Raw genomic sequence first — 60,948 nt, forward strand, 5'->3', positions numbered from 1 at the left:
GAATCACCAACTAGTCAAATGCAAAATAAGACATTGGCTGTTCCTAGAAGAAGACTCAACAAAAAGTCTGAGGAACCCTCCCGGGACCAGGTACGGCTGTACCAACACAGGTCCCTACACTGGTGGCGGCTGCCACTCCAGTAACCGGAGGGTCTTCCCATCAGCCCTCCATTTTTGGAACTTCTGAATCACCAACTATCTGTAGTTGGTCAAACAAGACGATTGGCTGTTCCTAGAAGAAGACTCAACAAAAAGTCTGAGGAACCCTCCCAGGACCAGGTACGGCTGTACCAACACAGGTCCCTACACTGGTGGCGGCTGCCACTCCAGTAACTGAAGGGTCTTCCCATCAGCCCTCCATTTTCGTTTTTGGAGCTTCTGAATCACTAACTGAGGTCAAACCTGCAAAAATAAGACGATTGGATGTTCCTAGAAGATCAACAAAAAGTCTAGAAACCCTCCCGGGACCAGGTACGGCTGTACCAACACAGGTCCCTACACTAGTGGCGGCTGCCACTCCAGAAACTGAGGGTCCTTTCATCAGCCCTCCATTTTTGGAACTTCTGAATCACCAACTATACTGTAGTTGGTCAAACAAGACGATTGGCTGTTCCTAGAAGAAGACTCAACAAAATGTCTGAGGAACCCTCCCAGGCACCAGGTACGGCTGTACCAACACAGGTCCCTACACTGGTGGCGGCTGCCACTCCAGTAACTGAAGGATCTTCCCATCAGCCCTCCATTTTTGTTTTTGGAGCTTCTGAATCATTAACTGAGGCCAAACCTGCAAAAATAAGACGATGGATGTTCTAGAAGAAGATCAACAAAAAGTCTAAGAACCCTCCCGAGGACCAGGTACGGCTGTACCAACACAGGTCCCTACACTAGTGGCGGCTGCCACTCCAGAAACTGGAGGGTCCTTTCATGAGCCCTCCATTATTGTTTTTGGAGCTTCTGAATCACCAACTATCAATGTAAATGGACAAATAGACGATTGGCTGTTCCTAGAAAAAGACTCAACAAAAAGTCTGAGGAACCTCCCAGGCACCAGGTACGGCTGTACCAACACAGGTCCCTACACTGGTGGCGGCTGCCACTCCAGTAACTGAAGGATCTCCCATCAGCCCTCCATTTTCGTTTTTGGAGCTTCTGAATCACTAACTGAGGTCAAACCTGCAAAAATAAGACGAATGGATGTTCCTAGAAGGAGATTCAACAAAAAGTCTACGAAACCCTCCCGGGACCAGGTACGGCTGTACCAACACAGGTCCCTACACTAGTGGCGATGCCACTCCAGAAACTGGAGGGTCCTTTCATCAGCCCTCCATTTTTGGAACTTCTGAATCACCAACTATATCTGTAGTGGTCAAACAAGACGATTGGCTGTTCCTAGAAGAAGACTCAACAAAATGTCTGAGGAACCCTCCAGGCACCAGGTACGGCTGTACCAACACAGGTCCCTACACTGGTGGCGGCTGCCACTCCAGTAACTGAAGGATCTCCCATCAGCCCTCCATTTTCATTTTTGGAGCTTCTGAATCACTAACTGAGGTCAAACCTGCAAAAATAAGACAATTAGCTGTTCCTAGAAAAAGATTCAACAAAAAGTCTAAGAAACCCTCCCGGGGACCAGGTACGGCTGTACCAACACAGGTCCCTACACTAGTGGCGACTGCCACTCCAGAAACTGGAGGGTCCTTTCATCAGCCCTCCATTTTTGGAACTTCTGAATCACCAACTACATCTGTAGTTGGTCAAACAAGACGATTGGCTGTTCCTAGAAAAAGACTAAACAAAGAGTCTGAGGAACCTTCTCAGGGACCAGGTACGGCTGTACCAACACAGGTCCCTACACTAATGGTGGCAGCCAATCCAGAAACTGGAGGGTCTTCACATCAGCCCTCCATTGTTAATTTTGGAGCTTCTGAATCACCAACTATCAATGTAGTTGGTCAAACAAGACGATTGGCTGTTCCTAGAAGAAGACTCAACAAAAAGTCTGAGGAACTCTCCCAGGGACCAGGTACGGCTGTACCAACACAGGTCCCTACACTGGTGGTGGCTGCCACTCCAGTAACTGAAGGATCTTCCCATCAGCCCTCCAGTTTCGTTTTTGGAGCTTCTGAATCACTAACTGAGGCCAAACCTGCAAAAAGAAGACGAATGGATGTTCCTAGAAGAAGATTCAACAAAAAGTCTAAGAAACCCTCCCGAGGACCAGGTACGGCTGTACCAACACAGGTCCCTACACTGGTGGCGGCTGCCACTCCAGTAACCGGAGGGTCTTCCCATCAGCCCTCCATTGTTTTTGGAGCGTCTGAATCACCAACTATCAATGTAGTTTGTCAAACAAGAGGATTGGCTGTTCCTAGAAAAAGACTCATCATAAAGTCTGAGGAACCCTCCCGGGGACCAAGTACGGCTGTACCAACACAGGTCCCTACACTGGTGGCGGCTGCCACTCCAGTAAGCGGAGGGTCCTTCCATCAGCCCTCCACTGTTGTTTTTGGAGTTTCTGAATCACCAACTATCAATGTAAATGGACAAATAAGACGATTGGCTGTTCCTAAAAGACTCAACAAAGAGTCTGAGGAACCCTCTCAGGGACCAGGTACGGCTGCCACTCCAGTAACCAGAGGATCTTCCCATCAGCCCTCCATTTTCATCTTTGGAGCTTCCGAATCACTAACTGAGGCCAAACCTGCAAAAATAAGACGAATGGATGTTCCTAAAAGTACGAATGTACCAAAAGAGGTTATTAAATGGAGAGCCTTCTAATCAGTCCCCCCAGGGGCCCGATATGACTGTAACAACACAGGACCCTACACTGGTGGCGGCTGCCACTTCAGCAACCCAAGAGTCTTCCCAGGAACCAGATAAGGCCGTACCAAGACAGATCTCTGCATCAACGATTCATCTACTGCGCTCACCTAAAAGGTATTTCCAATTTTTCAGCCACATTTTTTACACCTTCTATATATTTGTTACGTGTTCCCATTCACATAGCAAAGCTTTAAGAAGAATATAAAATATGCTGCTCACCATTAAAGGAGGAACCCCATGGAACAAATTCATGAATAAATAAAAATAAACATGGCCAGACAAAATCCAGACCCTTACTGAGCATGCATCCTGGCAGGCCAGGAAAGGGGGGGAGGGGGGTGAGCATGCACCGCCCTCTTCTCCGCACCCATACCAGGTCACATGCCCTCGACATGGGGAGGTGCCTTGTCATGGGGGAGGGGGGTCCCCCTTTGCAAGGACACTCCCCATGTTGGGGGCATGTGGTCTAGTATGGCTCAGTGGAGGGGGGTGCACGCTCATCCCCCCCTTTCCTAGTCTGCCAGGCTGCATGCTCGGTTGGGGTTCTGGTATCAGATTTGGGGGTGCCATGTATTTTTGTTGTTTTTCCCACGCGATTCCTTCCTTAAAGGTGAGCAGAAAACATTATAATCTTTATGAAGTTTTACTCTGTGATGAGAACATGTAAGAGATATAAAGTAGGTGTCGTCCCAATATGGCTGCAAACGCGTAAATACCTTTTAGGTGAGCGTCAAAGAATTAGCGCTGGTGCCCCATTCAAACGGTCACCCTTCAGACGCCCATAAAACCAGCAGAGGCCGGCCAGCAGACCTGGGCGCGGTAGGTGGAGCTGGTAGCGGCTCCACAGACAATCATAGACAATGATGATGGACCATCAGGACATCCACCATACTGGGAATAGACTCTCTAGCATCTATGAAGAGCCAGGCTTCCACATTCTAGTGACCTGTCCCCATCTGTCTCACACTCATGGCGAGTTCTCTTACATAAGACAGAACTTATCCATAGAGACACTATACAGAGCAGAGGACATGGATTTCTCCCACTCCACACAAAGGACACCAGGAAAACACCAACTTCCCTTTATAGGTGGAGTTCTGCTTTAGGATCGGGTAGCACAGAGGCCTAGTGGTTAGCACTTCTGCCTTGCAGCACTGGGGTCCTTGGTTCATATCCTGAACAGGACACTGTCTGCATGTTCTCCCTGTGCTTGTGTGGGTTTCCTCCTACAGCCCAAAGACATGCTGGTAGGTTAAGTGGCTCCATTCAGTGGCCCAAGATGGCTGCTTCTCCTCCTAAGAGCTTTGAGTGGAGATCACTGATTTACCCCGCTCAGCGGGGGCGGGCCTCAGAAAACAGAGGCCCATATGGGCAACACAGAGGCTTAGTGGTTAGCACTTCTGCCTTGCAGCACCACGGTCCTTGGTTCATAGCCTGACCAGGGCACTGTCTGCATGGAGTCTGCATGTTCTCCCTGTGCTTGTGTGGGTTTCCTCCTACAGCCCAAAGACATGCTGGTAGGTTAAATGACTCCATTCAGTGGCCCAAGATGGCTGCTTCACCTCCTAAGAGCTTTGAGTGGAGATCACAGATTTACCCCGCTCAGCGGGGGCGGGCCTCAGAAAACAGAGGCCTCATATGGGCAGCACAGAGGCTTAGTGGTTAGCACTTCTGCCTTGCAGCACTGGGGTCCTTGGTTCATATCCTGACCAGGACACTGCCTGCTTGGAGTCTGCATGTTCTCCCTGTGCTTGTGTGGGTTTCCTCCGGGTACTCCGGTTTCCTCCCACACTACTGTTGGTGGTGCAGTGGTAAGCACAGCTGCTTTTCAAGCAGAAGACTCGGGTTCGATTCCCGGCCAACTAAATCTCACAAGATGGCTGCCTCACCTGGTAAGTGTCACCCCTCCCCCATTATATCTGTATATACAATGTTCTATATAAAGCCGTGACTCCAGCGCTGTAGGAGGTGATTTCACCACCACAGTTAAAAAAAAGAGCATATATGCCGAAGCATGGGGGCATTAGGGGCGGAGGAGCGATTTTGCTACTAATGCCGCGTATATACTCGACATTACTACGGAGGCTTGCCCGTGGAAAAGTCTGACCGTGTGTACGCGGCATAACTTTTTTGTGGGAGGATGCCCCCATGCTTCGGCATATATATATTTTAGGCACAGGTTGTGTTAAAAAATGTTTTATTTTTTACTATGTTTTTTTTTTTGGTATTTGCTTTGCAGGTATGGTATGATCTTACTGTTATACCGTAATGTTACTTTGTTTTAATGTTAACCATCATTTGCTTAGCAGGTACGCCATTCAGTTGCAGCGCGGATTTATTTAGCGTGACAGCAACAGCGTTTGCTCCCACGATATAAAAAGCCGCGACTCCAAAGCTGTAGGAGGTGATTTCACCACCACAGTTAAAAAAAGAGCATATATGCCGAAGCATGGGGGCATTAGGGGCGGAGGAGCGATTTTGCTCCTAATGCCGCGTACATACGGTTGACATTCCTACGGAGGCTTGCCCGTGGAAAAGTCCGACCGTGTGTACGCGGCATAGAAAAGTCTGACCGTGTGTACGCGGCATAGAAAAGTCCAACCGCGTGTACGCGGCATAGAAAAGTCCGACCGTGTGTACGCGGCATAACTTTTTTGCGGGAGGATGCCCCCATGCTTCGACATATATAAATGTATGCCCATCATTAGAAGTGGGTGGATGAAGGGAGGTATTCTAATGGTGGGCATACCCACCGATCAATTTTTTTTTTTCGTTCAGCCAACAGGCTACATGAAAAAAAAAAAGATTACAATACATGTCCAACAAGAACCATCAACGTACTGGTATGTTGTTGGACTTTGAATGGTTATACCAGAATGATGCCTGCAGGTTTATTCATCATCTTGGTATCATTCTTTTCAGCCAGCGGTCGGCTTTCATGTAAAAGCAGTCCTAGTGGCTAATTAGCCTCTAGACTGCTTTTACATTCAGTGGGATGGAATGTCCCCCCCCCTGGATATAAAACAGTGGGGTAGATTCAGGTAGATTTGCCCATTAATTACACCTGTGCAGCTCAGGCTACAATTTCTCTGCGCCGGCGCAATTGGGCGAGATTGCCACCTGATTCAGGATGCCTTTTGTGTGGTAATTTGCGCCTGTGTAAAGCAAAAAATTGAGCTTGCTGTGCTTGGTGCTCAGATAAGGAGCTTTATTCTCTTTAGTTGGATTATGCTTATATGTTGATTTTTTTTTTATATTTTTTTTTTGCTCAGATTATGAGCTTTTATATATTTATTTAATGCTCAGATGATGAGCTTTTATATTTTTAATTTATGCTAAGTTTGAGTTTTTATTTTATTTTGTAGTCCCTACACACGGCGAGGAGTGTATACTACAGTGTGACTGGTGTGTGAATGGGGGGGGGGGGGTGTCACTCCTACTGGAAAAGGGGTGTCACCCTCTGCCGTGTGAAAGGTGTATGAATGGACAGCAACATAATTGGAGCCTTGACGCGGCGTTGCTGCTCCCTAATACCATGGGGTATCCTTGGGTCTAATCCAATTTTGGGTGCATGTGGGGTGTGTGTGCTAGGGACCACAGTGGTGTGCACGCGTGCATTCTACTTGTGACATGATTATTGTGTGTGTTTAACGTGCAAAGAGACGTTCCACAGACCACTCCTGATTGCTCTTCCCTCAGTAGACCGGGTAGAGTTGCTTGGGGGGGATTGTGGGGTTTGGGGGTCAGGTCATCACGTATGTCAATCTCCAGGCCCTTTCTCATGGCGAAGTTGTGCAGCACGCAACATGCCCAGATGATCTGGCATACAAAGTCCTGGGGAATACAACAGGGTCCCCCCAGACTTATCCAGGCATCGGAAACGGGACTTCAGGAGGCCAAAGGTGCGTTCCCACCACTCACGGGTACGGGCGTGAGCTTCATTGTATCTTCTCTCTCCTGGGGTTTGGGGATTCCGGAATGGAGTCATGAGATGGGGTCCAAGTGCATATGCCGCGTCACCTGGAAGGGAAAAGACAGGAGGATGTTAGTCATGCATGTGCCCCTCGTGAGGTCTGCATCATGGGGGGGACAGTCATACTGACACCATGTCACTCACCAACCAGCCAGCTGTCCCGTACACGTTCTGTTCAAAATTCTGTTGGGATGTCGTTTTTGACGGAATATAAAGCTGTCATGACAGGACCCGGGGGTGTTTTGGCACGGACGTAGCCATATGAGGCCTTGGGCATCCACTATCACCTGGACATTGATGGAATGCCAATGCTTTCTATTGCAGTATATGTGCTCGGTCTCACAGGGGCGCCGTAGTGCCACATGGGTTGCAATCAATGGCGCCCACAGTGCGTGGGAATCTGGCAATTTGATAGAAATCTGTCACTGCCTTCTGCCGCAGGTCCTCCTGGGTGGGTCTGATGATGTGGTGGGACATGCGTCTGAGGATTGCAGGGATAACTTGGTGCACACACCTGCTCATGGAGGATTGGGACATCCCAGCCACCATTCCACTTGTACGCTGAAAAGATCCACTTGCCAGGAATGCAGTGTTGCCAGGACCTTGACCAGTGGCTGCACTGCATGTGAGGGGTGTGTCTGGCTGGTGATGTCATCATGCAGGGGTGTGGCTAATTCCAGGATGACCTCAGGGCTGAATCTAAACATGCGATACACCTCCGAATCCCCCATGGCAAAGACGTTCCTGCGCACTCGGTATATCCTCTCCCGTGCCCTCCTACGAGTCGGTTTCACTCAGTAGTATTGCTAGAACTAGGGTGTCCCGATACCACTTTTTTAGGACCGAGTACAAGTACTGATACTTTTTTTCAAGTAGTCGCCGATACCGAATACCGATACTTTTTTTAAAATGTGTCCCCAAATGCAGCCATGTCTCCCCACAGATGCAGCATGTATCCCCCCCAACCAGCCATTGTCTCCCCCCATGCAGCCATTGTCACCCCCCCATGCAGCCATTGTCTTCCCCCCCATCCAGCCATTGTCTCCCCCCCATCCAGCCATTGTCTCCCCCCATGCAGCCATGTATCCCCCCATCCAGCCATTGTCTCCCCCCCATGCAGCCATGTATCCCCCCATTCAGCCATTGTCTCCCCCCATGCAGGCAATGTATCCCCCCATCCAGCAATGTATCCCCCCATCCAGCCATTGTCTCCCCCCATGCAGCCATTGTCACCCCCCATGCAGCCATTGTCACCCCCATGCAGCCATTGTCACCCCCCATGCAGCCATTGTCACCCCCCATGCAGCCATTGTCTCCCCCCATCCAGCCATTGTCACCCCCCCATGCAGCCATTGTCACCCCCCATGCAGCCATTGTCACCCCCCATGCAGCAATGTATCCCCCATGCAGCCATTGTCACCCCCCATGCAGCCATTGTCACCCCCCATGCAGCCATTGTCACCCCCCCATGCAGCCGTGTCTCCCCCCATCCAGCCGTGTGTGTCTCCCCCCATCCAGCCGTGTGTGTCTCCCCCATATGCAGCCATGGCCCGCTTACCTGCTACCGCCGACTGTGTAAAGTACTACGGCCGGCCAGGAACATTACAGCTTTGGAATAGCTTTGTAATGATTGGCGCCGCGCTGCGTGTATAGACACTCCCCCTCGCTCGGGATTGGACAGTTCACCCGAGCAAGGGGGAGTGTCTATGCGTGGCGCAAATCATTACAGCTATTCAAAGCTGTAATGTTCCCGCCCGTATTACACAGTCAGCGGCGTAACGGCGGCGGATCGCAGCGGCGAATTGCGGCTCCGGTGGGCGGCGGCGGCGCGGCGCGGGGGGTGTTAAGTATTCTATTTGTGTATCGGGGCGGGGTATCGGCGTCTGACTACCGCCGAAAAAAACTCGGAATCGGTCCCGATACCGATACTAGTATCGGTATCGGGACAACCCTAGCTAGAACCATAGCTGCCCCTGGCATGTTGGCACACAGATGTGAGATCCAGAAAGTGTGGGTGCTCTGCTTGCTCAGCTCATCCGTATTGGTGCTGCTGTAGTTGCTCTCCAGCTGACCTGTGGACGTCTGTTGCCAAGTTGCCCCTGCTTTTATGAGGAGCAATTTTGCACGGGCCAAACAGCTTGCGCGCTTGGTGTGCAAACTGCGCCTCACACGCGCAGGTTTTTGAATCAGCAGTTAGTTCCTCATTTGCATATTTGCTGAGGGAAAACAATGAGAGCGCAAGTTGCACCCTGCGCAAAAAATGCCACATTACATGTGCCGGGGCCAGAGAAACTGCGTCCGTTGAAAAAAGCCTAATTTCAGGCTTAGCTTGTTTTCTGGGTCATTCGCATATTTGCCTGGGCGCAAATCCGTACTTGCGCGGCGCATATCGTGATTGCGCCCCGCGCAAGTCGTACCTGAATCCGGGCCAGTGCCATTGGGAAATTGGGAAAGCATTTTATCACACCGATCTTGGTGTGGTCAGATGCTTTGAGGGCAGAGGAAAGATCTAGGGTCTAATAGACCCCATTTAAAAAAAAAAAAAGAGTACCTGTCACTAACTATTGCTATCATAAGGGATATTTACATTCCCTGAGATAACAATAAAAATGGTAAAAAATAAATAAAATGGAAGGAAACAGTTTACAAATAAAATAAAAAAGCAAAATATATATATAAAAAAAAGCATCCCTGTCCCCCTGCTCTTGCGCAAAGGCGAACGCAAGCGTCGGTCTGGAGTCATATGTAATCAGCAATTGCACCATGCATGTGAGGTATCACCGCGAAGGGCAGATCGAGGGCAGTCATTTTAGCAGTAGACCTCCTCTGTAAATCTAATGTGGTAACCTGTAAAGGCTTTTAAAAATGTATGTAGTTTGTCGCCACTGCACGTTTGTGCGCAATTTTAAGTATGTCGTGTTTTGGTATCCATGTACTCGGCCTAAGATCATCATTTTTTATTTCATCAATAATTTGGGCAATAAAGTGTGTTTTAGTGCTTTAAAATAAAAAAAGTGTATTTATTCCCCAAAAAATGCGTTTGAAAAAACGCTGCGCAAATACTGTGTGGAAAAAAAGAATGCAACACCCACCATTTTAATCTGTAGGGCCTTTGCTTTAAAATATATAATGTTTGGGGGTTCAACTTAACTTTCTTGCAAAAAAAAAAAATAGTTTTTATGTAAACAAACAGTGTCAGAAAGGGCTTTTTTCTTCAAGTGGTGAGAAGAGCGGGTGATGTGCGACATAAGCTTCTAAATGTTGTGCATAAAATGCCAGGACAATTCAAAAACCCCCCAAATGACCCCATTTTGGAAAGTAGACACCCCAAGCTATTTGCTGAGAGGCATGTCGAGTCCATGGAATATTTTATATTCTGATCCAAGTTGCGGGAATATGGACAAACCGATTTTTTTTTTGCAAAAAGTTGTCACTAAATGATATATTGCTCACACTGCCATGGTTATATGTGGAATTGCACCCCAAAATACATTCTGCTGCTTCTCCTGAGTACGGGGATACCACATGTGTGGGACTTTTTGGGAGCCTAGCCGCATACGGGACACCGAAAACCAATCACCGCCTTCAAGATTTGTGTGAGTGAAATCAAAAAAGTACACCCTTAGAAATTATGAAGGCGGGTGATTGGTTTTCGGGTGGTGGACCTCGTCCCTCGGGTGGTGGACCTCGTCCCTCGGGTGGTGGACCTCGTCCCTCGGGTGGTTGACCTTGTCCCTCGGGTGGTGGACCTCGTCCCTCGGGTGGTGGACCTCGTCCCTCGGGTGGAGAACCTCGTCCCTCGGGTGGTGGACCTCGTCCCTCGGGTCGGGTGGTGAACCTCGTCCCTCGGGTGGTGAACCTCGTCCCTCGGGTGGTGGACCTCGTCCCTCGGGTGGTGAACCTCGTCCCTCGGGTGGGTGGACCTCATCCCTCGGGTGGTGGACCTCATCCCTCAGGTCGGGTGGTGGACCTCGTCCCTCGGGTGGTGGACCTCGTCCCTCGGGGTCGGGTGGTGAACCTCGTCCCTCGGGTGGTGGACCTCGTCCCCTCGGGTGGTGGACCTCGTCCCTTGGGTGGTGAACCTCGTCCCTCGGGTGGTGGACCTCATCCCTCGGGTGGTGGACCTCATCCCTCAGGTCGGGTGGTGGACCTCGTCCCTCGGGTGGTGGACCTCGTCCCTCGGGTCGGGTGGTGAACCTCGTCCCTCGGGTGGATGGACCGCGTCCCTCGGGTGGTGGACCTCGTCCCTCGGGTGGTGAACCTCGTCCCTCGGGTGGTGAACCTCATCCCTCGGGTGGTGGACCTCATCCCTCAGGTCGGGTGGTGGACCTCGTCCCTCGGGTGGTGGACCTCATCCCTCGGGTCGGGTGGTGGACCTCGTCCCTCGGGTGGTGGACCTCGTCCCTCGGGTGGTGGACCTCGTCCCCTCGGGTGGTGAACCTCGTCCCTCGGGTGGTGGACCTCGTCCCTCGGGTGGTGGACCTCGTCCCTCGGGTGGAGAACCTCGTCCCTCGGGTGGTGGACCTCGTCCCTCGGGTCGGGTGGTGAAACCTCGTCCCTCGGGTGGTGGACCTCGTCCCTCGGGTGGTGGACCTCATCCCTCGGGTGGTGGACCTCATCCCTCGGGTGGTGGACCTCATCCCTCAGGTCGGGTGGTGGACCTTGTCCCTCGGGTGGTGGACCTCATCCCTCGGGTCGGGTGGTGGACCTCGTCCCTCGGGTGGTTGACCTCGTCCCTCGGGTGGTGGACCTCATCCCTCGGGTGGGGGTGGTGGACCTCGTCCCTCGGGTGGTGGACCTTATCGCTCGGGTGGTGGACCTCATCCCTCGGGTGGTGGACCTCATCCCTCGGGTGGTGAACCTCATGCCTCGGGTGGTTGACCTCGTCCCTCGGATGGTGGACCTCATCCCTCGGGTGGGGTGGTGGACCTCGTCCCTCGGGTGGTGGACCTTATCGCTCGGGTGGTGGACCTCATCCCTCGGGTGGTGGACCTCATCCCTCGGGTCGGGTGGTGGACCTCGTCCCTCGGGTGGTGGACCTCATCCCTCGGGTGGTGAACCTCGTCCCTCGGGTGGTGGACCTCGTCCCTCGGGTCGGGTGGTGAACCTCGTCCCTCGGGTGGTGGACCTCGTCCCTCGGGTGGTGGACCTCGTCCCTCGGGTGGTGAACCTCGTCCCTCGGGTGGTGGACCTCATCCCTCGGGTGGTGGACCTCATCCCTCAGGTCGGGTGGTGGACCTCGTCCCTCGGGTGGTGGACCTCATATCCCTCGGGTCGGGTGGTGGACCTCGTCCCTCGGGTGGTTGACCTCGTCCCTCGGGTGGTGGACCTCATCCCTCGGGTGGGGTGGTGGACCTCGTCCCTCGGGTGGTGGACCTTATCGCTCGGGTGGTGGACCTCATCCCTCGGGTGGTGGACCTCATCCCTCGGGTGGTGAACCTCATGCCTCGGGTGGTTGACCTCGTCCCTCGGATGGTGGACCTCATCCCTCGGGTGGGGTGGTGGACCTCGTCCCTCGGGTGGTGGACCTTATCGCTCGGGTGGTGGACCTCATCCCTCGGGTGGTGGACCTCATCCCTCGGGTCGGGTGGTGGACCTCGTCCCTCGGGTGGTGGACCTCGTCCCTCGGGTGGTGGACCTCGTCCCTCGGGTGGTGGACCTCATCCCTCGGGTAGTGAACCTCGTCCCTCGGGTGGTGGACCTCATCCCTCGGGTGGTGAACCTCGTCCCCCGAGTGGTGAACCTCGTCCCTCGGGTGGTGGACCTCGTCCCTCGGGTCGGGTGGTGAACCTCGTCCCTCGGGTGGTGAACCTCGTCCCTCGGGTGGTGGACCTCATCCCTCGGGTGGTGGACCTCATCCCTCAGGTCGGATGGTGGACCTCGTCCCTCGGGTGGTGGACCTCGTCCCTCGGGTGGTGGACCTTATCCCTCGGGTCGGGTGGTGAACCTCGTCCCTCGGGTGATGGACCTAGTCCTCGGGTGGTGGACCTGTCCCTCGGGTGGTGGACCTCGTCCCTCGGGTGGTGGACCTCGTCCCTCGGGTGGTGGACCTCATCCCTCGGGTGGTGGACCTCATCCCTCGGGTCGGGTGGTGAACCTCATCCCTCGGGTGGTGGACCTCATCCCTCGGGTGGTGAACCTCGTCCCTCGGGTGGTGGACCTCGTCCCTCGGGTGGTGACCTCGTCCCTCGGGTGGTGGACCTCATCCCTCGGGTCGGGTGGTGGACCTCGTCCCTCGGGTGGTGGACCTCGTCCCTCGGGTGGTGGACCTCATCCCTCGGGTCGGGTGGTGGACCTCATCCCTCGGGTGGTGAACCTCGTCCCTCGGGTGGTGGACCTCGTCCCTCGGGTGGTGAACCTCGTCCCTCGGGTGGTGGACCTCATCCCTCGGGTCGGGTGGTGGACCTCGTCCCTCGGGTGGTGGACCTCGTCCCTCGGGTGGTGGACCTCATCCCTCGGGTCGGGTGGTGGACCTCATCCCTCGGGTGGTGAACCTCATCCTTCGGGTGGTGAACCTCGTCCCTCGGGTGGTTGACCTCGTCCCTCGGGTGGTGAACCTATAATCATATAGGGACTGTATAGGAATCATATAGGGATCATATAGGAATCCCATAGGGACTGTATAGGAATCATATCTATACAGTCCCTATGTGATTCCTATACAGTCCCTATGGGATTCCTCTATGATTCCTATACAGTCCCTATGGGATTCCTATGCAGTCCCTATGTGATCCCTATATGATTTCTATACAGTCCCTATGGTATTCCTATAAGTCCCTATGGGATTCCTATATGATTCCTATGCAGTCCCTATATGATTCCTATACAGTCCCTATGGGATTCCTATGCAGTCCCTATGTTATTCCTATACAGTCCATATGTGATCCCTATGTGATTCCTATGCAGTCCCAATGGGATCCCTATGTGATTCCTATGTGATCCCTATATGATTCCTATACAGTCCCTATGGTATTCCTATATGATTCCTATGCAGTCCCAATGGGATCCCTATGTGATTCCTATATGATTCCTATGCAGTCCCTATGCGATCCGTGTACAGTCCCTACATGATCCCTATGTGATCCCTATACAGTCCCTATATGATTCCTATACAGTCCCTTCCTACATGTTCCCTATGTGATCCCTATACAGTCCCTACATGTTCCCTATATGATTCCTATACAGTCCCTATGTGATCCCTGTACAGTCCCTCCCTACATGATCCCTATGTGATCCCTGTACAGTCCCTACATGATCCCTATGTGATCCCTGTACAGTCCCTACATGATCCCTATGTGATCCCTATCACTGGAATGAAGCGCTGGGAAGACGTCTCCGGAGATCGGAACCACAAAACACAACAACGTCACTGAAGGGAGGCGGGGTGCAGTGTCATATTCTGCTCCCTATCACAGAATGCAGCCTAAGTCACGTGGCGGCGAACTGCGCATGCGCAATGCGTTCCAACGCCAAATGTGATGCGTTCCAGGGGATTCACGACACTACCCCTCAGTGAACCCATCACAATTTGTCACGGAAGTGACGAGGAACCATAACGAGGAGGCATACACAGAGCGGAGGGGGGGGCGGGACAGAACATACAGATATAATGAGAAACCTACAAAGAGCGGGGGGGGGGGGGGGGAGACGGAGTAGAAAGAGACATGCAGATACATTAGGCTGCATTCTGTGATAGGGAGCAAACGGTGACACAGCCCCGCCTCCAGCCCCATCCCCAAAGCAGAGACTTATTGAGGTCCGTAAAAAACATAAACTCTCTGGCTTTTAAAGCATCCCCCATGTATAGTAAAATGTCACATTGTTTTGGTGTGCGCAATAAAGACTGTGAAGAAAATGTGTATGTAGGAGGAGGAGCTTCTGAATACCAACAAACACATTTCCATTTTATTTCTCATTTCAATGGGAAAGTTTAAGGTGGAACTTTAGGTTTGATTAACTTTGAAGTGAAATGTTACCCAAAAAGTAAAGTTCCGCTCTTCTGTATTTTTTTAGGCTCCATGTACACGGGACCATCCTCCCAGCTGCAGGGATCACCCCCCCCCCCCCCCCCCCCACCATCCTCCCAGCTGTGCGAATCACCCCCCCCCACCGCCATCCTCCCAGCTGCAGGGATCACCCCCCCCCACCACCATCCTCCCAGCTGTGCGAATCACCCCCCCCCCCACCGCCATCCTCCCAGCTGTGCGAATCACCCCCCCCCCCCCCCCTACCGCCATCCTCCCAGCTGTACGAATCACCCCCCCCCACCGCCATCCTCCCAGCTGTACGAATCACCCCCCCCCCCAACCACCATCCTTCCAGCTGTAGGGATCACCCCCCCCCACCACCATCCTTCCAGCTGTAGGGATCAGATCTGTAGTAAAAAATCCTCGGACCTGTGAAAAAATCGTACCGCGTCACTTCCGGTGCTCGTATGCCAGGAGCACAGCTTATCGCGGGTCTACGGCGCATGCGCAGCTGCTTTTTCTTTGGTCCGTGAATATCCTAGACTGGGGTAGGTCACTTGTGCCCGTCATACGCAGCCATTGTGCCCACTATTTGCAGCCACTTGTGCCCATCATACGCAGCCAGTGTGCCCACTATTTGCAGCCACTTGTGCCCATCATACGCAGACATTGTGCCCACTATTTGCAGCCACTTGTGCCCGTCATACGCAGCCATTGTGCCCACTATATGCAGCCACTTGTGCCCATCATACGCAGCCATTGTGCCCACTATATGCAGCCACTTGTGCCCATCATACGCAGCCAGTGTGCCCACTATTTGCAGCCACTTGTGCCCATCATACGCAGCCATTGTGCCCACTATTTGCAGCCACTTGTGCCCGTCATACGCAGCCATTGTGCCCACTATATGCAGCCACTTGTGCCCATCATACGCAGCCATTGTGCCCACTATATGCAGCCACTTGTGCCCATGATACGCAGCCATTGTGCCCACTATATGCAGCCACTTGTGCCCATCATACGCAGCCAGTGTGCTCACTATTTGCAGCCACGTGTGCCCATCATACGCAGCCATTGTGCCCACTATATGCAGTCACTTGTACCCGTCATACGCGTCACTTCCTTCTTCTTCTGTAGCGGCGGCTGTGGCTCCTGTGTCCGCTTGGCTCCTCAGGCTTCCTCCGTCATGTCTCCTTTTCCGCCAATGCGTTAGGCATCCAATAGGATCGCCTAAAGCTTTGGCCAATCGGGAGACAGGTTTTACTGACCTGCCTGCTGATTGGCAAGGAGGAACTTTAGTGTGAAAATAGCTTCTGGCTCTTATCACGTGCTTCACGAGAGAGGTGACGGGCCCACCATGCAACCATGCAGGGGCCACCACTGGTCTTTGATCTCTGTCAAGTGCTGGGGTCTGGATCGCCTCCGCTGCTTTTCCTCCAATCGGGCCAAAGAAGCTGAGTGCGAGTTTACCTATAGCCCTCACACTGGAGACTTGCACACCATCATCATGGCATCCCAGGACGGTGGGTATCAGGTCACGGGAGGGCAGAGCGCATGTGTGTCCCGCTTTGGGGTCACTGGTGGCTTAGGGAGAAGGAGAGGGCCCCTGGGTGTCCGTGGCAGAAGGAGAGGGCACCCCTATCTCCCCTGGAGGACGGGGACACCCTTCTCTCCCCTGGAGGACTGGGACACCATTCTCTCCCCCGGAGGACGGGGACACCGTTCTCTCCCCCGGAGGACTGGGACACCTTTCTCTCCCCCGGAGGACGGGGACACCGTTCTCTCCCCCGGAGGACGGGGACACCATTCTCTCCCCCGGAGGACGGGGACACCCTTCTCTCCCCCGGAGGACGGGGACACCATTCTCTCCCCCGGAGGACGGGGACACCATTCTCTCCCCCGGAGGACGGGGACACCATTCTCTCCCCCGGAGGACGGGGACACCATTCTCTCTCCCGGAGGACGGGGACACCGTTCTCTCCCCCGGAGGACGAGGACACCATTCTCTCCCCTGGAGGACGAGGACACCATTCTCTCCCACGGAGGACGAGGACACCAGGGCTGGACAAGGAGAAGAGGTGAGCGCTGCGGGGAAACAGAGCATCATGGGGGACGGGGGATAGAGGAGCAGGAGAGGAACAGAGAAGCATGTGTGGGAACAGAGAAGCAGGGGGGGGGGTATCAGTGGAGCACAGGGGGGACCAGAGAAGCATGAGGGTAAGAGGAGCATGGGGGGGGGGATAGAGAAGCATGTGGGGGAACAGAGAAGCAGGGGGAGAACCAGAGGAGCAGAGAGGGGGACAGAGGCGCATGGGGGCCGGTCGCCATGGGAGAGACTTGTCAAAGTGTATGAAGTCCAGGGCAATATTTTTGTCCCAGTCCAGCCCTGGTGTCCCTGTCCTCCAGGAGAGAGAATGGTGTCCTCGTCCTCGGGGGAGAGAATGGTGTCCTCCGGGGGAGAGAAGGGTGTCCTCCGGGGGAGAGAAGGGTGTCCTCGTCCTCCGGGGGGAGAGAATGGTGTCCCCTACCTCGGGGGAGAGAATGGTGTCCTCGTCCTCGGGGGAGAGAATGGTGTCCCCGTCCTCTGGGGGAGAGAATGGTGTCCCCGTCCTTTGGGGGAGAGAATGGTGTCCCCGTCCTCTGGGGGAGAGAAGGGTGTCCTCGTCCTCTGGGGAGAGAAGGGTGTCCCCGTCCTCGGGGGAGAGAATGGTGTCCCCGTCCTCTGGGGGAGAGAATGGTGTCCCCGTCCTCTGGGGGAGAGAAGGGTGTCCTCGTCCTCTGGGGAGAGAAGGGTGTCCTCGTCCTCTGGGGAGAGAAGGGTGTCCTCGTCCTCTGGGGAGAGAAGGGTGTCCTCGTCCTCGGGGAAAGAATGGTGTCCCCGTCCTCTGGGGGAGAGAAGGGTGTCCCTGTCCTCTGGGGGAGAGAATGGTGTCCTCGTCCTCGGGGGGGAGAGAAGGGTGTCCCCGTCCTCCGAGGGAGAGAATGGTGTCCTCGTCCTCCGGGGGTGAGAAGGGTGTCTGTCCCCGTCCTCTGGGGGAGAGAATGGTGTCCCCTACCCAGGGCCGATCCGCCCCATAGGCTCACTATGCAAGCCGCTTAGGGCCCCGCAAAGCTGCGGAGGGCCCCCCAAATTATGGCGGTGGGGGGGGGGGTGATTCGCACAGCTGGGAGGATGGCGGTGGGGGGGGGGGGGGGGTGATCCCTGCAGCTGGGAGGATGGTCCCGTGTACATGGAGCCTAAAAAAATACAGAAGAGCGGAACTTTACTTTTTGGGTAACATTTCACTTCAAAGTTAATCAAACCTAAAGTTCCACCTTAAACTTTCCCATTGAAATGAGAAATAAAATGGAAATGTGTTTGTTGGTATTCAGAAGCTCCTCCTCCTACATACACAATTTCTTCACAGTCTTTATTGCGTACACCAAAACAATGTGACATTTTACTATACATGGGGGATGCTTTAAAAGCCAGAGAGTTTATGTTTTTTACGGACCTCAATAAGCCTCTGCTTTGGGGGCGGGGCTGGAGGCGGGGCTGTGTCACCGTTTGCTCCCTATCACAGAATGCAGCCTAATGTATCTGCATGTCTCTTTCTCCTCCGTCTCCCCTCCCCCCGCTCTTTGTAGGTTTCTCATTATATCTGTATGTTCTGTCCCGCCCCCCCCCCTCCGCTCTGTGTATGCCTCCTCGTTATGGTTCCTCGTCACTTCCGTGACAAATTGTGATGGGTTCACTGAGGGGTAGTGTCGTGAATCCCCTGGAACGCATCACATTTGGCATTGGAACGCATTGCGCATGCGTAGTTCGTTGCCACGTGACTTAGGCTGCATTCTGTGATAGGGAGCAAACAGTGACACTACAGGGGCACCTTTGTTGGCACGGAGCAGAGATCACAGAGGCGTGGGAGGGCTTTGTAGATATTTGGATGGGGTGTTCTATATAATAAGAGGGGTGTAGGGTGGGGGAGGTGTACTACTACATAGAAGTAAGTTAGATCTAATCATTGTTTTTATTTCTAATATTTTCTATTTATTAGCTATTAGTGGGGGATGTGCATGTTCCTGAAGTTCTCCTGTACATTGCAGATGGCGACGAATGGCGGAGAAATCCCAACATGGCCGTCTGATTATTCTGCTGACAATGGTAAGTTGCCCGTTACGCCGTGGGATCACAGCGCTGCTGCTTGTATGGAGCGAACGTTGGCGCAGTCCAATCTTCTGTACTGGAAATGCCTCATATGGGCCAGCTTTGCCCCCAACAAACTATTTAGGGCCCTTTCACGCGCATGCGATTCTGCTGCGTTTTTACCTTACTAAAAATGCAAGAAAAATGCTATAAAATATCTCACTTTAACTCTTATGGGTCTCTTCACACCGCTGCGCTGCAGGTGTGGTGCATTTTCAAACCCACAAAAAAAACGCAGCTCTCCATTGAAGTTAATGGAATGTGCATCGAAAATACACCGCGGCTGCGGCATGGGAATCGGGCACCTAGAAAACGCACCAGAGCCACATCAAAAACGCATATCTGTTTTTTAATGCATTTTCTTCAACATTGAAGTGTGAAAGCAGCCTTAGCCCTCGTTCACATTGAACGCGGCTTTGAAATCGTGCGACTTCATCTGAACTCAAAGCCGCGTTTCAGTCCGAATTCGGGGGCGACTTGAAAGACATCTGTGTGGGTTCATGCGCAGATGTCTATTGAAGTCACCGCCGAAGTGAAGGAACTACTTCTGGAAACCGGCGTTGCACCGAATGAGACGCTCCTATTGCAGCCAATAGGCTCCGATTTGACATGGATGTCTCATTAAAGAGAACCCGTCACCATAAAATCATCACACAGGGGATTATTTATCCCCTATTTCACTGGCTGCCCTCCAGCTGTTGCGGAACTACAAGTCCCATGAGGCATTGCAAGGCTGACAGTTACAAGCATGACTCCCGCAGGCAGAGGCACGATGGGACTTGTAGTGACTTGCGGCCCTCCAGCTGTTGTGGAACTACAAGTCCCGTGAGGCATTGCAGGGCTGACAGTTACAAGCTTGACTCCCGCAGGCAGAGGCACGATGGGACTTGTAGTCCCTGGCGGCCCTCCAGCTGTTGTGGAACTACAAGTCAGCATTGCAAGGCTGACAGTTACAAGCATGACTCTCTCAGGCAGAGGCACAATGGGACTTGTAGTCACTGGGGGCCCTCCAGCTGTTGTGGAACTACAAGACCCATGAGGCATTGCATGGCTGACAGTTACAAGCATGACTCCCGCAGGCAGAGGCACGATGGGACTTGTAGTCACTGGCGGCCCTCCAGCTGTTGTGGAACTACAAGTCAGCATTGCAAGGCTGACAGTTACAAGCATGACTCCCGCAGGCAGAGGCATGATGGGACTTGTTGTTTTGCAACAGCTGGAGGGCCGCCCGTTTGACACCCCTGCCCAATATGATAAAAAAAAAAAAGTAAAGCGGAGGTCCGCCCAAAAAAATAATAATTAAAAACCGTCAGCTACACATACTGCAGCTGCTGGCTTTTAATAATCGGACACTTATCTGTCCTGAAGTCCAGCGATGTCGGCACCGCAGCTGGTGTTTCAGCTGCCGCCGCCATTGCGGGTAAGGGTACCTGGCAGTGTAGCCTTTCGGCTTCATGCTGGGAATCCTACTGCACATGCATGAGGCTCGCTCCTTTCTCCTACTTGCCTTGCAACAGGGGGAGGGAGGAGGAGGGAGCCCCAGCCGTGATGTCAAAATCCGCGACTGAGGCTCCCGGGAGGGGGTAAGAATACCTGACAAGAATCCTGCCCCCCCCCCCGAAAGGTGCCAACTGTGTTGCTTTTTTGAGGCCACCCTCCCCCACATATACGCACGTGCGAATGCATGTGGTCGCCTAGACATGAAACGCTGATTGCGATACACATGTTACATATCGCCATGCACACGGGAGTGAGGCCAATATTTCTAGCACCAGACCTACGTAATATTAAACTGACGACCTATAGGGGGATTTTAAAGTGTCACCAATGAAAGATATAGGGTACTGAAGTTTGGTGCTATTTCACGTGCGCACGCAAATTTAAGGTTTGACATCTATTTGGTATCTATTTACTTTGTGCAACTTAATGTTTTATATTTTACAAAAAAAATGGGCGCAACTTCATGTTTTATAGTTTACAAAAAAAATTGGGCGCAACTACATGTTTTATATTTTACAAAAAAATTGGGCGCAGCCGCATGTTTTATATTTTACAAAAAAATTGGGTGCAACCTCATGTTTTATATTTAAAAAAAATAAAATTGGGTGCAACCTCACGTTTTATATTTTACAAAAAAATTGGGTGCAACCTCATGTTTTATATTTTAAAAAAATAAAATTGGGTGCAACCTCACGTTTTATATTTTACAAAAAAATTAGGTGCAACCTCACGTTTTATATTTTACAAAAAAATTGAGCGCAACTTCACGTTTTATATTTTACAAAGAAATTGGGCGCAACTTCATGTTTTATATTTTACAAAGAAATTGGGTGCAACCTCACGTTTTATATTTTATAAAAAAATTGGGCGCAGCCACGTGTTTTATATTTTACAAAAAAATTGGGTGCAATCTCAAGTTTTATATTTAAAAAAATAAAATTGGGTGCAACTTCACGTTTTATGTTTTACAAAAAAAATGGGCGCAACTTCATGTTTTATATTTTACAAAAAAATTGGGCGCAGCCGCGTGTTTTATATTTTACAAAAAAATTGGGCGCAACCGCGTGTTTTATATTTTACAAATAAATTGGGTGCAACCTCATGTTTTATATTTTACAAAAAATTGGGCGCAGCCGCGTGTTTTATATTTTACAAAAAAATTGGGTGCCACCTCATGTTTTATAAAAAAAATTGGGCGCAGCCACTTGTTTTATATTTTACAAAAAAATTGGGCGCAGCCGCGTGTTTTATACTTTACAAAAAAATTGGGTGCAACCTAATGTTTTATATTGTACAAAAAAATTGGGCACAGCCGTGTGTTTTATATTTTACAAAAAAATTGGGTGCAACCTCATGTTTTATATTTAAAAAAAATAAAATTGGGTGTAACCTGACGTTTTATATTTTACAAAAACAATTAGGCGCAACCTCATGTTTTATATTTTACAAAAAAAAATTGGGCACAACCTCATGTTTTATATTTTACAAAAAAAATGGGTGCAACCTCACGTTTTATATTTTGCAAAAAAAATTGGCGCAACCTCATGTTTTATATTTAGAAAAAAAAAAAATTGGGCGCAACTTCATGTTTTATATTTTACAAAGAAATTGGGCGCCACCTCATGTTTTATATTTAGAATTTTTTTTTTATTTAATTGCGTTTTTGTGTGCCCTAAAACTAACCTTAGTGTATTTTTTTTACTAAAATGTTGCGTTTCCTAGACCTTTGCCGTAATATAGTGATTTAAAAAAAATTGGAACCACTATTTTATTCTCTTCTGTCTGTTTTTCAGAAAATATAATTTTTTTTGGGGGGGGGGGTGTTACGTAATCTTCAGGCGTAAAATAAATAAATGTAAGCATGTGTGAAAAAAATAATGTCTCTGGCAGTGAAAGGGTTAATGGCCACAAGCAGCACATAAGCCTCCCTAGGCAGCTGCTGTTTCAGAGCTGAGAGCGCCCACACAGCTAGACCTAGCTGTCCAAGAAAACAGCTTTCAATCCCCACTAACGATTGGTGGTTCCCGATTATGAGACCACTGTAGCAGCCAATCACGTCATCAACGATCCTTCACACCCCCCGAACATTTTAAAGTGACACCAGGGCAGGTGGGAAGGGGTTAAAGAAGGGTAGAGACAAAGAAAGGTTGCGGTATACGACCAGTTGGATCGCGCAGTAATACCATTGCAGGTATTGCCTTGGCAGTGAGTATTAGTAGTATTATTTCTCTTGATGTTGCTGAAGATTTGTTACTGTTTTGTATCTATTTGGGTAATTGTGCTCTCTCTTTTTTCGCAGTCTTGACAAGGACACTGAAGGGCATTGCTTATCATGGGCCTTGCTGGACACATCCATCTCCAGCATCGATCGTCCGTCTACATGGCCACCAACCTGAAGAGGCCTCCTCAGATGGAAGAGAAATGAAAAAAGAATTATCACTATAATTGTTAAATCCTTGTGGGATCCCCCAGGGGGCCCCGTTCTGGTCTGTGCTGTTGTTGCTGAGCTAGCATGGTCGACAGCCTAACCCCCCGACCCCTCCCCCCACGTCTGTCTGACCATGCTGCGAGCAAGAAGAATAATGTATGACTGACAGGCACACAGAGGAGACGGGAAGGGGGGGGGGGGGGCGACAGCTCACAGAGCTGGGGGGGAACAGACAGCACATGTAGAAAAGAAGGGATAGTATACATGGAGGAGAGGAGAGTACTAGGGCTGGGGAAAAAAATCGATTTAAATCTTAAAGCGGGGGTTCACCCTAAAAAAATAATTTTTTAGGCGTTCCTATGCAGAGGGGAACATGATTGACGGCCGGCTATGGCGCGTCACGCTTCCCGAAAATAGCCGAAATAGGACTCGGCTCTTCACGGCGCCTGCGCAGTCAGCTCCTAGTCTGTGCGCAGGCGCCGTGTAGCGCCGTGAAGAGCCGACTTCTATTTCGGCTATTTTCGGGAAGCGTGACGCGCCATAGCCGGCCGTCATTCATGTTCCCCTCTGCATAGAAACGCCTACTCCCCGCGGGGAGTCTGAAACAAAACGAATGGATTAAACTGCGAGTATGGCGCAAAAAAAATAAATAAAGGCATACTGTAGCTCACGCTAGTATGCTTGATGGCATGGTAGAAAATTGTTTTTTAGGGTGAACCTCCGCTTTAAATCAAGTTGCGAGGGCAAATCGATAAAAATTTTGACCAAATCGTTTTTTTTTTTGTTTTTTTTTCATAGGTCGGCGCTCCGCGGACTAGGCCGAAACCACGGCCTCGCCTAAAAATCCTGCCTGCAGCTGCCTGGGAAAAGGTAGGACGCTGCTTGCTGCCTTTGTCCAGGATCGCTGCGAGCTGCGGGCAGGGTTTTTTAGGCGAGGCTTCGGCCTAGTCCGTGGCCTTTTCCCAGTATCGCGGCGGACTAGGCCTAAAAAACGTAGGACTGGCGCGGTGTCCATGGGGAAAAAAAACCTTGATTCGTATCGTGAATCGATTTTTTTTTTTTTAAATCGCAGATTTATTTTTTTCCTTAAATCGCCCAGCCCTAGAGAGCACACAAACACATGGCTAAAGGGGTGGTGTTGGATCAGAAGAAAGGAGGGCCAAGGGCCGCACTCACAGTGGCGAAGAGGCGGTGACCGACCACACACAGAAAGAATAGAGGAGGCAGTGACAAACAGCGCTCATAGAGGAGAGGGGGATATCATCTGCAGCACTTCCATCTAATCTGCAGCCCTGTGCTTCTTCTGCTCTACCCCTAGGAAGGACTACTAATCCCAGAACCCCCCCATCCCCGCCTGCTATTCCTGGGAATTAAACTACAAGTACACCTCTGCAGAAGAAGTAGAAACGATGTTGGTGCAGCCTGCTGCTGATAGTGTATGGGCTCAGGGGGTACAATATACAGGATCCAGTTTAGTGCATAGGAACTTTGTGCAGGGGGTTAGTGCTGTGCTGTGACTCCAACCCATAAATTGGGCTTCAGCCTAGGGTGGAGCTACAAACAGCAGAAACAGAAAAAAAAAAACCTGTCCTTTTACAGCAGAATGCAGCCACGGGCAAGAATAGGAGCAAGTTCTCCATGAATTTGGTCCCCTGAAGGACACCACAAGGATGTAAAACTATGTTGATCGTTCTTTAAAAGAAAGGCAAAGCAGAGGATATGTTTCGCTTGGGTATGTGGATGTTAAAAGAAAACAATGCTAAATATGTGCCCCACAGACAACTAACATTGTATAGAAGCTTTATAATTTTAGCCACAGTAAATAGCTTAGTCTACAGTGTTTTCTTTGATGAAAATGGCAACTCTGTACTAATCAGTATGTAGTGGAAATAGACGAGAACAGTAAGGACTGTATGTAGTCAGCCCAGAAAGTCTATGGATTCTTAGAGCCACTAGATGGCAGCACCGTCATTTTATTTTACTTTGGTCTTGGTGGGATTGTTCTAAAACATGTTTTATTCCCAGTAAATGTGACACAGAAGTCTGTACTGTTATTTTTATGATAGCCGCTATCAGGACGATTTAAACGCCTGAATAATACTGCCTGTCTTCAAGAGAACTTCCAGAAGGATTCGGATGACTTGTCCAAGGTCACGTAACGTGCTACAGTCCTGCACATCTGCGTGTTGGTCATGTTAAAAAAAATGAGAAGGGCTCAGGAAACATCTATTATTGTGACCTACCTTCTGGGTTTTAAAAGGGTAAGGCAAGCCATACCTTAACACTTAAAGAGGTTGTAAAGGTACAATTTTTTTCCCTAAATAGCTTCCTTTACCTTAGTGCAGTCCTCCTTCACTTACCTCATCCTTCCATTTTGCTTTTACATGTCCTTATTTCTTCTGAGAAATCCTCACTTCCTGTTCTGTCTGTAACTCCACACAGTAATGCGAGGCTTTCTCCCTGGTGTGGAGTGTTGTGCTCGCCCCCTTCCTTGGACTACAGGAGAGTCAGGACACCCTCTACGTTGCAGATAGAGAAAGGAGCTGTGTGTTAGTGGGCGTCCTGAATCTCCTGTAGTCCAAGGGAGGGGGCGAGCACGACACTCCACACCAGGGAGAAAGCCTTGCATTACTGTGTGGAGTTACAGACAGAAGAACAGGAAGTGAGGATTTCTTAGAAGAAATAAGGACATTTGAAAGCAAAATGGAAGGATGAGGTAAGTGAAGGAGGACTACACTAAGGTAAAGGAAGCTATTTAGGGGAAAAACAATTGTACCTTTACAACACCTTTAAGGACCGAGCCTCTTTCTGAGATTTGTCGTTTGCAAGTTAAAAACAATTTTTTGCTAGAAAATTACTTAGAACCCCCAAACATTATACGTTCTAACACCCTAGAGAATACAATGGCGGTCGTTGCAATACTTTATGCCACACCGTATTTGCGCAGCAGTCTTAGGCCCCATGCACACGAGACGCTGGTAAACTCGAGTTCAGAGGCATTTGGGCATTTTTTTCAACTGCCCCTGAACACATTTAATGTTATCCTATGTGTTCATGCACACATTCACGTTTTTTTGCGTTTTAAAGCAGTTGGGTTTAGACTCGTTTTTTCAGACGCGAAATTTTGGGTTCAGACGCAAACGTTTTTGCGTTTCAAAGCTTTGGGAGGATCTACAATGTCTTTGTTATGAACGCTGATAGCCGCAAACGCTATAAAACGCAGTTAAACGCGGCAAAGCGCCGCGAAATTCGCGGCAAAAACGGGCGTTTTAAATGCCCGTTTTTGCCTTTGAAAACTTGAGTTTACATGTGTTTGCATTTGCTTCTCGTGTGCGTGGGGCCTTACAAGCGCACTTTAAAAAAAAAAAAAAAAAACACTTTATTGAATAAAAAAAAAAGGACAACAGTAAAGTTAGCCCAATTTTTTTTATACATTGTGAAACATAATGTTACGCCGAGTAAATTGATACCCAACAAAATTTCGTCTGCTCGTGGAATGGCGACAAAAAGTAACCTTAAAAATCTCCATAGGTGACGTTTAAAAATTTCTACAGGTTGCATGTTTGGAAGTCTAGGGCTAGAATTATTGCTCTCATTCTACCGATCGCGGCGATACCTCACATGTGTAGTTTGAGCACAGTTTTCATATGCGGGTGCTGCTTATGTATGCGTTCGCTTCAGCACGCGGGACAGACACGTTTACATTTTTATTTTATTTTTTCTTATTTATTTTACCTTTTATTTTTATTTTTTTACACTGTTCTTTAAAAAAAAAAAATTGTGTCACTTTTATTCCCATTACAAGGAATGTAAATTTCCCCATAAGAAATAATAGAAAACGCAAATGATTAGTTCCACAACCATTTATTCATAAGTCCTTCCATTTATAGTCCATATAAAAAGATTCTAGCAATGTGATAGGTTGTGTAACTATAAAATGTCCATCCACAAATGGAAGCCTCTACAAGGGGATTAGAAGCAAAATCCAGAAGGAGCTCCAGAGTATAATCGAAAAAAGCATGACAGGTCCTCTTAAATATGAGATCTGAGGTCAAAAAGACCTGCTATGGTATGGAGACAGGTGGGGATCTTCCCTTCGCTCGTCTCTATACCCAGCCACAAAAACAACATAGAATATCCAGGCTCAAACTTACCGACCAATCAGCAACCAACCAAATACTCCTGTCTAACAGTATATGTTAAAAACAGAGGTTTAGTTGCACGCATTTGCAAATGCATGTGTAAGCTGCAGGCCCCGTCAAGGCTCTCTGTGTGCTGCAGTCCTAACTCTAAAATTTAAATAGGTAGATTCAGGCCGGCTTATCAGTAGATAAGCCGACCTAACTCAGAATCTACGCCGACCTATGTTTTAAGCGTATGCTCAAACAGAGATACACTTAAACATATCTAAGATAGGACGACTTGCGCCGTCCTATCTTAGATTGCAATATTTTGGATGGCCGCTAGGTGGCGCTTCCATTGCGGTCGGCGTAGAATATGTAAATGAGGGGATACGCCGATTCACGAACGTACGCCCGGCCGCCGCAGTAGTTTTACGCTGTTTCCGTAAGGCTTTAGCAGGCCTAAAGTTATTCCACCTCATAGGTGGAATAACAATGTTAAAGTATGGCTGCCTTTCCCGCCGCGAAATTCGAATTTTTTACGTCGTTTGCGTAAGTCGTCCGCGAATCGGGATTTACGTCGTTTACGTCCACGTCGAAATCAATAGGCCCGTGTGGCGTACGTAGCTGCAATGCACACTGGGAAATGTAGGCGCCCGGCGCATGCGCAGTTAAGAAAAATGTAAAAAACGTGAGGTCAAGCCTCATTACCATCAAACACGCCCCCCTCCAACACATTTGAATTCGGCGCCCTTACGCCCGCCCGCTTTAGGCTACGCCGCCGTATATTAGCAGGCAAGTATATTGAGAATCAATACTAGCCTAGCTAATTTACGGCGGCGTAGCCTAAACAGGCTAAGCTACGCCGCCGCAAGTTTAGGCAGATGTACTTGAATCTACCTAAAAGTCTCCTCAGTGGAAGCACATGTATGCTGATGGATAGATAAAGGGCAGGTGACTGGAGGTAGCCCAACCCTCTTTAAAGGGGAAGGAGCACACTAAACACCCAGCACATAGAAGCAAAGGTGCCAGTGTGCTGCCTGACCACAATGACATCAATACAAAAAAGAAAAAAATGTCACTGCCCCTACCTATGACTGGTCTATACAGTAAGGAGCACTGGAAAGGGCGCGTATACATACAAAAACAACATAGAATATCCAGCCTCAGGAAGGACCCGATCGCCTCCGCCGCTACCGATGGCTCCAGTAAGTGGTGGAGGGCATGGGAGAGTGGCTGTAAGGGGGCCCTTCTCCTGCCGCCGATAACGGTGATCTCGTGGCGAATCCGCCACAGAGACCACCATTATCGGAAACCAGACCGCCAGCGGAAGACGAGGATACCTGGGTTTTGGCAGCTAGCTGTTGCCACAGAGATATTCCTCTTCAAACAGCCAACGTATATAGTCATGCGGCGGTTCTGAAGTGGTTAAGTCAGGGCTCGACAAATCCCGGGCGCCAGGTCGCCATTGCGACTAGAAATAGGTTCCTGGCGACTTGGCTTGGAAGGGGGGCAAAAAAAAAAAACTACCAATCGCGGTGATACCTCACATGTGTGGTTTGAACACCGTTTACATATGCAGGCGCTGCTCACGTATGTGTTTGCTTCTGCGCGCAAGCTTGTCGGGACGGGGCGCGTTTTCTGGCTCCTAGATTCCAAGCAAATTTGTCAAACCCTGGGTTAAGCAATTTTCTTTCCTAGGACCAAGGGTTGCAGGAAAGAAAATTGCTTGATTCCCCCATCAACATAGTCATTGTTGATGGGGGGAATCCCTCTGCAGCGATATTGTGTTCTGGCATCCACCCCCCCCCCCCCCCCCCATCCCTGACTCCAGTAATCGATCCAGCTCTGTCCCAGCTTCAGCATTGCTCCTCTCAATTCCTGGTCACACAGGAGATACTTGAGGGTGGGGAGCCATAGGCTCCTGCTGCTGTCAGGAGGGAGTGGGGCATGGCATACCGGCGGGTGCTGTGTGTGTCTATGGACGCAGAGAGCCTGCTTGGTAGTGCCTCCTTGGCAAGCTGGGCACCCGGACCAGGAAGAAGGTGACAGTGCTGCTGGGGGACTTCCAGAAGAGCAGAAGATGGTTCTTTTTGTGCATTATTTTCCTTATTAGCAACACTCGCTCCATGTAATACCCCCTTTTTCTGTTAAAATAAAGTCAACTGTAGTATGAGGCGGTCTGGTAACATATAATGTACATTTGTACATCCTCCTTGTGTCAGTTTCAATATGACACAAATGACTTGCTGTGCATGACTAGATTATTACAATGTATACAACATCTCCTCCAGCCCTCTAAACTGGCAACAATGTTTCCTGCTACATAAACTTCCATCTCTATGGCAAACCATCCACTTACATGATAAATATTGTCTGTTATGCACAGCAAGATATACCCCTTGAGAGGGAGAACAATGCAGGGATTCTCTAAGGCAGTGGCCCCCAACCTTTTTGGTACCGGGGACCGGCACTGTGGATGAATGGATGACGATGCAGTTTTTTCGCAGCCAATTTGTCAGGAAATGGCTGGTGTTAGCACTTCAATCATCACAACATCATGGTAAATTTGGTGTCAGGATGATTGAAGCACATTATTTTTATTATATTGTAGGGTTGTCCCGATACTAGTACCGAGCATTTGTGCGAGTACTTGTACTCGCACAAATGCTCCCGATGCCTGATCCGATACCCAGAAGTCGCGGACGGAGAGGGGGCGGAGCCAGTGGGGTAGCATGGACGGCGCTGTGGCACCGGGTGCATAAATTCAGGGGGACGCCAGGCAGTGTGTGTCACTGCGGAAACCGGATCCGTCCCCCTAATGTTCCTGTGTCCCTGTGAATGGTCATATACGGTGGTGGGGGGGGCGGGGCTATTGGCTACTACGGCGTTGATGGCCTATCCGTGATCACGGCAGGGCGAGGCTAGCCTATCCACGATCACGGCGGGGCTGGTCCCGCCTCGTTCTAGCCTCCGGACCGATATGCTGTCTGTGTTTTCCCCTCCTCCAGGCTCCCCCTCTCCTCCGGACATTCTCTCTTCACCTCCTCCAGGCTGATGGAAGACACACGCTGCAGGTGAGACTGTCAGCCAGAGAGAGAGGTTAGAGGAGTTTAGACAAGTCAGTATTGGTATATAGTGTAGTGGACAGAGCAGTGGTTAGTAGTGCCATCCATCTGTCAGTGCCATCCATCCGTCAGTGCCCCCCTGTCAGTGCCATTCACCCATCAGTGCCCCCTGTCAGTGCCATCCACCCGTCAGTGCCCCCCTGTCAGTGCCATCCATCCGTCAGTGCCCCCTGTTATGCCCATTATTAAAATTGTCACATGACATTAAAAAAAGTATCGGTATCGGTGAGTACTTGAAAAAAAGTAGAAAAAAGAAAGAAAAAATTGCGCCAACCAGTAATATAATAGTATAAACAGTGAAGTCCTTTGTGTTTTCTACAAGTGAAACAGAAAAAATGTGCACCATATGAGTGCATAAAACATGAAAAAAATTTAAAAAATTAAAAAAATTCCAGTATCAAAGTCCATAGACGATGAATCCAACCCGGACAGCACCCAGTGTGAAGATGATTGACAGTTGTGACCCGCCACCATATGGACTGAGGCTTACCAATAGGTAATTTAATAACAGCGTTATTCAAATTACTGCAGGATACTCCAGAGTGCGGGATAACAGCCAGGAATACACCAGGTCACGGCCCCTTTAAGAGATCCACGACGGGATGCAGCAGGATACACTAACAGTATTCGTCCTCATAGCATCTCACAGCCCAGTCAGTGTGAACATAAAAGGAAGGAGACCGCACATAGGGTAGTATGCACTAACAGGTTTTAATTAAAAAGGTTAAAACTACTTACAGGCGAAGGTAAATAGGAAGCAAGTAAACATTTGCCGGCCGGCATCTAACAGGAGCCCTTCCTGTACGCGGTGACGTCACTGCACTCCGTCCCAGACGCGTTTCGGCACAATATGACGTTCCCATTGAGAACGTCATATTGTGACGAAACGCGTCTGGGACGGAGTGCAGTGACGTCACCGCGTACAGGAAGGGCTCCTGTTAGATGCTGGCCGGCAAATGTTTACTTGCTTCCTATTTACCTTCGCCTGTAAGTAGTTTTAACCTTTTTAATTAAAACCTGTTAGTGCATACTACCCTATGTGCGGTCTCCTTCCTTTTATGTTCACACTGACTGGGCTGTGAGATGCTATGAGGACGAATACTGTTAGTGTATCCTGCTGCATCCCGTCGTGGATCTCTTAAAGGGGCCGTGACCTGGTGTATTCCTGGCTGTTATCCCGCACTCTGGAGTATCCTGCAGTAATTTGAATAACGCTGTTATTAAATTACCTATTGGTAAGCCTCAGTCCATATGGTGGCGGGTCACAACTGTCAATCATCTTCACACTGGGTGCTGTCCGGGTTGGATTCATCGTCTATGGACTTTGATACTGGAATTTTTTTTAATTTTTAAAAATTTTTTCATGTTTTATGCACTCATATGGTGCACATTTTTTCTATGTTTCACTTGTAGAAAACACAAAGGACTTCACTGTTTATACTATTATATTACTGGTTGGCGCAATTTTTTCTTTCTTTTTTCTATTGTTTTGTGTTAGTTCACGCTATTGCAGCCTTCCCACTTATTCACTTAATTTGTATTTGATTAGCGCAATTTTCTTCTTTCCTGATACTTGAAAAAAAGTATCGGTACTTGTACTCTGTCTTAAAAAAGTGGTATCGGGAAAACCCTATTATATTGTAATATAAAATTAAATAGTTAAACTCACCATAATGGCGAATCTGCCACCTGATGCAGCTTGTCACCGTGCCTGTCACCAGATGCAGATTGCCACAGCCACATGCCACCAGATGCAGATTGCCACATGCCACCAGATGCAGATTGCCACAGTCACTTGCCACATGCCACCAGATGCAGATTGCCACAGTCACTTGCCACCAGATGCAGATTGCCACAGTCACTTGCCACATGCCACCAGATGCAGATTGCCACAGTCACTTGCCACATGCCACCAGATGCAAATTGCAACAGTTACTTGCCACATGCCACCAGATGCAGATTGCCACCAGATACAGATTGCCACATGCCACTGTCTCCTGCCTCCTAGATGCATTGTCACTAAGCACAGTGGTGATGTGGGGCGGGCAGTGGAAAATGCAATGACCACCATTTTATTCTCTAGGGTGTTAGAAAAATAAATTATAATGTTTGGGGGTTCTAAGTAATTTTCTAGCAAAAAAAAAATGTTTTTAACTTGTAAATAACAAATCTGAAAAAAAGGCTCAGTCCTTAACTGGTTAAGCTTAATCCAGACGTCAAATGCAGTATTTTCTATTTAAAATCAATGATTTTCGGGGGGGGGGGGGGACAGGACAGTCTTTGACAGGTATCCTTTCCCACTTCCGGGAGTCCAGGCCGTGGTCCGTGACGTCATCGCAGGGCTCCCTCCTCCCCTGGCCTTTAAGCGGGCCTCACGCATGCGCATTAGGGTTCCCGGCGTGAAGCAGAAAGGCTACCCTGCCAGGTACCCTTACCCGCAATGGCGACGGCGGCAGCACCCGACAGTTGATGGAAACATCAGCTGTGGGTGCCGACATCGCTGGACTCCAGGACAGGTAAGTGTCCATTTATTAAAAGCCAGCAGCTGCAGTATGTGTAGCTGCTGGTTTTAATTTTTTTTTTTTGGACCTCCACTTTAAGATAAAAAACCTTCTGCCTTTACAACTCCTTTAACTGAACAAGCTGAAGTTAGAAGCTGATTGGCTACCATGCAGAGCTGCACCAGATTTTCCATTCTACAGTTTTAGTAAATCTCCCCCCAAGTGTGTTCTGACAGGGGGACTGACGCCACCCCACCCCCTCTTCCACACCAGAACATACTGATCATTTTCCAGGATGTTTGTTCAACCTCCAGCTTCTATCGGACGAAGAGCTGTACACATGGGCTGAAAGTCTGCCAGTTCCTGCCCAAACCCGCTATTTTCACCCAATTTTTGGTCCATGTGTACCCCCTTAGTATGTGTAGAATATGTACAGTCAATGGGGTAGATTCAGGTACAGTTGCGCGCTCCTTACGGAGGCGCAGTGTACCCCTTTTACCCTGCGCCTATGCAAATTATTTGCGCTACGCTTCATTCATGAAGCAGTAGCCACGTAATTTGCGTGGGCGCTCTTCAAAAATGCCCTGCGTAAGGGCGCCTAATGTAAATGATCCCGTAGGGGGCAGGAATCATTTAAATTAGGCACGTTCCCGCGCCGAGCGTAGAGCACATGCTCCGTCGGGAAACTTTCCCGACGTGCATTGCGGTAAATGACGTCGCAAGGACGTAATTTTCTTCAAAGTGAACGTGAATGGCGTCCAGCGCCATTCACGATTCACTTACGCAAACAACGTAAAATTTAAACCTTGCGACGCGGGAACGACGGGTATCCTTAGCATTGGCTGCCCCTGCTTTTAGCATGTGCAGCCTTACGCGAAACCCGACGTATGCAAACGACGTAAACTGCGTACGCAGGGCTTGCGTAACGTTGTGAATCGGCGTTAGTATGCAATTTGCATACTATACGCTGACCACAACGGGAACGCCACCTAGCGGCCTGCGTAAGAATGCAGCCAAAGATATGAGGGCATAAGAGCCTTATGCCACGCATATCTTAGGCTGCAGTCGGCGTAACAAGCTCTCTGAATCAGGAGAAGTCGTTACGCCGGCGCAATTAAGCAATTGCGCTGCGTAACTATGGTTACGCAGACGCAATTGCTTCTTGAATCTGGGCCAATCTTTTTTTCCCTAACTGGGGGCAGCATATAACATGAGAGACGGTGATCTGACGATATGGTTCCGGCTATCGAGATGGTTCCTGTAAGGACTGCGCAGGCGCAATCCTTGCCGACGGAAATCACCGAACCTCCACGGGGATGTTAAGGAATGAGCCTGGATGCCGCCCGAGGTTCAGAGATTTCCGTCGGCAAGGATTGCGCCTGCGCAGTCCTTACAGGAACCATCTCGATAGGGGAACCATACCGACAAGTCAACGGCACAGATTTAGCACATCTCTAGCAGATTGAAGTAAAGAGAAGTGTTTTTAGGGCTTCAGGTAACAGACAATTGTGTAACTTCTGGAAGATGCAGAGACAGCTGCTTGCAGTTCTGAGTCAGATATCGCTTATCTCTGCAGATTGTACTCTGCCCACCACATTGGTAACAAACCGTCCACTCTGCCCTTCACCGAGCCCACGCTGAATTCCTGAGCTCCTGGCCTGCGATGGCCCCTTGTCATCTGTAACATGTGACCCAAGAAGAATTCTCTCTGTGCCCCTCTACCCCACCCTCTAGTCTCTGTTTTGTTTACATACTGGGGTTGTGTTGGGATCGGTGATACATAGATCTGATATTGTGTTCTAGATGACTCAGTATTTTCCGTGTTGGAAAGGACAATTGTGTGTTTTTAAGAAGCTCATGATATGTTGTTAGTGAAGGTTTAGGCCCCTTTCCCACTTCTGCGACTTGTCCTGCATGACAAGTCGTACCCCATGATTTCCAATGAGTACCGTTCATATCGAAAAAAAAAGATTTTGTCAAAATCTGAATCGATTTGACCTACCAACTCGATTTTTTAATCGAATCGATTTTTTGCACAGCCCTACGCATCTCTACTTTTTTGTATTATTAGGTTGTTCTTGCTGTCTGTGGTTTCCCCTAATTTTTTATCCTTATGACATCAGGACAAGGAATGAGAGGAACCGGGGTCACTGGGGCGGAAGGCTCAGATAGTAATAAAAGCCTGATACGTTCTAATCCTTCACAACTTTATCTAAACTGAAGAGTAAATTGGAGTTTGAAGGACAAGTGCAATATCAAATAGGATAAAGCCATTGGTGGCCTGACCATTCCCGAGACGTCGTCTGTGTCATTGTAATCTGGTGTAGACAGTTTAGTGAGCAGAGTCGCTGTCGTCTTCGGTTGAGCAGTCACTGTCATCTTTGGGTGAGCAGAGTCGCTGTCGTCTTTGGGTGAGCAGAGTCGCTGTCGTCTTTGGTTGAGCAGAGTCGCTGTCGTCTTTGGGTGAGCAGAGTCGCTGTCGTCTTTGGGTGAGCAGAGTCGCTGTCGTCTTTGGGTGAGCAGAGTCGCTGTCGTCTTTGGGTGAGCAGAGTCGCTGTCGTCTTTGGTTGAGCAGAGTCGCTGTCGTCTTTGGTTGAGCAGAGTCGCTGTCGTCTTTGGGTGAGCAGAGTCGCTGTCGTCTTTGGGTGAGCAGAGTCGCTGTCGATAATAATTTGTAAAGGGCCCCCCTCCGCTTCTCAATTTGCGGCAGCTGACTGAAGCTGTGTAAGGGGCCCCATAATTCCTGATGGCTGCCCTGAGTAGAGTCGTTGTCGTCTTTGGGTGAGCAGAGTCGCTGTCGTCTTCAGTTGAGCAGAGTCGCTGTCGTCTTCGGTTGAGCAGAGTCGCTGTCGTCTTCGGTTGAGCAACCTCCTTTTTTTTAGGGGTCCGGAGGCCCACAGGGCCCCAGATGACAACTCCCCTTTTTTTTATTTATTTTTTATAAAAAATATATATATTTTTTATATATATTTTTATTAAAGGGCCATTTTTTTTTTTTTTAGAGGTCCGGAGGTCCCCAGGGGCCCGGAGATCCCCAGGGCCCCGGATGGCAACCCCCCTTTTTTTATAAATTCTTTTTTTTTTATTATTATTATTTTATTTCTTTTTTTTTTTCTTTTTATTCCTTATATATATATATATTAAAGGGCTCATGAGTTCTCCTGGGCCCCATGTGGCAAACCCCCTTTTTTTTATTTTTTTATAAATGTTTTTTATTTTTTTATTAAAGGGCCCAGAGGTCCCCAGGGCCCTGGATGGCAACCCTCGCAACCCCCCCTTTTTTTTTATTATAAATGTTTATTTATTTATTTTATATATTTTTTTTATTAATTTTTTTAAACTTTAAATTTTTATTAATAATTTGTAAAGGGCCCCCCTCCGCTTCTCAATTCGCGGCAGCTGACTGAAGCTGTGTAAGGGGCCCCATAATTCCTGATGGCGGCCCTGAGTAGAGTCGTTGTCGTCTTTGGGTGAGCAGAGTCGCTGTCGTCTTCGGAGATGTCTGCCTGTGGCCCCGGAGCGCTCTGTAATCAGGATATCCTGCCCCCTCCGCTAGAAGGATTGCTCCCTCCCTACATCGCCAGACATTGTCCTCTACCTGCACAGCTATATATAACCCCGGGACCCTTCCACTATGTAAACATGATAGTGACTGCTATTCATAGCGACCTGCTCAGGAAATTGTGCATCTTTGTGTCTATAATTATCTTCATTCTGCATTTTTCTTACTAACCTCCCGTGGAGAAAATATTTGTTTCTATTTCACATTAAAGCCTAAGTGCAGCCTCAGTCTAAGTGCAGCCTGTGTGAGTTTAGTGTGATTCTAAGCTCTATAGCCTGTAAAGGGGCATGCCAATGTAAAGGGGCACTCCAATGTAAAGGGAAATGCACTGTAAAGGGGCACTCCAATGTAAAGGGGCACTCCAATGTAAAGGGGACTGCCCTTTGCATTGGCATGCCCCTTTACAGTGCAGTCCCCTTTACATTGGAGTGCCCCTTTACAGTGCAGTCCCCTTTACATTGGAGTGCCCCTTTACAGCGCAGTCCCCTTTACATTGGAGTGTCCCTTTACAGTGCAGTCCCCATGAATGTAAAGGGGCACTCTGATGTAAAGAGGCACTTCAATATAAAGGGGGGCTTTGATTTGCAGGGGAACCAAGGACACTGTGGGACTGTGCTGTAAAGGGGGGCTGTAATTTGAAGGGGGACTGAAGACAGACTCTATGAATATTCTCTCCACCATCCGCCCCCATCACATTCCCCCACCCAACACCCTGGTCCCTGGGAAAATTGGCTGCCACTAAACCACTAAGCCTGGTGCCAAAAAGGTTGGGACTTGCTAATGTAGGGGGAAAGACACCTATGAATAAACAGGTACAACTTATGTAGAACGTTCATGCCAAATCCCACCCGACCAAAGCGCAGTGAACTACAACGGTACTATAAAGGGGAAGTTCCATTCAAATGGCGCCACCCTTTGGGCTGCTTTTGCTGATCCTCGTGTTAGTAAAAGTTTGGTGAGAGACGATTCGCTCTTTTCAGCCTCGTGCTTTTCAGTCCGTTACAGCGCGACGAATGTGCTATCTCCATTACGAACGCTAGTTTTACCAGAACGAGCGCTCCCGTATCATACTTAATTCTGAGCATGCGCACTTTTTTTCCCCCTCGAAAAAGCATACACGCGAGCGGTTTTCGCGACGGGAAAAAAGAGAGCTGGTTCTAATTTTTTTGCGGGCAGTTTTCTCGTCTGGAAAACTGCTACGGAGCATACACACGACCGGTTTTCCCAACAAAAAGCAAACATGGCAGTTTTCGAGAAAGCCGGTCGTGTGTACGATTCATAAGGGTTTACAACCAAGGTGCAGACATTTTTTTGTAGCCGGAACGCATGGTCGCTTTTGGACCATGTGATCCTGTGGTGGAAAACCTCACTGGGCTTGGGTTTATCGTTACTTTTGTATTGACACCCACAGCGGATCACAAACACGATGTGGGAGACACCAGGGATCGCTTTGCTTACTGTTGAATGATTCCAATCCTTAGCATATGATTTATACTAAAAGTAGCAAATAGTACAAAGAGGATTCATCAATAACTTATTGTTTCTTCCAACCCTCATCTGATGTAGAGATGTCTCTTCAGTTTAAGTTCTAATTTGTCTTCTCATTGAAATCTTCCCACAGTAGCTTCCGCTGGCCAATTAGATGAGGAGTGTTATCGCTGAAGATTTTGTGTCCTCTTTGTGATCTGAAGAGTCAGAAGGTAAAATGCTTTCATTATAAGTCTACGTTTCTATGGCACGCTTTCTTCTTCTGTGTACAAATCTGTTACTTGCACTTTAATTACCGTCTTGTGAGCAAAACCACTTGCAAAATGGTGACGAGGGTGCATACAATAACCCGGGGTCTTGTCATCGCTGCCCAGTGAGCCTGAGCTGGAAATGGCTGATTAAGCCCCGTACAGATAATAATCCTGTGTGTGTTACTTTATGAAGTAAAGATTCCTTGAGTGTTGGTTTTACCAGTGTCTTAATGGAGTGTTAACAGTGTTTAATGGAGCCAGGTCTCTAAAGTTTGCTGAACAATTAAAGGAAATATAGCTGCCATTGCTGACCTTTAAAACTGACAAGGTTAGTTACCTGGCTGTCATGATGATCTATACTACAAGGCATAGCCTTATGCCGCGTACACACGATAGTTTTTCAGCATGTCCAAAAAACAAAGTTTTTCCAACTTCATCATTAAAAACGATGTTGCCCACACACCATTGTTTTTGAAAAATGATGAACAAAGCGACGGCACTCTAAAGGGGAAGTTCTATTCGCCTTTGGGCTGCTTTTAGCTGGTTACTTGTTAGTAAAAGACGATTCACGCTTTTTTGTCTGTTACAGCGTGATGAATGTGCTTACTCCATTATGAACGGTAGTTTTACCAGAACGAACGCTCCCGTCTCATAACTTGCTTCTGGGCATGCGCAGGTTTAAAACGTCATTTTTGCCCACACACGATCATTTTTAACAACACGAAAAACGACGTGAAAAAATGCAGCATGTTCGAAAAAAATTTTTTGACATTTTTCAGAAGCCGAAAAACACGATCATTTTAAATGACGTTTTTAAAAACGTCGTTTTTTTTTCATGCCGAAAAACGATCGTGTGTACGCGGCATTAGAAGTATTCTGTTTCCAGGGTTCTAATAAAGCCTAAGTGCAGCCAAAAAACATAATAATCAGCACAAGAGACATAATTTACAGTCTGTAGGATGGGTGCCTTGTGCCGATGCCTCTTCTTTTAGGTGAAATCCTCCTCCATCCAGGTCCCCATCCCCGCCGCAATAATCCTCTGGTACAGTGGGGGTAAATAGAACTAAGGGGCTGTCACTGGCTCTCGCCAAAAGAGCCTGACTATATAGTGTAGTATTTATTAAAGATTATTTTAAAACCAAGCATGAATTGTAGGGGAGCCGAGGACACTGTGGGACTGTGCTGTAAGGGGGGGCTGTGATTTGAAGGGGGGCTGAAGTTTGGTGAGAGACGATTTGCGCTTTTCAGCCTTGTGCTTTTCAGTCCGTTACAGCGCGACGAATGTGCTATCTCCATTACGAACGCTAGTTTTACCAGAACGAGCACTTCCGTCTCATACTTGATTCTGAGCACGTGCATTTTTTTTTACCCCCTAAAAAAGCATACACGCGAGCGTTTTTCGCGACGGGAAAAAGACCACCGGGAATCACAACAGAAAAAAAGAGAGCTGGTTCTAATTTTTTTGCGGGCAGTTTTCTCGTCTGGAAAACTGCTACGGAGCATACACACGACCGGTTTTCCCGACAAAAAGCAAACATGGCAGTTTTCCCGTCGAGAAAGCCAATCGTGCATAAGGGTTTACAACCAAGGTGTAGACATTTTTTTGGAGCCGGATCGCATGGTCGTTTTTGGACCATGTGATCCTGTGGTGGAAAACCGCACTGTGCTTGGGGGTGTCGTTACTTTTGTATTGACACGCGCAGTGGATCACAAACACGATGTGGGAGACACCAGGGATCACTTTGCTTACTGTTGAATGATTCCAATCCTTAGCATATGATTTATACTAAAAGTAGCAAATAGTACAAAGAGGATTGATCAGTAACTTATTGTTTCTTCCAACCCTCATCTGATGTAGAGATGTCTCTTCAGTTTAAGTTCTAATTTGTCTTCTCATTGAAATCTTCCCACAGTAGCTTCCGCTGGCCAAATAGATGAGGAGTGTTATCGCTGAAGATTTTGTGTCCTCTTTGTGATCTGAAGAGTCAGAAGGTAAAATGCTTTCATTATAAGTCTGCATTTCTATGGCACGCTTTCTTCTTCTGTTTACAAATCTGTGACTTGCACTTTAATTACCGTCTTGTGAGCAAAACCACTTGCAAAATGGTGACGAGGGTGCATACAATAACCCGGGGTCTTGTCATCGCTGCCCAGTGAGCCTGAGCTGGAAATGGCTGATTAAGCCCCGTACAGATAATAATCCTGTGTGTGTTACTTTATGAACTAAAGATTCTTTGAGTGTTGGTTTTACCAGTGTCTTAATGGAGTGTTAACAGTGTTTAATGGAGCCAGGTCTCTAAAGTTTGCTGAACAATTAAAGGAAATATAGCTGCCATTGCTGACCTTTAAAACTGACAAGGTTAGTTAACTGGCTGTCATGGTGATCTATACTACAAGGCATAGCCTTGGGAGAAGTATTCTGTTTCCAGGGTTCTAATAAAGCCTAAGTGCAGCCAAAATAAAAAAACAAAAAAATCAGCACAAGGGACATAACTTACATTCTGTAGATTGTGCTGATGCCTCTTCATTTGTGTGAAATTCTCCTCCATCCATGTCCCCATCCCCGCTGCAGTAATCCTCTGGTGCAGTAGGTGTTAATAGAACTAAGGGGCTGTCACTGGCTCTCGCCAAAAGAGACTGACTATGGACACCTTTTCTGTGCAGCTGCACCATTCATGTAAGCTAAATTAAACAGAATCATGGAATGGAGAGTTGGCATATGATTGTAGGGTCCGACCCTTCCATTCATAGATTGTGTTTCATTCATAGAAACCCCAGGGGGGAGTCCTCTGACTGTTGACAGTTCAGGGAACCTGGTCGGAGGGAGAATCAAAACTTCCCAAAAACTTGGGTCCATTCGGACAGCACCACCGCTGTGGCCTACATCAGTCATCAAGGAGACACCAGAAGTGGAACAGCTGAGAAGGAAGTGAAATTGTCTCTGGCGCTAACAGCAGTACACATTCCAGGTGTGGAAAATTGGCAGGCAGACTTCTAAGCTGTCAACAACTGGATCACAGAGAGGTGTTTTGGCCCCTTTGTCACAGGTGGAGGACGTGAACATGGACCTGTTGGCATTCCATTTCTACAACAATCTGGACAGGCTCATCGACAGGTCCAGAGATCCCTGGGCTTTCCCAGGAGATGCTCCGGCGATTCCATGGGCTGAGTTTCCTCTGATCTATGCCTTTCCTCTGCTAAAGACTGATCCGACGGATCAAATTAGAAAGCATTCTGATGATTGTTGTGGCACTGAACTGGCCTAGCGGGACTTGGTACTTGCTGTACGTATTTATCTATCAGCTGTAACCTCCTTTAGACTTTCGGATTTTCTCTTTGCCCCTCCATAAAGCTCTCACAGAGGGCATAATGCTTCTCTTTCCACCATGACAAGGTGGATTTGACAAGTCATTGTTCTCCCTAAAAAACAAAATAAATGGCACTACAACCTCTAGTTGTAGAGATTACCAACTGGTAACATACATGCAAAAACGCGAAAGTCCACTATTTTATATATGTGCACTTTTCTGGTGCTCAAACAACACTCAGAAATTCATTCAAACTTCCTCCACCACCGTGCTTGTGATGTCACACCTCGTGCATAAATGGAGAAATGCCCACTTACCTGATCAAATTGACCCTCTATAACTAGGATGGTCAATGAATGCATGAATGGATGCCTTTCTCCCTCTTTTTTATATTCCAAGGATCCAGTTCTAGAAGATAACTCCTAATTCCTTCCCTTCTATCCTCCTCATTTAGCCACCATTCACAGATATCCATCAAGGAAACCAGAAAATGCTCATATAGTATAGTATTTATTAAAGATTATTTTAAAACCAAGCATGAATTGTAGGGGAACCGAGGACACTGTGGGACTGTGCTGTAAAGGGGGCTGAAGACAGACTCTGAATATGCCCTCAACCCCCATCACATTCCCCCGCCCCCTCCCTCCGGTCCCTGGGAAAATTGGCTTCCACGAAACCAATCACTGTTGCCAAAAAGGATTGTAACTGCTGATGTAGAGGGAAAAACACCTGTAAATAAACAGGTACAACTTATGTAGGAGAATTTGTTTAATCTCTGTGTATAAACTAAGGTCAGTCACTTCACTAGGTATGTGTAATGGTTTATAACCAAGGTGCAGAAATCTTTTTGGAGCTGGATCGCATGGTCGTTTTTGGATCATGTGATCCTGTGGTGGAAAACCGCACTGGGCTTGGGGGTGTCGTTACTTTTGTATTGACACCCACAGCGGATCACAAACACGATGTGGGAGACACCAGGGATCACTTTGCTTACTGTTGAATGATTCCAATCCTTAGCATATGATTTATACTAAAAGTAGCAAATAGTATAAAGAGGATTCATCTGTAACTTATTGTTGCTTCCAACCCTCATCTGATGTAGAGATGTCTCTTCAGTTTAAGTTCTAATTTGTCTTCTCATTGAAATCTTCCCACAGTAGCTTCCGCTGGCCAACTAGATGAGGAGTGTTATCGCTGAAGATTTTGTGTCCTCTTTGTGATCTGAAGAGTCAGAAGGTAAAATGCTTTCATTATAAGTCTACATTTCTATGGCACGCTTTCTTCTTCTGTTTACAAATCTGTTACTTGCACTTTAATTACCGTCTTGTGAGCAAAACCACTTGCAAAATGGTGACGAGGGTGCATACAATAACCCGGGGTCTTGTCATCGCTGCCCAGTGAGCCTGAGCTGGAAATGGCTGATTAAGCCCCGTACAGATAATAATCCTGTGTGAATGACTTGTATAGCGCTACACATGCAAACTGAATCGCCTCTAGGCGCTTTTTCCAGCCAGTGTCTGCTTGGCTGGTGCGGTCATTTTCCCCATAGGATCTCGACACGCTTGTGTGTGTGCGTTACTTTACGGAGTAAAGATTCTTTGAGTGTTGAGAGCCTTCTGGTGATTCTTGTGGCACTGAACTGGCCCAGCGGGACTTGGTACTTGCTGTACGTATTTACCTATCAGCTATGGCCTCCTTTATGCTGCGTACACACGGTCGTTTTTTGTGATGAAAAAAAACGACATTTTTAAAAAGGTCATTTAAAATGACTGTGTGTGGGGAAAACTTTGTTTTATGTCTTCTGAAAAATGACAAAAAAAAAATTCGAACATGCTTCAATTTTTTATGTAGTTTTTCAAAACGTCGTTTTTTGTGTCATAAAAAATGACTGTGTGTGGGCTAAAACGACGTTTTTAAACCCGCGCATGCTCAGAAGCAAGTTATGACGCAAGCTTGAATGGAACAGAGTGCCGCCGTACGTGCTGAACGTTACCGCGCTTTGCTAGAACATTTTGAAAAAACGATGGTGTGTAGGCAACGTCGTTTTTTTAAAATGAAGTTTGAAAAACTTCGTTTTTTTTCATGAGAAAAAACAACGTTTTTTTACAAGACAAAAAACGACCGTGTGTACGTGGCATTAGACTTTTAGGGGCAGATTCACGTAGAGAAGCGTAAAATTGTGCGGGCGTAACGTATCTGATTTACGTTACGCCTCCGCAACTTACACGGGCAAGTGCTGTATTCTCAAAGCACTTGCTCCGTAAGTTGCGGCGGCGTAGTGTAAATCGGCCGGCGTAAGCCCGCCTAATTCAAATTTGGATCAGGGGGGTGTGTTTTATGCAAAACTACTGTGACCGGACGTGATTGACGGTTTTTCGGAACGGAGCATGCGCCGTCCATGGAATTTCCCAGTGTGCATTGCTCCAAAGTACGCCGCAAGGACGTCATTGGTTTCGACGTGAACGTAAATGACGTCCAGCTCCATTCACGGACGACTTACGCAAACGACGTAACTTTTTCAAATTTCGACGCGGGAACGACGGCCATACTTAACATTGGCTGCGCCTCATATAGCAGGGGCAACTTTACGCCGGGAAAAGCCTAACGTAAACGTCGTAACTTTACTGCGTCGGGCGCGCGTACGTTCTGGAATTCGCATATCTAGCTAATTTGCATACTCCACGGAATTCGACGGAAGCGCCATCTAGCGGTCAAAAAAAAATGCAGTTTAGATCCGATGGCGTAAGAGACTTAAGCCTGTCGGATCTAATGGATATCTATGCGTAACTGATTCTAAGAATCAGTCGCATAGATACGACGGGTCAGATTAGGACTTACGACGGCGTACATGGCGCTGCGCCGTCGTAAGCCCTTTGAGAATCTGGGCCTTAGATTCTCTCTTTGCCCCTCCAAAAGGCTCTCGCAGAGGACATCATGCTTCTCCTTCCACCATACCAAGGTGGATTTGACAAGTCATTGTTCAACTTAAAAAACAAAATAAGTGGCACTACACCCTCTAGTTGTAGAGATTACCAACAGGTAACATACATGCAAAAAAGCAAAAGTCCACTATTTTATATATTTGTACTTTTCCAGTGTTCAAACAACAAATTCTTCTAAATCCCTCCACCACCGTGCTTGTGATGTCACACCTTGTGCATACATGGAAAAATGCCCACTTACCTTATCAAATTGACCCTCTATAACTAGGGTGGTCAATGAATGCATGAATGGATGCCTTTCTCCCTCTTTTATATTCCAAGGATCCAGTTCTAGAAGATAACTCCTAATTCCTTCCCTCCTATCCTCCTCATCAAGCCACCATTCACAGATATCCATCAAGGAAACCAGAAAATGCTCATATAGTGTAGTATTTATAAAAGATTATTTTAAAACCAAGCATGAATTGTAGGGGAACCGAGCACACTGTGGGACTGTGCTGTAAAGGGGGGCTGTGATTTGAAGGGGGCTGAAGACAGACTCTGAATATGCCCTCAACCCCCATCACATTCCCCCGCCCCCTCCCTCCGGTCCCTGAGAGAATTGGCTTCCATGAAACCAATCACTGTTGCCAAAAAGGATTGTAACTGCTGATGTAGAGGGAAAAACACCTGTAAATAAACAGGTACAACTTATGTAGGAGAATTTGTTTAATCTCTGTGTCAGTCACTTCACTAGGTATGTGTAATGGTTTATAACCAAGGTGCAGACATCTTAGTTTGGAGTCGGATCGCATGGTCGCTTTTGGATCATGTGATCCTGTGGTGGAAAACCGTACTGGGCTTGGGGGTGACGTTACTTTTGTATTGACACGCGCAGCGGATCACAAACACGATTTGGGAGACACCAGGGATCACTTTGCTTACTGTTGAATGATTCCAATCCTTAGCATATGATTTATACTAAAAGTAGCAAATAGTATAAAGAGGATTCATCTGTAACTTATTGTTTCTTCCAACCCTCATCTGATGTAGAGATGTCTCTTCAGTTTAAGTTCTAATTTGTCTTCTCATTGAAATCTTCCCACAGTAGCTTCCGCTGGCCAATTAGATGAGGAGTGTTATCGCTGAAGATTTTGTGTCCTCTTTGTGATCTGAAGAGTCAGAAGGTAAAATGCTTTCATTATAAGTCTACATTTCTATGGCACGCTTTCTTCTTCTGTTTACAAATCTGTTACTTGCACTTTAATTACCGTCTTGTGAGCAAAACCACTTGCAAAATGGTGACGAGGGTGCATACAATAACCCGGGGTCTTGTCATCGCTGCCCAGTGAGCCTGAGCTGGAAATGGCTGATTAAGCCCCGTACAGATAATAATCCTGTGTGCGTTACTTTATGAACTAAAGATTCTTTACGTGTTGGTTTTACCAGTGTCTTAATTATTATTATTATTATACAGGATTTATATAGCGCCAGCAGTTTGTGCAGCGCTTTACAACATGAGGGCAGACAGTACAATTCAATACAGGAGGGATCAGAGGGCCCTGCTCATTAGAGCTTACAATCTACAAGGGAGGGTCAAGTGGAACAAAAGGTTATGAATAAAGTGTTAACAGTGTTTAATGGAGCCAGGTCTCTAAAGTTTGCTGAACAATTAAAGGAAATATAGCTGCCATTGCTGACCTTTAAAACTGACAAGGTTAGTTACCTGGCTGTCATGATGATCTATACTACAAGGCATAGCCTTAGGAGGAGTATTCTGTTTCCAGGGTTCTAATAAAGCCTAAGTGCAGCCAAAAAAAAAAAAACAAGGGACATAACTTACAGTCTGTAGAATGGTGCCTTGTGCTGATGCCTCTTCATTTAGGTGAAATCCTCCTCCATCCAGGTCCCCATCCCCACCGCAGTAATCCTCTGGTGCAGTGGGGGTTAATAGAACTAAGGGGCTGTCACTGGCTCTCGCCAAAAGAGCCTGACTATGGCCACCTTTTCTGTGCAGCTGCACCATTCATGGAAGCTGTACTACACCTTCTATGAATCAAACAGAATCATGGAATGGAGAGTAGGCATATGATTGTAGGGTCCGACCCTTCCATTCATAGATTGTGTTTCATTCATAGAAACCCCAGGGGGGAGTCCTCTGATTCTTGACAGGTCAGGGAACCTGGTCAGAGGGAGAATCAAAACTTCCCAAAAACTTGGGTCCATTCAGACAGCACCACCGCTGTGGCCTACATCAGTCATCAAGGAGACACCAGAAGTGGAACAGCTGAGAAGGAAGTGGAATTGTCTCTGGTGCTAACAGCAGTACACATTCCAGGTGTGACAAATTGACAGGCAGACTTCTAAGCTGTCAACAACTGGATCACAGAGAGGTGTTTTGGCCCCTTTGTCACAGGTGGAGGACCTAACATTGGACCTGTTGGCATTCCAAAACTCTTAATTCACTCCCTGGGCATCTCTCGCCTCGATTACTGCAACTCCCTCCTCATTGGTTTACCTCTACATAGTTTTTCCCCCCTTCAATTCATCATGAATGCTGCCAGACTCATCCACCTTACCAACCGCTCTGTCTCTGCTACTCCTTTCTGTCAATCCCTCCACTGGCTTCCACTCACCCAACAAATTAAATTCAAAATACTAACAACTACCTACAAAGCCATCCACAACTCTGCCCCCAACTACATCTCTGACCTAGTCTCTAAATACCAACCTAATCATTCTCTTCGTTCTTCTCAAGACCTCCTGCTCTCTAGCTCTCTCATCACCTGCTCCTATGCTCACCTCCAGGACTTTTCCAGAGCCTCTCCAAGCCTATGGAACTCCTTACCCCAATTTGTCCATCTATCTCCTTCTCTATTAGCTTTTAGAGGATCCCTGAAAACCCTCCTCTTCAGAGAAGCCTATCCTACCCACACCTAACAACTGTATTTTCATTTTGTCCATCTGATCATCCCCCACAGCTACTACCCTTTGTTCCACTTGACCCTCTCTTCTAGACTGTAATCTCTAACGAGCAGGGCCCTCTGATCCCTCCTGTATTGAATTGTATTGTAACTGTACTGTCTTCCCTGATGTTGTAAAGCACTGTGCAAACTGTTGGCGCTATATAAATCCTGTATAATAATAATAATAATAATAATAATTTCAAGGATCCAGTTCTAGAAGATAACTCCTAATTCTCTCCCTCCTCTCCTCCTCATCAAGCCACCATTCAAAGATATCCACCAATGATACCAGAAAATGCTCATATAGTATAGTATTTATTAAAGATTATTTTAAAACCAAGCATGAATTGTAGGGGAACTGAGGAAACTGTGGGACTGTGATTTTAAGGGGGCTGAAGACAGACTCTGAATATTCCCTTCACCATCCACCCCCATCACATTCCCCCGCCCCTCCCCCTGGTCCCTGGGAAAATTAGCTGCCTCAAAACCCTGTTGCCCAAAAGGTTGGCAGCTGCTGATGTAGAGGGAAAGACGCCTGTAAATAAACAGGTACAACTTTTGTAGGAGGATTTTTTTCATCTCTGTGTATCAACTAAGGCCAGTGACTTCATTAGGTATGTGTAAGGGTTTACAACTTAGATGCAGATATATTTTTTGGAGCCGGATTGCATGATCGCTTTTGGACCATGTAATCCTTTGGTGGAAAACCGTAACCGTGGGGGTGACGTTACTTTTGTATTGACACCCGCAGCGGATCACAAACACGATGTGGGAGACACCAGGGATCGCTTTGCTTACTGTTGAATGATTCCAATCCTTAGCATATGATTTATACTAAAAGTAGCAAATAGTACAAAGAGGATTGATCTGTAACTTATTGTTTCTTCCAACCCTCATCTGATGTAGAGATGTCTCTTCAGTTTAAGTTCTAATATGTCTTCTCATTGAAATCTTCCCACAGTAGCTTCCGCTGGCCAATTAGATGAGGAGTGTTATCGCTGAAGATTTTGTGTCCTCTTTGTGATCTGAAGAGTCAGAAGGTAAAATGCTTTCATTATAAGTCTACATTTCTATGGCACGCTTTCTTCTTCTGTTTACAAATCTGTTACTTGCACTTTAATTACCGTCTTGTGAGCAAAACCACTTGCAAAATGGTGACGAGGGTGCATACAATAACCCGGGGTCTTGTCATCGCTGCCCAGTGAGCCTGAGCTGGAAATGGCTGATTAAGCCCCGTACAGATAATAATCCTGTGTGTGTTACTTTATGAAGTAAAGATTCTTTGAGTGTTGGTTTTACCAGTGTCTTAATGGAGTGTTAACAGTGTTTAATGGAGCCAGGTCTCTAAAGTTTGCTGAACAATTAAAGGAAATATAGCTGCCATTGCTGACCTTTAAAACTGAGAAGGTTAGTTACCTGGCTGTCATTATGATCTATACTACAAGGCATAGCCTTAGGAGGAGTATTCTGTTTCCAGGGTTCCAATAAAGCCTAAGTGCAGCCAAAATAATAAAATAAAATAAAAATCAGCACAAGGGGCATAATTTACAGTCTGTCGGATGGGTGCCTTGTGCTGATGCCTCTTCATTTAGGTGTAATCCTCCTCCATCCAGGTCCCCATCCCCGCCGCAGTAATCCTCTGGTGCAGTGGGGGTTAATAGAACTAAGAGGCTGTCACTGGCTCTCGCCAAAAGAGCCTGACTATGGACGCCTTTTCTGTGCAGCTGCACCATTCATGTAAGCTGTACTACACCTTCTATGAATGAAACAGAATCATGGAATGGAGAGTAGGCATATGATTGTAGGGTCCGACCCTTCCATTCATAGATTGTGTTTTATTCCAGATCAAATTGACCCTCTATAATTAGGGTGGTCAATGAATGGATGCCTTTCTCCCTCTTTTATATTCCAAGGATCCAGTTCTAGAAGATAGCTCCTAATTCCTTCCCTTCTATCCTCCTCATCGAGCCACTATTAACAGATATCCACCAAGAAAATCGGAAAATGCTGATATGGTATAGTATATATTAAAGATTATTTAAAAGATTATTTTAAAACCATGCATGAATTGCACTTTCTGCAAACTTAATTTCTGACAAAACACATCCAGTGATGTGATTACCTGTTTTGGGAACACACGCCGACTCCGAGCAGTGAGCGGCGCGCTGGCGGTGTTCCCTTAGTGACTGTGTTGGTGCCATTTAAAGATATAGGCCCGGATTCACAAAGCACGTACGCCGACGTATCTCCAGATACGCCGTGTAAGTGTAAATATGCGCCGTCGTATCTGTGCGCCGTGCCCACAAAACTAGATACGCCTAAAAATAGGCTTCCTACGACCAACGTAACTTGCCTACGCCATCGTATCGTGGGCGCATATTTACGCCGGGCGCATTTGCCGCTCCCATAGATTTTCTATGCACATATGCAAATGAGGGAGATACGCCGATTCACAAACGTAGTTGCGCCTGGCGCATCATATACACGGTTTGCGTAAGTCGTACGTCTGGCGTAAAGTTATTCCAAACATAGGAGGCGCAACTCATGCAAAGGTATGGACCAGGGAACACAAGCCGTCGTATCTTTTGTCGTTTACGTTGTACGTGAATATGACTAGGCGTAGGTTACGTTCACGTCGTAGGCAGTGATTCAACGTATCTTAGGCAGTTGCACTGGGATGCGGCCACGGGACGGCGCATGCGCCGTTCATTTTAAGTACTTCTATGACGCTTGGCCCATCATTTGCATGGGGTCACGCCTCATTAGCATTGCTTACGCCCACTTCCACCTACACTGGCTTACGCTGAGGAAACCCAGCGAAACCCAGCGTATCTTTAACAGCGAGTGGGAGCAAGTGCTTTGTGAATCCAGTGCTTGCCTCTGTGCGCTGCACCAGCGTAGCGTAAAAGAGATACGCTACGGTGGCATAAATATGTGAATCCGGGCCATAGTTGATGTAAGTGCAATTTATGTTTGGTTTTAAAAAAATCTTCAAGCCTTTTCCATACATGATAAATATCCTCCCTTTCCTGTTAAGGCCAACTCCACCAGATCCATGGGTGTTGTTTATTCTGCTTCACAGATTTGCTCATCTGGTCCTCCATTTACACATTTACAAAATTTTACCAGCTGGATCTTCCAGCTTCTGCTGGTGTAGATACGCTGCTGAGTATGTACTGTATAGCCTATTTCACAGTATTTATATAAAATCTTAATGGTAGAAAAAAACATTTGCTACTAGGTGCTTCCATGACATATAATAAGACAGGCCAGCGGTAGTTTCTTCCTTTTGAATTGCCTTTCACATAAGTCCTCCATACAGAACCCAATAAATTATATATGAGGGAGGCTGTGCTCATACCTCCGAATCAATCAGTTTTCTGTCTTCTAAGGGAAGACGATCATCAGGGGATCCTATTACACACTCATAAAATAAACATGCTGTACATATGAAATATTCATATTTGATTTACCAGTCTAAACATTATTTTTATATTTTTAATTTGTAGTCTTGAAGACAATAAAGAAAATATGTGTCATGGTTATTATGCAGTAATGTTTGTCTGTCAGCTTACCTCCTCCATGTGTCCTGCTTTAGAGGCCAGCCACTCTCAACTGGCTGCTTAAGTAATCTCTCCTCTAAGCATGGCTCCACCCCAGGCCCTATCAGAGAACTCTATATTAACCTGTGCACTGCAAGCCAGTTATGCTGATCAACAGTGTTTGTTAAGCCATTGTGTGTTTGAGTTCCTGCTTGCCGTGTGCTACGTCTGTCTCTGTTTTACCAATCTTGGCTTGTTCTCGACTATCCCTGTCTGCTTGTGACCTTGACCTTTGCCGTGTCCTTTGTTTATCCTTGTCTGCTAGTCGCCCCGATCTTTGGTTTATCCCCTCACTATCTCTCGTATCCTGAGCTGCTGCTTCCCCTCTATCCTCTATAGCCTACTGTGAGCGTGAGCTGGGGGGCTCTGGTGACCGCGACCTGGATCCAGTTGCAGCCCAGTCCATCCTCACCACTAGAGGCTCTGGTGAACACCTGCTGGATCTTAGACTCCGCGCCCTGGGGTATTTTAGGCTCTTCCTCCCTGTGGGATCCCTGTTAGTGCTCCATTGGCCATGCCTTCCTTTGCCACCCAGTGTTCTGTCTGCAGCAGTCAGCAGTAGGGTCCACTACCTTAGAGGTTCACTCCTGACCCCAACGGTGTGCATCTGTCACCTGACCGCAGGTGTCCTGACAATATGTATAAAACACACTAGTGTAACTTGCACCTTTTATGTGACCTTTCTCCAATTAAACATGTCTTCTCTGTTTCTTTTTAGTGATGAAGACTGGCCATACAAGACAAGATCTGTTTTTGGGGCTCAATAGAAGTTTTTTAGGTGCCAAACTGTAATGAACAAAAGAAAAGATGGTGGCTTGGGAATCCCACTTATAAAGCATGTGGCAGTACCATGGTGTCACCAAAAGAGATTGTACCAAAAAAGACTTGGACTCCACAACAGCTACTGTCCAAAAATGTTATTTTATTAATGTAATTAAAATGTCATAGCAAAAAAATATAAATAGAAAAAGAGAAAATATGAATCGGGGCCCACTTGATCCAACCCGACCCCCTGAGCACCCATCCACAACCACCACTCCCATAAATCCCCCCCAAAACGCCAAGAACCACCACTCCACCATTCAAGGCTCCTCCCCCCAGAAGGACCCCACAATGACCCGATACTTTGGAATGTGCAATAACAGTGGCCGTTCCAAGAAAAAGAAGCTAAATGGCTAATGACACCACAATGGGTGGAGTTAAGTCCCTCAAGAGCTCGCTATTCGAACAGCCACAACCAAAGCAGGACTTGGGCCCCTAAAAAAACTAATTTGGCTAACCTGTTATATATTGCTCCGAACCTACTTATGAGTAGGGCTTGAGTCTTGTTGATGTTGTCTGGTTAGTCAGTGATTGATGAAAGAACTTTGAATTGTGTTTGCCCTTCACAACGAAGTGTATGACCTCTGGATCTTTCAGAATAAAGGAAAGTTCTAAGCAAATTACTCTGTTTTGTTACTTTGTTTCAAGAAAAGGTTGAATGGGGTGGGACTTTGTATGTGCCTTGGAGGAGTAAATAAATATAGAAATACTAGAATTATAGAAAATTAAACAACTTTTATTTTTCTGCCAAAGGGCAGTAATACCACAAAATCAAAGCATGAAATAAAACCATGTTACAGTTTAGAAGTTTCAAATTCAGGGTGTGCGATTCCCAAGCAGAGAAGATAGTAGGGCCTACTCGTTTTCGTGGATTTCCGCTCCGTCAGGGTCTTTGAAAGTGGCACAATGAAATATCATATGAACTCTAAAAACAGAGGGAATTGATAGAAGAAAATATATAAATAGCATATTTGATATAATTCAATACAAAAACTGAATAAAAAGAAAGAAGAGGAGAAAAAGTAAAAAATATACATACAATGAGGAACAGGCGATCTGTCTCTCCTCCCCTGACAGAATGGGGATCTGTTTGTTCACACTTACAGATCCCCAGTCTCTAGAGCAGTGGTTCTCAACCTGGGGTCAGGACCCCCTCGGGGGTCGAATGATGATTTGCCAGGGGTACCCGAATCCTTGGCTGTTCCTGAAGCCCACACTGCTCTACCAGCCATTTTGTGGCCGCCCAGCAGGGCTGTCCCTGAAGCCTGTGGCTGCCCAGCTGGGCTGTTCCTGGAGCCCGCGGCCGCCCCCTCAGCCTCTTCGCAGCCGCCTATTTAGTTCTCTGCATGGCTGGGGGGTCAGAGACTAGAGCTCAGCTGACTGGTGAGGAATGTGAAGTGGGAGGGGCTGGAGGAGACCTTATCTCCTGATTTCGGCATAGGTGTCACTGCTACTAGACACCACAAAGTCGATGACACTGTGAGTAACACTACCTGTGATTATAGTTGCCATTAAAAGTCCCCACTACAGTTCTCAGATCCGCAGATGACCTTGATCAAGAGCGCCTAAGTTGGCTGAACAGAACTCCCCCCAACATTGCTACTTATCCCAATTTCCCCGCCAGCACTGCCACTCATACTACCCCCCCCCCACCAAGGAGCAAGAGAAAGAATAAAAAATAGAGAATACATGGAAGGAAAAGAGGGGGAGGAACTAAGAAAAGGGAGAGAAAGAACAAGAAAGACGGCTGGAGAGGGATGGGGGAAACAAAAATAAATTAATTTTTATATAGACAGGGATACAAGGGAAAGAAAGGAGAACAAAGAAAGAGTTGTACATCCTAAAATGTACCTTAAGGGGTTTTAATACTGTACGAGTGGAAGGGATTCAGGGAGCGCAATATGTCCGTGGGTTTGGGGGCGCAAATTACTTGTCTTGCCTTGGGTGCTGACAACCCACGCTACGAAAATAATTTTACTGTTGGGGGTCCCCACAACTTGGGAAATTTTATCAAGGGGTCACGGCACTAGAAGGGTTGAGAACCACTGCTCTAGAGCAATCGTGGGTGGCCAGCGTACATCGAGTTCGCCAAACCCGCTGGTTGGCTCCCCTGCTAGTGAATGGGCGTGTGCGGGCCTGACATACAATGATGGCGATTCATGCAGGGGAGCCAACTTGCTGCAGTACAACTGCGGCGGGCGGTCGGTAACTAGTTAAGGATCATACTTATCTAGGTGGATGCAGCATCTGTGCCCCGGCACCTCTAACACTGAGAACCAAGCGATTTAACATTGCAGATTGCTCGGTTCTCAGAGCTCCCTGAGCAGAGAGTTGGTGACTGTTATTCAGCAGCTCTCTGCTCTGCCCACCACCCCCCTCCCCTGCACACTCACTGAAGCGCTGGGCTGTAGAGGGGGCGGAAATGGCTCACATGTGGGCAGATCTGACTCCATTTTCACGATCTTGCCCGAGCCTCGACTGGCTCTGTGATGTCAGCAGGCTTCGGCCCACTTGTCTGCTGAAAATGGGTAATGGGTGCAGAACAAACTGCACTCCTGTAATCCACAGAAGAAGTACAGCCAAACGAGCTTCAGCTAGGGTTGCCACCTCATCCCTTTAAACCTGAACACATATGAAGCCACAGAACCTGTATAATTCATATTTGTTCGGGTTTACAGGGATGAGGTGGCAACCCTAGCTTCAGTGTTGAAACCATTGACAAGAGTCACTAATGAAAATACATTGGTCTTGTCAATGGTGTCATCTCCCTAAAGATTCTATAGCCTTTTGTGGATGTTGAACAGCCTGCACCCCTCCTTCGTCATTCGTCAAGAACCTAAAGACAACACTTTTCTTCTGCTTGGAATCCATTATTTACCTGCAATAAAAGAGAAGAAGAGCAGGGGTCTCCAAACTTTCTAAGCAATGGGCCACTTAACTGTTCTAATGCCGCGTTCATACGATCGGAAATTCTGACAAGAAAACTGTGGATTTTTTTCAGACGTAATTTTGGCTAAAACTTTGCATACGCACGGTCACACAAAATTCCGATTGCCAAGAACGCGGTGGCGTACAACACTACGAAAAGCCGAGAAGAATGAAGTTCAATGATTCCGAGCATGCGTCTAATTGATTCCGAGAATGCATGTATTTTTTGCGCGTTGGAATTGCATACAGACTATCAGAATTTCCGACAAGAACTTGAGAACCAGCTCTCAAATTTTTGCTGTCGAAAACTCCAACAGAAAAAGTCAGATGGAGCCTACACACGGTCGGAATTTCTGACCAAAAGCTCACATTGAACTTTTCTTGTACGCGACATTAGGCTAGTGGGGCTGGACTGTGGAAGTAGATAATGCCTCAGGCCTAGAGGTCAGTGGGAGTAAAAAATTGTTTTACATCACACAGTGGTTAGGAGTAGGAGGAATAGTACCCCATCATTAGTATTAGTGGGAGGAACAGTGCCCCCATGATTGGTGTCAATGGGGACAATAGCACCCCATCAAATAGTGCACCAACCTTGGTGTTAGTGGAAGGAATAGTGCCCCATCAGTGGTGTCAGAGGAAGAATTTATGCTCCATCATTGGTGTCAGTGGGAGGAATAATGTTCCAAGGGCTAGGTAAAGGCAAGCAAACGGCTGCATCCTGCCCGCGGGCCGCAGTTTAGAGACTACTGCTATAGAGGAAGAGTAATGCCCCATACACGCGATCGGAAAATCCGACAGCAAAAGTCTGATGTGAGATTTTGGTTAGAAATTCCAACCGTGTGTATGCCCCATCTGACTTTTGCTGTCGGAATTTCCTCCAACAAAAGATTGAGAGCTGGTTATCAAATTTTCAGACGGAAAAAAATCCTATCGGAAAATCCATTAGTCTGTAGCAATTCTGACGCGCAAAATTCAGACGCATGCTCGGAAACAATTGGACGCATGCTTGGAAGCATCAAACTTTATTTTCTCGGCTCGTCGTAGTGTTGTACGTCACCACATTCTTGACGGTCGAAAGTTCCGAGAACTTTTGTATGACCGTGTGTATGCAAGCCAAGCTTGAGCGTAATTCTGTCGGGAAAACCGTCCAAGGTGTCCAATCGTGTGTACGCGGCATTACTCTACCAACTTGTGAAATTTGAACAATGTAAGTTAATAAAAAAGTTATGCCCGATTTTGCTTTCCTTTCGGTACAGCCCTTGTGCTTTCTATATTCAGCACAAGTGGAGGATACCAAGTCGGAAACGGCTGTACACAAGCTAAAATGGTAGTTTTATCTGGTGCTATAAAGCAGCAGCTCTGGATGGGCCGTTGGCCATTTCAACATGGCGGAATGATTCCAAGGGCTCTTCACATTTCCTAAATTGTCGAATAAATCCCTCGTTGTTTTTTGGATTATGATGAAAGTGATCACATCAAACCAAGATACGACGGCATCTGGGTTAGATCCGACAGGTATACGTCCTCGTACGCCTTTCGGATCTAAGATGAAATACTTTGGCGTCCGCTGGGTGGCGTTCACGTCGTTTTCTGCGTTGGGTATGCAAATGAGCTATTTCCGTCAATCCACGAGCGGCCGGCGCATTTTTTACGGCGTCTCTAGTCGGCTCTTTCCGGCGTATAGTTAAAGCTGGTATTTTGCGGCGTATAGTTAGACTTGCCATGTTAAGTATGGCCGTCATTCCCGCATCGAAATTTGATTTTTTTTCCCCGTAAGTCGTCCGTGAATCGGGATGGACGTAATTCACGTCTAAGTTAAAAAAAACAACGTCGTTGCGACGTCATTTAGCGCAATGCACGGCGGGAAATTTAGAAACGGAGCGGGGACGCGCTTCATTTAAATGAAACACGCCCCCTAATTGCCGATTTGAATTCCACCGCCAGAGATACACTACGCCCGCCGTAACTTACGGCGCGAAATCTTTAAGGATTCGAAATTACGCCAGGTAAGGTACGGCGGCGTAGCATATCTCTGATACGCTGCGCCGATCTATTTCTATGTGGATCTGGGCCCTTCTCGCTTATATGTCGTTGATATGCTTTGTACACAACACTAGACTCCAATTTGAGGTTCACGTTCAGTGTCTCCAGTGTTCCCTCTCGTGAAACGGGTGTCCATTGTACGGACCTGTCACTACCCTTCACTGACCTGTCCCCCTATTTGTCAAGCGATCACCACTAGATCAACTAGCTCTGCAGTTTTGCCCAGATGCCTGTCTCTTCTCCCTTTCCCCAAAAAGCTTTAAACAAGGGATTTTGTCTTTGCTTTTGTTAAACCCAGCCCGTGCTGGACAATGGTCCATGTTTGTGAACAGCTTTTCTGAAATGCTGACGGGGCCGCAGTGCTAATCTACAGGGGTTATATGCCATTCTCTGTGTGCGTCCCGGCTTATGCTGTGCCCGGTGGTGAGTCTGCGGTGGGATATACAGGAGCTGAGGGACTATCCGACGTGGGGGAATTAAAAAAAAGGACGATAGAAAAATGTGTGACTGTTTTAATCAGATATTTGGGGTTACCTGGTCTCCATCTTCCTCCTATGGTAAGTACAGCCATGAACTGGAAGACGTTGTGGAGTGTGATTATTGTATTCTGAAGGGCAGTTGTAGCCTCCTTGCTGTAGCTGCTGGGCAATATAGGTGGCAGCTTTGGGTAGCTCCACTATGAGGAGACACGTGGCTATTGTTTTGTTATAGCTTTATTACTTATTGTTTTCTTTCATTTTGTAATTGTTGTTTTGGTCTATGCTTGGTATAGTGATACATGATGTGACATTCATTATAAACTCCTTTGGATAACCAATGTACATCGTATTGGGGGAGATTTACTAAAACTGAAGCACTCAAAATCTGCTACAACCGTGCAGGGTGACCAATCAGCTTCTGATCCCGCGTACAGACGATCGTTTTTTGTGATAAAAAAAAACTACGTTTTTGAAAACGTCATTTAAAATGACCGTGCGTGGGGAAAACGTCGTTTTATGTCTTCTGAAAAACGACAAAAAAAAAATTCGAACATGCTCGAATTTTTTGTGTCGTTTTTCAAAACGTCGTTTTTTGTGTCAATGAAAATGATAGTGTGTGGGCAAAACAACGTTTTTAAACCCGCACATGCTCAGAAGCAAGTTATGAAGCTAGCTTCAATGGAAAAGAGTGCTGAACGTAACCGCGCTTTGCTAGAGCATTTTGAAAAAACGATGGTGTGTAGGCAACGTCGTTTTTGAAAATGAAGTTTCAAAAACGTTGTTTTATTTCATGATTCAAAACGTCGTTTTTTTTTTCATCACAAAAAACGACCGTCTGTACGCGGCATGACTTTAGCTTCTTCAATTAAGCTTTGACATTAAATCCTGGAAGCTGATTGGTTTCTATGCAGAGCTGCCCCAGATTTTGTACTCTCTAGTTTTAGTATATAAGCCTCATTTACATTTAATTAAAGTATTTTTTTTTAGTTTAGCAGAGAACCTCCTAACCAATTCTTTAAAGCTGCATTCACACCTGAGCGTAGCGTTTTTTTTTGCACGATTTTGGCACATTTTTGCGTTTTTTGTAGAGCGAAAAACGCTGTACAAAAAACGCAAAAATGTGCCAAAATCGTGCAAAAAACGCTACGCTCAGGTGTGAATGCAACTTTAAAGAATTGGTGTTTTTTTTATTAGCCGATAGAGAAAACTATTATCTGTGGAATTTGTTGCTAGGCATTTCAGCTTTTTTAGCTTTTCCATTAGCTTTTTTTTTTATTATTATTATTATTATTTATTTATTTTTTTGTTAGGGTAAGTCAGGGGTCTCCTAACTATGGCCCTCCAGTTGTTCAGGAACTACAATTCCCATCATGCCCAGCAATGTCTGTGAATGTCAGAGTTTTACAATGCCTCATGGGACTTGTAGTTCTGGAGGGCCGTAGTTTGATGATCCCTGGGGTAAGGGGTTAGATCAAAGGTTAGGTTAGGGTTAGGATAAGGAGTTGGTGATAGTGTTAGGATTAGGGGTCAGGGTTATTTATTTATTTTTTGTTAGGGTTAGCGTGTTATTAATACTACTACTAATACTACTACTAATAAAAATAATAATAATAAATGACTACATAAATACACAAATAAATAAAAAAAATCATAAATAAGTTAGGGGTTAGGGTTATTTATTTATTTTTTGTTAGGGTTAGAATGTTATTAATACTACTACTACTACTAATAATAATAATAATAATAGTAAATGAATACATAAATACACAAATAAATAAAAATAATCATAAATAAGTTAGGGTTTAGGGTTATTTTTTTGTTAGGGTTAGCATGTTATTAATACTACTACTACTACTACTACTACTAATAATAATAATAATAATAATAATAATAATAAATAAATACATGAAGACAAAAATAAATACAAATGATCATAAATAAGTTAGGGGTTAGGGTTATTTTTTTGTTTGTTAGGGTTAGAGTGTTATTAATACTACTACTACTAATAATAAATGAATACATAAATACACAAATAAATAAAAATAAAATAATCATAAATAAGTTAGGGGTTATGTTTTTTTTTGTTAGGGTTAGAGGGTTATTAATACTACTACTACTACTACTACTACTACTACTACTACTACTACTACTACTACAGGGGTTAGGGTTATTTTTTCTTGTTAGGGTTAGAGTGTTATTAATACTACTACTACTAATAATAAATGAATACATAAATACACAAAAAAATAATCATAAATAAGTTAGGGGTTAGGGTTATTTATTTATTTTTTTTGTTAGGGTTAGAGTGTTAATACTACTATCTACTACTACTTCTCCTACTACTACTACTACTACTACTACTAATAATAATAATAATAAATGAATACATAAATACACAAATAAATAAAAATAATAATAAATAAGTTAGGGTTATTTATTTTTTGTTATGGTTAGAGTGTTATTAATACTACTACTAGTAATAATAATAATAGTAAATGAATACATAAATACACAAATAAATAAAAATAATCATAAATAAATAATTAATAAATTCAATAAATGAATACTAAGTAATAATAAATAAATATTTATCCCCCTAACCTTAACCCCTAACCCTTAAAAAAATAAAAATAAACACCCTAATGCAAAATAAATAATAATTATTATTATTTATAGTATTTTTTTTGAGTTTATGTATTACTAGCTGAATACCCGGCGTTGCCCGGTCTTCCTATCTTAACCTTTTGGGGAGGAAAATCATAGTAATATAAATATACCCATCTTTTATATAAGGGTGTAGGTAAGGGTTAATTTAACTGTCATATATTTTTATTTGGCATATAAGTAATATGTGTAGCAGGTATTATTGAAATATCTCCAGGCATACAGAAGTTATGTGGGAACATACATTTCCCATTGATTTGCATGGGACTTTAAACAAAAACCCTGACCCTCACAAATGGGGGTAGTTAAAGGGGAGTTCCACCCACAATTTCACTTTTTAAATATAAATACCCCTGTAATACACAAGCTTAATGTATTCTAGTAAAGTTAGTCTGTAAACTAAGGTCCGTTTTGTTAGGTTGTTACAGCATTTAGATAGTTTATAATCTAGAAATAGACCGTGGCCATCTTAAGTGTGGACATCATGAAGCCAGACTGTATGACTTCCTGGATTTCAGCTTTGCATATCTCGCACATGCTCAGTGCTGCACAAGCAGTGTAATAGGTTTCAGTCAGGTTTGCAAGGACTACTGGGAAACATGATGCCTATCCCAGAAACAAATAGGCAAATAGCCTAGGCAAATAAGGAGGAGGAAGTAATGAAGGACTACAAAATAAAGGTATTTACAAGCAACAAATTAAATAAAAATTGTCCATTCTGAACACTATGAGATTAGAGCATGCAGCACAGACAAACATAAAAAAAATGGGTGGAACTCCACTTTAAGGGATAAATTAACTATCCTATAGTTTAAGTGGACATATAAGTAACATGTGACCAAGTGTTATCGAAATATCTACAGCCGTTTGGAAGTTATGAAGTAACATGTATTTCCCATAGAGTTGAATGGGACTTTAAAGGAAAACCCCGACCATGGCAAATGGGGGTGGGTAAGGGTTAAACCACCTATCCTATGTTTGTTGCTGACATATAAGTAACATGTGTGCCAAGTTTCATGTTAATATCTTTAGCCGTTTGGACGTGATGCTGGAACATACATACATACATACACACGTTGAGTTTTATATATATAGATATTATTATTATTATTATTATTATTATATTTATTATTATTATTACTGTTATTATGAATAATAATTAATGTTATACTTTTTTTAAGGTTAGGGGTTAACTATTATTCATTTATGTTTTATTACATATTATTACTTTTTTTATTTATTTATGATGATTTTTAGTTGTTTGTGTATTTATTCTGTGTATTTATT

At 46.7% G+C, this 60,948-nt stretch overlaps 1 long non-coding RNA gene across 6 annotated transcripts; it reads left to right on the forward strand.

The window, feature by feature from the left end:
• Nucleotides 1-23,542: 23,542 nt before the first annotated feature.
• Nucleotides 23,543-52,167, forward strand: LOC120913303. Of its 6 annotated transcripts, none has more exons than XR_005743504.1 (7): nt 23,543-24,609; nt 37,811-37,889; nt 39,842-39,920; nt 42,394-42,472; nt 45,266-45,344; nt 48,088-48,163; nt 51,444-52,167. It is a non-coding gene; the product is annotated as an uncharacterized LOC120913303 (long non-coding RNA). The 6 variants fall into 6 exon arrangements; XR_005743502.1 differs by having other exon boundaries at nt 23,544-24,609; nt 45,269-45,344; nt 48,085-48,163; XR_005743503.1 differs by having other exon boundaries at nt 23,544-24,609; nt 42,397-42,472; nt 48,085-48,163.
• The last annotated feature ends 8,781 nt before the right edge of the window (nt 52,168-60,948 follow it).

The sequence above is a fragment of the Rana temporaria genome, chromosome 9 (assembly GCF_905171775.1).
Source record: "Rana temporaria chromosome 9, aRanTem1.1, whole genome shotgun sequence".
NCBI lineage: Eukaryota > Metazoa > Chordata > Amphibia > Anura > Ranidae > Rana > Rana temporaria.